The 68,610-nt window shown below is 52.6% G+C and overlaps 3 protein-coding genes across 13 annotated transcripts in view; 1 reads left to right on the plus strand and 2 right to left on the minus strand.

Annotated features, from left to right (window-relative positions):
• Positions 1-7,361: 7,361 nt before the first annotated feature.
• LOC102571184 (zinc finger protein 11) lies at positions 7,362-23,605 on the minus strand. The gene is made up of 8 exons (XM_059718865.1): positions 23,508-23,605; positions 22,570-23,212; positions 22,212-22,422; positions 21,483-21,575; positions 20,808-20,974; positions 18,376-18,502; positions 14,317-14,433; positions 7,362-13,413 (listed from the first exon to the last, which is right to left on the minus strand). The coding sequence occupies exons 2-8, from the start codon at positions 22,699-22,701 to the stop codon at positions 10,766-10,768; spliced, it is 3,495 nt and encodes a 1,164-aa protein (XP_059574848.1). The 5' UTR covers positions 22,702-23,212; positions 23,508-23,605; the 3' UTR covers positions 7,362-10,765.
• A 1,514-nt stretch (positions 23,606-25,119) lies between these two features.
• Positions 25,120-42,710, plus strand: LOC102570489 (zinc finger protein 879). 4 transcript variants are annotated; one of them, XM_059718872.1, is made up of 8 exons: positions 25,120-25,969; positions 26,475-27,175; positions 27,305-27,515; positions 28,132-28,239; positions 28,571-28,737; positions 34,953-35,079; positions 39,466-39,582; positions 40,477-42,710. In XM_059718872.1, the coding sequence occupies exons 2-8, from the start codon at positions 26,567-26,569 to the stop codon at positions 42,045-42,047; spliced, it is 2,910 nt and encodes a 969-aa protein (XP_059574855.1). In that variant the 5' UTR covers positions 25,120-25,969; positions 26,475-26,566; the 3' UTR covers positions 42,048-42,710. The 4 variants fall into 4 exon arrangements, with proteins under 4 accessions (XP_059574855.1, XP_059574854.1, XP_059574852.1 ...); XM_059718871.1 differs by lacking the exon at positions 25,120-25,969 and adding an exon at positions 26,057-26,154; XM_059718869.1 differs by lacking the exon at positions 25,120-25,969 and having other exon boundaries at positions 26,404-27,175.
• Positions 42,711-56,434: 13,724 nt separating this feature from the next.
• Positions 56,435-68,610, minus strand: part of LOC106737537 (zinc finger protein 271-like) — a 14,601-nt gene continuing 2,425 nt past the window's right edge. For 4 of the 8 annotated variants that reach the window (XM_059718898.1, XM_059718896.1, XM_059718895.1 and 1 more), the window contains exons 3-6: positions 67,767-67,939; positions 66,228-66,354; positions 60,174-60,290; positions 56,435-59,235 (exon numbers count right to left, since the gene is read on the minus strand). In XM_059718898.1, the coding sequence (XP_059574881.1) occupies positions 57,161-59,235; positions 60,174-60,290; positions 66,228-66,354; positions 67,767-67,823 (2,376 nt within the window). In that variant the 5' untranslated portion in view covers positions 67,824-67,939 and the 3' untranslated portion in view covers positions 56,435-57,160. Of the gene's footprint in view, positions 59,236-60,173; positions 60,291-61,337; positions 61,435-66,227; positions 66,357-67,766; positions 67,940-68,610 lie in introns of those variants that run through there. The other 4 variants (XM_059718899.1, XM_059718900.1, XM_059718901.1 and 1 more) reach the window with 4 other exon arrangements.

Here is a 68,610-nt window from a genome sequence, read left to right on the forward strand (position 1 = left end):
AACTGAGCTATGACAATTAGGAAGCGTCTGAAAGCTGCACTTGCATATTTGAGGCAATGTTGAATTTCTTTGTTCATGTCAGCTTCATTCATTTTGTCCAGGTTAATCTGTGAACTATTCCAAACAGGAGACGTTACCACACCTGGTGCCATGAGCTGTAGATTAGAAGTGACTGAACTTGTTTTAGTACTAATTTGGAGGGTGAAGTACTATATATATGTTTCATACAAGTGTCATATCAGAATAAATAGGTCAGCTGCATTTCATTCTATTTCATTTATTGTGAAATTTGCTTCTTACAGTCACATGAAGGCTTTCCTCTCTTCTCTGACTGTACATTTCTCTAAAATGTAGCACCTCTAAAAGGTCTTGCTCAGAAAAAATGTTCAAATGATGAGGTCTGTGCAATAAAACACAAGACAATCAGGTTACAGTTCTCAGAAGTGCTGGCAACAATTCCCAGTCTCTCATGGGCAAGGCCAGCCACTTTAAAAAAGCCAGAGCCTAAATTGAGTGAATCTTTGCAGGTTAGTCTAACCTGCGTAGGTTGAACAGATTTGCAACTGCACAGACATTGCTTCTGGACTGAGAAAATGCAGGTACATGCCTGCAGTTGCTCAGGTCAGGCACTAGGGGGTGCTAGAGCGCACCCTTGGCTGCGGGGAAGCTGGGGGGAGGGTAGGCAGCGGAGGCATAGCCTGGGCTAAACTGGTCAGGGAGGGGTTTAATTCCCTCCTCCCTGCCCCACCAGCATGGACCCAAGGTGGGATCCACTGGACGCTCCCCCTCACTGCTGCAGCAGCGGGGCTTGGTCATTGGGGTTAGATGCCAGCTGGCATGGCCCCTGAGGCAGAGGGGCAGGGAGGGAGGGTTATTTTCTCCCTCCACTGCCCCCAAAGGACTGCAGCCAGGCTTGCCTGGCCCAACTCCAGCCACCACTACTCGCTTCCTGCTTGGGGCAAGCAGTGGAAAAAGCCCCCTCCTGCTCCCTCCACCAGACCCCAGAGGGAGGGGGAATAACCCCTACCTGCCCCCTGCCTAAGGGGCCCTGCCATCTGGCCATTGGCCGTACCCCTGCCCCATCACTACAGTGGCGAGGGAGTAGGGCTCTTGATGGGGCAGCACCTCCTGTCATGGTGTTGGGGAGCATGAGTCCCTTTCCAGTGGGGGGGCATCTCTGGGGAGGGCATTCCTCTGACAGGAAGGGGCCGCACTGTGGGGCAGGCAGAGCTGTGGCGGATTGTGCATGACAGCACCAGGGCTCAGAGGGTGCCAGAGCCCCTCAAACCTCAACCAGTGCCGCTGCATGGAGTCCACGGCAACCTTCCCCACCCTGCAGCGTGGCCCTCCTCACCGGGAAGGGGTATGCACTCCAGGAAACCCATCATGGTCGCTCCCCCGTCACCGCTTCACAGCTGGGTGGGGCGGGAGCCCTATCAGACACCACCGGCAGGGCCACTTAGGCAGGCAGCAGGGAGCGGGGTTATTTCCCCTTCTGCCCTTGGGGACCGCAGTGGGGTCTGCCTGCCCTGAGCGCCATCACCACTGCTTGCTCTGTGCCGGGGCAAGTGGCGGGATAAGCCTCTCCCTGCTCCCTTCCCACAACTTGAGCCCATTGCTTCCTGTTCTGTCATTTGCTACCACTAATAAAGTCCAGCTCCGTCCTCTTTGTAACCACCCTTCCAGTAGTTAAAGGCTGCTGACAAATCCCCAATCTGTCTTCTCTTCTACAGACTAAATCATCTGAGTTCCTTCAGCCTGTCCTCACAAATCATGTTTCCCAGGCCCAAACCATTTCCATTGCCCTCCACTAGACTCTCTCCAATTTGTCCACATCCTTTCTGTAGTGGGGGCCCAAAACTGAACACAGGACTGCAGATGTTTGCAGATGACACAAAGCTATGGGGAGATGTGGACACGCCGGAGGGCAGGGAACAGCTGCAAGCAGATCTGGACAGGTTGGACAAGTGGGCAGAAAACAACAGAATGCAATTCAACAAGGAGAAATGCAAAGTGCTGCACCTAGGGAGGAAAAATGTCCAGCACACCTACAGCCTAGGGAATGACCTGCTGTGTGGCACAGAGGTGGAAAGGGATCTTGGTGTCCTAGTGGACTCCAAGATGAACATGAGTCGGCAGTGTGACGAAGCCGTCAGAAAAGCCAATGGCACTTTATCGTGCATCAGCAGATGCATGACGAATAGGTCCAAGGAGGTGATACTTCCCCACTATCGGGCGCTGGTCAGACCACAGTTGGAGTACTGCGTGCAATTCTGGGCGCCGCACTTCAAGAAGGATGCGGATAACCTGGAGAGGGTCCAGAGAAGGGCCACTCGTATGGTCAAGGGCCTGCAGACCAAGCCCTACGAGGAGAGACTAGAGAAACTGGACCTTTTCAGCGTCCACAAGAGAAGGTTGAGAGGCGACCTTGTGGCTGCCTATAAGTTCATCATGGGGGCACGGAAGGGAATTGGTGAAGTTTTATTCACCAAGGCACCCCCGGGGTTACAAGAAATAAGGGCCACAAGCTAGCAGAGAGCAGATTTAGATTGGACATTAGGAAGAACTTCTTCACAGTTCGAGTGGCCAAGGTCTGGAATGGGCTCCCAAGGGAGGTGGTGCTCTCCCCTCCCCTGGGGGTCTTCAAGAGGAGGTTAGATGAGTATCTAGCTGGGGTCATCTAGACCCAGCACTCTTTCCTGCCTATGCAGGGGGTCGGCCTCGATGATCTATTGAGGTCCCTTCCAACCCTAACATCTATGAATCTATGATGTGGCCACACCAGTGCTGAATAGAGGGGAGTAATCCTTTCCCCTGACCTGCTGGCAGCACTCCTCCCAATGCAGCCTAGTATGCTATTAGCTGTCTTTGCAGCAAGGGCACACTCTTGGTTCATAGATTCATGGATGCTAGGGTTGGAAGAGACCTCAATGGATCATCAAGTCTGACTCTCTGCCAGTGTCAGGAAAAAGTGCTGGGGCCATGTGACCCCAGCCAGGTGCTTGTCCAGTCTCTTCTTGAAGACCCCCAGGGTAGGGGAGAGCACCACCTCCCTTGGAAGTCCGTTCCAGATTCTGGCAACCCTGACTGTGAAGTTCTTTCTGATGTCCAACCTTAATCTGCTCTCTATCAGCTTGTGGCCGTTGTTTCTGGTTATTCCAAAGAGTGCTCTGGTAAACAGAGCATCTCCTATTTCCTGCTGCCCCCCTTTCCCCCCAGTTTATTTGTATACTGCCACAAGATCCCCCCTCATATTCAGCTTATTGTCCACTGTAACCCCCAGGTCCTTTTCTGAAGAGCTGCTGCCCAGCTAGGCAGCCCCCTGCCTCTAACAGTTCATGGGATTGTTCCATCCTAAGTGCAGGACTTTGCACTTGTCCTTGTTGAACCTCAAGAGATTTCTTTTGGCCCAATTCTCCAATTTGTCTAGATTACTCCGAATCCCAGCCCTACCCTCCAGCCTATCTATCACTCCCCCAAGCTTGGTGTCATCTGCAAACTTGCTGAGGGTGCACTCTGTGCTGTCTTCCAGGTCATTGATGAAGATATTGAACAAAACCAGCCAATGACCAACCCCTGGGACATTCCACTTGATACCAGCTGCTAACTAGACATAAAGTCATCAGTTACTACCTTCTGAGCCTGATGCTCAAGCCAGTTTTCTATCCACCTTACAGACCATTCATCCAGCCTGTATTTTCTTAGCTTGTCTGCGAGTATGTTGTGGCAGACCCTAACAAAGCCTTGCTAAAAATCAAGGCAGACAAGGGTCTTTGGATAAATCTGGTATCTTTTATTAGACCAACTCAAATAGTTGGAAACAATCTTTTTTGCAAGCTGACAGGTATAAACGGCCTTGTCAGGCTGAGGAAGCATTTGCAGTCGGTGTGTGCTCTTCTTGGATGGAATGAATAGTAAAGAAGCAAGAGGCCGGTCTGCATGCAAGAAAGGAGTCAGTGAAGATGTAAATTTGAAGAGGCAGTGGGTGAGAGAGAGGCTGAGAGGGGAGGAGGGGAGAAGGGAATGAAGGTAGCTGGTAAATAGTGGAGAGGTACTTGGGGAGTCAGATGTGTCATGAATCCAATGTGTATATTTAGCTTATGATTTTTTGTATCCAGGTTGATAAAGTGAAGTTCATAGGCTCACCTGTGAAAGGTGTTTTGTAAATTCCCTTTGAGGAACAGGACTAAGGGACTGGAGAGAGGGTGCTTTCCTTGTGAGAAATGTGCCCCCAGAGGTAATTGGGTATTCTTGTCTTTGATAATTTCCATTGTGCATTCATTCTGGTGCGCAGTTGTTGTTTGGTCTCTCCTATGTATTTTTCATCAGGGCATTTAGTGCATTGGATGAGATGTATTACATTTCTGGAGGAGCAGCTGTAAGATCCAGGGATGCTGATGGCGCTGCTGTGGGGTGTAGTGATTATGGGGGTGGTGGAGTGCTGGCAGGTTTTACGCTTCTTGTTATGGCATGGACTGGATCCATTTGGTGAGTTTGGGACTGTAGGAAGTGTCCTTCTGGTTATGAGGTGAGCAAGGCTCAGTGCTTGTTTGAAGGCTAGGATGGGTGGTTCTGGGGTAAGAACTGGGTCTTTTTCTAGCATGGGCTGCAATTGTTTGAGGATTTTCTGTATAGGTTCAAAGGAGGGGTGATATGTCATAACCAGTGGTGTGCGATTCATGGGGGGGGGGGGGGGTCCTTCTGTACTGCAGCAATTCTCAAACAATTGCAACCCATACTAGAAGAACCAATTCTTAAAGAGAACTTCCCAGAACCACTCATCCTAGCCTTCAAACAAGTACCGACCCTAACCTCATCACCAGAAGCAAACTTCCTACATCCCAAAACTCGCCAGGAGTTTTCAAAGATGATGGCCAGTGGCCCTGCAATCGCATCAGCCAACTCCCTCAGCACCCTTGGGTGGATCCCATCTGGCCCCATCAACTGGTATATCTCCAGCTTTCCTAGTCCCTAACCTGTTGTTTCACCACTCTTGGCTACACATCCTCTGTGCTGCCTGGTGCAGTAGTCTGGAAGCTGACCTTGGCTTGTGAGACCGAAGTGAAAAAGGCATTGAGGACTTCAGCCTTTTCTGCATCCTCTGCTACAAGGTTGCCTCCCCCATTCAGTACGGGACCCACACTTTCTCTGATCCTCCTCTTGCTACCAACGTACTTGTAGAAACCCTTCTTGTTACCCTTCACATCCCTTGCTAGCTGCAACTCCAATTGTGCTTTGGCCTTCCTGACTTCATCCCTGCATGTCCGAGCAATACTCTTATACTCCTCCCTAGTTGTTTGTCCAAGTTTCCACTTCGGATAAGCTTCTTTTTTGTGATTTAATTTACTGAAGAGTTTGCTGCCAAGCCAAGCTGGTCTTCTTACATACTTGCTAGTCTTCCTGCACATCGAAATGGTTTGTTCCTGCACTCTTGGTAGGGCTTCTTTCAAGTACAGCCAGCTCTCTTGTACTCCTCTCCTCTGTCTGGCTTCCCAGGGGACCCTGCCTTTGAGTTCCCCATGCGAGTTGAAATCTGCTTTTCTGAAACTGAGGATGCTTACTCTGCTGCTCTCCATCCTTCCTTTCCTCAAGATCCTGAAATCAATTGTGGCGGCTGCTGCCCAAGTTGCCATCCACGACTACATTCCCCACCCATTCCTCCCCATTTGTGAGCCGCAGGTCAAGAAGAGCAGGGCCCCTAGTTGGCTGCTCCAGCACTTCCATCAAGAACTTGTGCCCAACACTCCCAGAAATGTCCTGGCTTGCCTGTGCGCTGCTCTATTGCCAGAGTGTCTGAAGTCCCCCACGAGACCCAGGGTCTGTGACTGGGAAACTTCCACTACCTGTTTGAAGAAAGCCTCATCCACGATTTCCTGCTCCAGTGGTCTACAGCAGACCCTCCCCATGACATCGCACTTGGTGCTCTCTCCTCTGACCCCAACCCCAGGACTTTTGACAGGCCTATTTCCAGTTTCATACTGGAGCTCTGAGCAATCATATGGCTCTTTTACACAATTGCAACTCCTCTTCCGCTTCTCCCCTGCCTGTCCTTCCTAAAGTTTATATCCACCCATGACAGGGCTCATCATGTGAGCAATCCCACCAACTCTCTGTTTTTCTAATCGTGTCATAGTTCTGACTCTGCAAGGACTTCAGTGCCTCCTGCTCATTTCTGAGGCTCTGTGAATGTGTGTACGGGCACCTAAGGAAGCTGGTTAATTGCCCTCACTTCTCAGGAAGAAAAGCTCACTCCTGTGGCCCCATCCTGTTTGCTCTTCCTCCAGGTCACCTGCTTCCCCACTTAGCTCAGGGCTTTGGTCTCCATCACAGGGTGAGCCTAGTCTAAAGCCCTCCTCACTAGGTTAGCGAGCCTGTGTAGATGCTCTTCCCTCTTTGTCAGGTGGATCCCATCTCTCCCCAGCAATCCTTCTTGGAACATCACCCCATGGCCAAAGAAGCCAAGCCCTGCTAGCGCAGGATCCAGGCAGGATCAGCCCTGGTCAAGCTATCCCAGACAAATCCATCATCAAACTTCTTAGCAAAACTGCTGTCAAGCTTGACACAACACCAGGTATCACACCTGAACCTGTCAGAGGGAAAGCCCCCTGACTTCACTCGAGCTCTCCCTAACCCCCCATCCCCTAAACCACTCCAAATGCCTCCCCCAAACCTCCAGATATCCCTTACTCCCATCCCAGTGCCCCAGATTCTCATCAACCCCCAGCCCCACATCACCACCCAGGCTCCTCAATCTCCCTGAATCCCACCCCAGCTTCTCAGATCCCCGAGCCCCAAGTGCCCTGGACAAACCTGCCTCCCCAACCCCACAGATCCCCCTGACTGCCCCCAGATCCCTCCACCCCAAGCCTCCTATCCGAAGGTCCTCCAACCCGGTCCCCTTCACCCCCACCCCAATCCCAGCCAACACTCCGGCCGCCCAAGATCTTCCTTTCCCCCCACCCAGTCCACCCCCAGGACTCCTGACCGCCACACCAGATGCAGTGGATCTCCCTCTCCCCCAGCACAGCTCTGACCCCCCCCCCGCCATTTCCCTTCACTACCTCAGCCCTGACCCCCATCACAGCCCCCTGCTCCACCTTTTTTGACCTCTGGCCACCCCCCGTCAAATGCCCTGACTCCCAACCCAGCCTCCTGCTCCTTCCCACCACCCCAGAAACGGGGGACAGGGAACCCCCTATGCTCAGTGAAGGGGAGCAGGGGTGGGGGCCTTTACGCAGCAGGAAAAGGACTCCCTGATACTGTGGCAGGGGGAGTTCCTATATCCTTGGAGAATGGCAGTGGGAGCGGGGGGCCCCCTATACAAGGTGGGTCCCCATGCCCTGTGAAGACAGCAGGAAAAATAAGTGTTTAACCATTTAGTATTTGTCAGAAATTTTAAAGAGGAAATTCACAAACATAAAAAGCATTTTCAAACTTCTGCACATCAGATACTGGCAGTAGTCGACATTTTCTGTCCAACTGCAGTCTGAAGCCATGGGCAGAGTGGATCAATGATAAGATAATACACCCTTGGCTCTTCCCATCCCTGAAGTGTGCTGCCCCCTGAGCTCTAGGACTGAATCCTGCTGGGATGCACGTCTAGGCACAGACACATTTGAGTTTATGACTGAGACTACAATGAACTGTCCACAATAAGACACCCCTCGCATTGGCCAAGGAAGCAGCAAGGAAACCCATAGAGAATATTTCCCAGAAGACAGAGTGGGTCAGAAAGGCATCTGCGAGGGAGAGCACAGAGCAGAAAAGGAGCAGGGACATCCCATCAAGAAGAGACAAGTCCCATCAATGTGGTGAAGGAGGGGAGAGCTTCCCCTACTCCCCGCATCACTCCTGTTGCCCATGAGTCTGTCCGAGTCCTGCAGACCCAGCACCCTCCTTCTCTCTCCATGCCCAGGACCTGGCCAGAGACAGAAAGGCCAAGCCTCTGTGCCCCAAACAGTGATGCCAGAGCCACCAGGTGTGATCATCTCCTCCGTGATGGCAGCGCATAGGGCAGTTGCTCCCCCAGGGGCAGTGATAACACCAGGCCCTTCCACAGCCTCCCTGGGCCCCCTCCACAGCCCCAATGGCAAAGGCTTTGCTCCCCATTGCTGTCTCTGGTCATGACTAGGAGTCTGCTCAGAAGTCTCATGTTCTGCTCCTGCACCTGGGGAGCTGAGTCCTTCAGTAGTCTCTGCTGCAAAGGCTGTGCTTTGGTGGCTGCTGTCTCTGAGCTCTGAAACCCCAGCACCCAATCTGGGGTCTCTATATCATACCCCTTCTGCTTGCTGCCTGAGCTGGGAGCAGCCCCAGGCACCTCTCTCAGTAGGAGGTCCCAGGATACAGCCCGAGCTACCTCTGCATGAAAAATGCTCCCCTCGCTTTTACACGCTGGGATCGCTCAGGAGCTGAGAGGGAGGGGGAAACTCTCCCTCCCTGCGCTTCTATCTCCCTGGAGTTAGCAGTGATGGGGCCAGCATCCCCTTGCAGGGGCTGGGTACCTTGGGATTTGCAGGAATCTGCAGAGCAGGAAGCAGCAGGATGCGTTTCCCCACAATAATCATGGAGCTAAATGGCTTTGGCGCTAGCTGGGAGGCCTTAGTATTCAAAGAGGCACCTCCTTCACCCCATCTACCCTATTTCACCCAGAAAAGAGACTCCACTGTCCCCTGGCCAGAGAGGTTCCTTCAAAAGGGTATGGTCCTTGTTGCACAGCAAGACATGGGAAAGAGGCCTTGAGTGGGATGAACTGCTCCCAAGGCTTAGCAACAACCCCTGGATTGCAGTGAATCCTCTGGAAAGGGAAGGGGTGGGAAGTCACAGAGATTTGCCCTGGAAAGGGTGCTGGGCCCTGGTCTGTTCGCATTACACAGCTCTGGAGAGGACACAGAAACCAACAACAAGGATCAAAGAATCATAGAAATTAAGAGCTGTAAGGGACCTCAAAAGATCAAAGAGTCCAATCCGCCTGCTCTTGGCAGGAATACAACTGAGATCAAATGATCCCAGCAAGGTATCTGTCCAGTCTCCTCTTGAAGGCTTCAAAGGTCAAGGACTGCATCACCTCCTTGGGAAGTCTATTCCAGATTCTGGTCACCCTTACTGTAAAGAAGTTATTTACATCAACCTGAAACCATCCTCTAACAGTTTATGACCCTTTCTCCTTGTCCCCCCCTGGAGCACCCTGGTGAACAGTTTCTCTCCCAGCTCCTGATATTCACACTTTACAGCCACCAAATCCCCCCCCCAGTCTTCTCATGTGCAGTCAAGAAATCATAGAAAGTTAGGGTTGAAAGGGACCTAAGGAGGTCACAACTACTCCAATGCCCTGCTCAAAGCAGGACCAGCCCTGACTAGATCATCCCAGCCAAAGCTTTGCCTAGCCAGGTTTTGAAAACCTCCAAGCAGGGAGCTTCCACCACTTCTCTGGGTAACCCATTCCAGTGGTTTACTACCCTTCTAGTGAGAAAATTCATTCTAACATCTAACCGAAACTTCCCTTGCTGCAACTTGAGACCATTGCTTCTTGATCTGTCATCTGCCACCACTGAGAACAGTCCAGCTCCGTCCTCTTTCAAACCCTGCTTCAAGTAGGTGAAGGCTGCTATTAAATCCCCTGTTTTCTTTTCTCTAGACTAAATACACCCAGTTTCCTCAGTCTTTCCTAAGTCATTTCCCCCAGTCCCATCACCACTTTTGTCACCCTCCACTGGACTCTCTCCAATTTGTCCGCATCCTTTCTGTAGTGGAGGTCCCAAAACTGAACACAGTACTCCAGATTTTGCCTCCCCAGTGCTGAATTAAGGGGAATAAGCCCCTGCTCAGCACTTACCAGTGGCTATATTCGGGAAAGTGGACTCATACTGGTGTACTGAAGAATGAATTCACCCAGCCTTTGGCCCATGCAGGGTGCAGCAGAACTCAAAGGACCCAGAGGCTGGTCCCTAAGCCTTGACTGTGGGGAAGGACTAAGAGAAACAAGAGTAGCAGGGGTGAAGGGGTGAAGAGGAAATGGGGCAGCAGAGGCAAAGAGTAGTTCTGAGGCTTTAGTAGGGAATGCATTATAAAGAATGAAATGAAGGGAAGCAGGACAGGGAGAGCAGCAGGCAGCCAGTGGTGCAGAGTTTTGGAGAAGCTGCAAAGCAAAACCTGCAAAACTGGGCTTGGGGTGGGAGTAGGCGCTCCTTGCAGATATCCAGTGGGCATGAACAGGCCAAGGAGAAAGCTGATGCTGTGGGGAGGAAAGGCAAGGTCAAGGTGGATAGCAGTGAATACTTCCCCAGCCATAAAGATCCTCCTTACAACTCAAGAGTCTCAGATACCAGAAGCCTGGGAACAGGAAGGAGGACAAAGCTGGAAGGTGGCCAAGGACAATCTCTGGGTGTCATTTGGAGATGTGTGTCTTAGGGAGGGCACCCTATTGTGAAGGTATTTGTTCCCCCTAGGAAGAACAGGCAGCTTTTAGACTTTTAGAGAATGATGGGGAATGCATAGGCTCCAAGGAGGATGCAAAGATTGTCTCAACACAGCTTCCCCAGCATTTGGGCTGGCCTCTGCTTGAGGCATTTCCTCTTAGCCCCTGCTCCCAATCAAACCTTGGGGACCAGCCTCTGGGTCCCTTGGGTTCTGCAGCACCCTACATGGGCTGAAGGCTGGGTGCATTCTTTCTTCAGTACACCAGCATGGGCCTGCTTTCCTTATTGCAGCTAGTCGTGGGTGCTGAGCAGGTAGGCACCACCAAACCCTTCATGTATTGCTGACTGAATTATGGATACTCCCGGGTGTGAATGCGCTGGTGCCAGGCCAGGCTAGAGGAGTGGCTGAAGCTTTTCCCACACTCAGAGCACTGATGTGGCTTCTCCCCTGTGTGGATGCGCTGATGCTGTACCAGGTAGCAAGAACGGGTGAAGCTTTTTCCACACTCAAAGCACTGATGTGGTTTCTCTCCCGTGTGGGTGCGCTGGTGCTGGGCCAAGTGGGAGGACTGGGTAAAGCTCTTCCCACACACAGAGCACTGATATGGCTTCTCCCCTGTGTGGATGCGCTGGTGCTGGGCCAAGCTGAAGAACTGGGTGAAGCTCTTCCCACACACAGAGCACTCATACGGTTTCTGCCCTGTGTGGATACGTTGGTGCTGGGCCAGATTGGAGGAGTTGGTGAAGCTTTTCCCACACTCCAAGCACTGGTGCGGCTTCTCTCCTGTGTGCATGCGCTGGTGCTGGGCCAGGTGGGAGGACTGGGTAAAGCTCTTTCCGCACTCAGAGCAGTGATGTGGCTTTTCCCCAGTGTGGATGCGCTGGTGCTGGGACAGGCTAGAGGAGTTAGTAAAGCTCTTTCCACATTCATAACAGTGATGTGGCTTCTCCCCTGTGTGGATGCGTTGGTGCTGGGACAGGCTGGAGGATTGGGTGAAGCTCTTCCCACATTCAGAGCACTGATGTGGCCTCTCCCCGGTGTGGACGACCTGGTGCTGTGTCAGTTGGGAAGAGCAGGTGAAGCTCTTCCCACACACAAAGCACTGATGCGGCTTCTCCCCCGTATGGATGCGCTGGTGGCGGGCCAGGTGAGAGGATTGGGTAAAGCTCTTCCCACACACAGAGCAGTGATGTGGCTTCTCCCCCGTGTGGATGCGCTGATGTTGGGCCAGGTTGTAGGGGTTGGTGAAGCTCTTCCCACACTCTGAGCACTGATGTGGCTTCTCCCCCATGTGGATATGCTGGTGCCGAGCCAGGCTGGAGGATTGGGTGAAGCTCTTCCCACACACAGAGCACTGATGTGGCCTCTCCCCTGTATGGACGACCTGGTGTTGTGCCAGTTGGGAAGAGCAGGTGAAGCTTTTCCCACACTCAGAGCACTGATGTGATTTTTCCCGCATATGGATGCGCTGGTGCCGGGCTAGGTGACAGGATTTGGTAAAGCTCTTTCCACACACAGTGCACTGATGTAGTTTCTCCACTGTATGGATGAGCTGGTGTTGTGCTAGGTAGCAAGAGCGGGTGAAGCTTTTCCCACACTCAGGGCACTGATGTGGCTTCTCCCCTGTGTGGATGCGTTGGTGCCGGACCAGGTTGGGGGACTGTGTAAAGCTTTTCCCACACACAGAGCACTGATGTGGCTTCTCTCCTGTGTGGATGCGTTGGTGCTGGGCCAGACTGGAGGACCGGATGAAGCTTTTCCCACACTGACTGCACTGATACGGCTTCTCTCCCGTGTGGATGCGCTTGTGCTGGGCCAGGTTGGAGGACCGGGTGAACCTTTTCCCACAATCTGGGCACTGATGTGGCTTGTCCCCTTTGTGGATGCACCGGTGCTGGGCCAAGTAATAAGACTGGGAGAAGCCCTTCCCACACACAGAGCACTGATGTGGCCTCTGCATTGTGTGGATGAGCTGGTGCTGTGCCAGGTAAGAAGCACAGGTGAAGCTTTTCCCACACTCAAAGCACTGATGTGGCTTCTCCACTGTGTGGATGAGCTCGTGTTTGGCCAGGATGGTAAAGCTCTTACTATACTCAGAGAGAAGATATGGCTTCTCCTTTGCGTGCATTTGCATGTGCCTGGCTAGGCTGGAGGGTTGCCTGAAGTTCTTCCCACACTTGGTACAGTGGTTTGGCTGCTCTCTTTGCACACACTGGTGCTGGGAGAGGCCTTGCCAGCACATGAAGTTCTTCCTGCACTTGGTGCAGTGGTGTGTCCTCCACCCCAAGTGCATGCTCCGGTGCCAAGCCAGGGAGGAGAAACGGGTATAGGTCTTACCACACTTGACACAGCAGTACTGACGCTTCTCCCTGTGCCTGTGCTGGTTCTGGAACAGGGCCAAGGACAACATAAAGCTCTTCCCAGATTTGGGGAAGCAGTTGGGGAGCACTTTAGAATGGATCTTGCGGTGAACAGCCAGGGGTAAGGGGCAGGTGAAGCTCTTCCCAGACCTGGAGCATATGTAGGGCTTCTCCCTAGCTGGTCTTATCTTGTGCAGAGCTGGGAGTGATGGGCAGATAAAGGTTTTCCTGCACTCAGGGCAGGGGTGGGCTCTCCCCTTGGGCTTGGTGATGAGCTCCTGCTTCCCTCTGAGGCCATCTCCACTGGCGTTGTTTGGATGCAGTCTCTCTCTCCAGTGGAACTCTGCCTTGTGGTTCTTCAGGTCTCTCAGCTCCACAAATTCTTCCCTGCACCCAGGGCTCTTTCTGGCTTGGGTCCCTTCTCCACTCTCATGCTCAACTGGAGATGGTACCTGATTCACTGCTACATTCTCCTTGTGCTTGTGGGGCCTCCCCTGACTGTTGTGCCGTGGCTCCTTCTCAGGTCTCAGCAAGTCCAGTGCACCCAAACACCCTGGGGAAGTCCATGATGGCTCCAGGTCTGCAGGCCCTTCCTCAGAAGCCTGCTCCTCAGCTCTGCTCAGCAGCCTGGCACCTCCTGCGTGGGGAAGAGAAACTCCAGATTAGTCCCTGCCCTGCAGACAAAAGGCCAACACTGCTATTCCTTCTGCTGGGATGGGCCTCTGAGCAGGACTGGATATTGCCCCATTTCCTTAAGAAAACAAGGTGTTCCTTCCAAACCCCAAGCTCTGTGCGTGAGGAAGGGGCAGGTCCCTGTGCTATGCTAATGTTCCCTACTCCATGGATTTCAGAGACAGATTCTCAGGCTTTGCAGCCCAGTTTTCAGCCTCATTACCTCCTCACCTGCTGGGACAAACATGTGGGACATGTGCATCAGAACAGTACATGAATCTGTGAATGACTTCATGCTCAAATGGGCTCAGGATGAAAACAAAACGATCTGCTTATAGCAAGAGTGATGCTCTCTAGGGACTGCTATGTCCCACAGCATGGGTGGGGCACGGGAAGATGATGCCAAGCGCCCTACCTGAATGGCTTCACATGCTTCAGAAGCCAAAGTGCATATGTGAGACTGCTCTCTAGTGCTCGCCCTTGATCTCTGGCAGTCTTGAGAGCAGCATTTGTGTGTGCAAGGGTAAACAGCCTCATGGTGGATTTCTGGGGCTTGTCAGCAGTCATGGCTGCATTAGGAGCTCTGCCTTACATTGGACCTGTTGTTTCTGTGGCACACGCCAGTGTTTCCAAGGGAAACCAGAACTGTGCCTAAAAATCGATGCAGCAAACTCGATTTTCCCCTAACAGCTGTAATTGAGGGGAAGAAGAAAGGAACAATTGCTTGACTTCATAGCTTTGAATTTCAGGGAGTGGGAATAACACCTGCCAGGACAAATTACAAGATAAGCTATTTTAGGTCATCACAAAGCAGGTCCCATGTCTGTCTGGGGATTGGATTTGGGTGGAAGGGATCATCACAACTCACCTGGCAGCAGCTCCTCTGACCATGAGATCTCCCTATGGTCCTCATCATCACAGACCCAGAGCTCCTCCTCTCCTCGCTGGATGCGGCAGATTAAGTCAGGTGTGGGACCTCCATATCCTGTTTGGGGCAATAGTTAGAGTGTTTGTGACTCGGTATTGGATGGACAAGAACAAACCAGGATTTGGGAAATGGATCCCTTCAACTGAAGGATTCTACTAGGACCCTGATGGACAAGGGAGGATGGACATTTAGGATGAAAGAGATGGCACTGCAGGGAGAAGCCTTCAACATACGACAATCCTTGTCACCCACGTAGTGGACAGATAATCATAGGAAACAAAGCACAAACCACTCGGAAGTATAAAAAAGGTAGGAGACTGACAGTCACAAGAGAGAGGGGTGATGGTGCAGTGATCTATAAGGTACAAGAAGAAAGCAGAAAAGCTTTTGCTATTTTCAAGGTACCAAAATTAGGAGACATCGGACACGCTTATGGATGGATAACATATATAACATGTATAACTCCATGTGAAAAAAGTAGAAATGAGATTATTCTCAGTGAAGATTTAAAGTGAGGACTTGTAGCACTGAAAAGAATCCATGACAGATGGCTCATAGGGAAACCTTTTTTCTGGGAGAGAGGTTAATTCATCATCAAGAAGGCACAGAAGAGGATGATTTTATAACAACTGTAGATGCAACTAATGCAATCACCTCATACATGGGAGGATGATCCCAAGGCAGACATGAGTGTACAGGTTGGCAGATACCACAGGATTTATGACAAAGTTCATAGGTCTCATGGAGATGGACAAAAGAAGAAAAAAGGGAGACATTTTATAGCACATGGAATCCCATAATGTGGAAATGATCTACAGAGTTTCTCAAAACAAGGACAACCCTAGAATCACATCTAAAAGAGAGGACCATTCCAGACAAATAAATTGCACCAAGACTAGAACTAGAGATATTACCATAGTGAAAGTGTGATATCTTGTGAGAGCCTCGTGGTCCAACAGAGCATAGTACTTGATGGCTTTGGACTAACTCCCTAACTATGCCAGAAGGAGAACCAGGGGAGACATGGTATGGTAGAAATAAGCTTGTAGGGAATGCCTGAGCTATGCAGCAAAGTCAATCAACAGTCTTCCAATAATAATAATAATAATAATAATAATAATAAAAAAGAGTTTGATGCAGATACACTTTCGGATACAGGGAAGGAGTCTGCACTTTCAGCTGTTGAAATAGTATTAGCCAAAAGCCAGTGGTACCACCAGCGTGGTATGCAGACAACCTGTCAGTGGTATGCATTAATAGATTCATTATAATTACTTTATATGACAAAAATTTGCTGGTGGCATTTAAGGTTGTATCATTTTAAATTCGTGGTGCGCAATCTGTCAGTTTGAGAACTGCCGACATAAGCAAAGTCAGGTGGCAAAACTTGCGGAGGAATATATGGGTTTCATGGAGGTACTGAAGGAAAAATAAGTCCTCAAAAAGTGGCAAAACTGAATTTGGACCAAGATTCATACAGAAAAGATAAAGCACAGTATAAAGGGGAATGGTCAGAAGTAGCACTGAATTCCTCGCATCCAGGGCTGTCCCTGGTGGGGGGCAAATCAGGGCGACCACCCTGGGACCCCGTGGTCAATGCCGTATAGGCCCCGTTGCAGCCGCCATGCACCACCACTGCCGAGGTCCAGACTGTGCCCCCCAAAGCAGCAGCTGGCGCTGGAGGTAAATTGCCAGGGCAGGCGGGGAGTTCGCACCGGCGAGGAATCCCTGCACTGCCCTGCTGTCCTCATTCACACCGGGTTGCGCCCGCTGGCTCCAGAAGCAGGGCACCCTCTTGAGCCTGCAGCCTGCGCCTGCCCCGGGTACAGATCTGGGAGGCGTGGGTCCCCCCTGCTCCCTGGGAGTGCGCGTGGCAGTGGGGAACCGGCCCTCTCCCTCCCCCAGATGAGCCACCCGCAGCCCTATCCTGCTCCCTGGTGGGGCTCTGCAGCCACACATTGGAGCCCTGGGCCCCAAGCCCCACCTGGCTGGGCAGCAGCTCCAGCCCTGCCCAGCAACCTCCTTCCATATGGGGGCCTCAATCCCCTTCTTCCCCCCACACGTTCCTGCTGGAGCTGCTCTGCAATCAGAGCTGGAGTTGGGAGGCAGCTCCCTGCTGCCAGGTTAGGGGGGCATTGTCCCAGCCCAGACTCTGCCACTGAAGTGCAGCCCAGCAGCAGGCAGTGACTGGGGGCAGGAAGCAATCTCCCATGCTCTGCTCTGATTGCAGAGCCGGGGCCAGGAGCTCCATGCTGCCAGGAGAGAAAGACATTGTCTCAGCTTGGGATCTGCCACTGGAGAGCACCCCGGCAACAGGAAGCTTTTGGGGGCAGCAACCTCCTGATCCTTGCTGCTCGGCTGACTGGGAGCAAATTTGTTCCCAGTCAGCTGTCTGTCTACATGTGCCCTGCTGCACAATAGCTACTCTGCAGTTAAATCTGCTACCTGCATTTGCATATAGCAAATTAACCATGGAGTAGACCAATGTAGATCAATTCACTCTGCAATAAACATCTACATGTGCAGATAGTGACATTTACTGTACAGTAAATTGGTCTACTAAGCAATAAAGTGTCTTGTGTAGAAGCGCTCACTAAATTAAATTTGGAATTCCAGGGGACAGTGCAGAGCAAATTAGGAGAGTAGTAAACTCAAAAAGTGGGTAAACAGGAGAGATGCATACTTAGTCTGTGGAAGATCCAGAAACACTAGGAAAGTAACGGGACAGGAATTACAGTATTTCATCTAGAAAAGGAACAGGATAAGAGATTGGAAGTGAAAGGTGACTAATATAATATCACATTCCTTGTTCAGAGATAGGTAGTAAATACCAAAGCACTAATGACTGGAGAACAATTACTTAGACACTCCTTGAAAAAAAAGATAAGGAAAAAATTACTGAAGCTAGACTCAAGAGGACCACTAACATGAGTAATAATCAGTGTGTTTTTAGAAATGTGCAAAAATCCTTTGACAATCAAGATGATTACAGAAAAGAATAAAAAGCTCTATATGGTCTTTTTTCAGCTAGAAAAAGCACTTGAGAACTTCCCTAAGGAAGTTCCCTTCCCTAAGGAAATCCATAAGGGGAAATGGAGCTGAAAAAAGCACCAGAAAGCAAGTTGACCCAGTAAAAGTTAAGTACGTCAAACCTCCACACAAGCTGGAACAAGCCCTCATATTCGAGATCCTCTGGAAATGAAACCTGGCTTGAACTAGGCCCTGCACTGAGCTCAGTCCTTTTTATCAGTGATGGACATCTAACATGCAGAAGGAGTTTAGGAGGAGGACAAAGAAACGTCTGAGAATGGCAATGGGAGCTTGAGAGCACAGGTCTCAAAGCAAGTACAGCAAAGCCAGAGTCGGGGGTCTGTGGAAATGAAGATGTGAGGAAGGATGGTGGGCAAAAGCTTCCGGTGACTCCTTCCTAGAAGTACCTGGGCTCCATCACGTGTACGTATGTCACTAAAGAAAGAGGTGAGGAAATGCAAAATCCATGTTGTAGCAGCCTAGGTTGATAAGACTTCTATTAACTTCTGCCTGGTAAGAACCGAAGAAGGAAAAATAGGATTTGGACAGCACTGCATCCAGCACACTTAGATTCTTAAACGTGTTTGGACCGAAGACGCTAGGCCAAAGGGGGAGGAAATCAGAATAATTCTACAAGGAAGAGCTGTAAGTCAATTTTTATGGACAATGAATTAGAGATGATGTGAATATGCTGAGAAGGCAAAGGGAGAGCATGCTGCCAAGAAACTGCTGAATATGGAAGCACCAGGAGTTACAAGAATAGAGAAGACTCAAGGGAAGGCAGCTGAATCAAATGAAGGAGGATATATTGATATGAAATGTGAGAGAGTCCTGATCACTGACAGAGCACTGGGGAGGAAAAAGATTTAAACCACCAGCCAAAAGTTTATGAAGTTTGAAAAACATGGAGAAGACAGGATACTTCAGAGTTCACATAGCACTAGGGATAACCAAGTACCAGAGCTTTACCCAGGGAAATGAGGGCTTGGTAATTCCTCAGCATCTGGTCCCGGTAAAGCACCTTGTCTTCATCCTCCAGCAGCTCCCACTCCTTTCTTGTGAAATGCAGAGCCACATCCTCAAAGGCATCCCAGAGCTGGAGTCACAAGCAATACACCATTAGTATCTTTTGTTTCAGGTGCTTCCAGCCCACACAACCTTATCTGTACTTATTTCTGTACTACAGAGTTTTGCAAGCTTAGCCTTTGCAGGTAGGGGTACAAAATTTCCGTATTATTCAGTTGTTGCGTGGTGTGGATATGGCTCTGTGGATATAGGAGTTAACATTTCTGCCTAGCCCATCTTATCCAGGGAGATGGTGCAGCTAATTTTAATTGGGATAAGTACTACCCCAGGGGAGACTCTGTAGTGTAGGTGCTCTATGTCATCCTTGGGAAGCTGTTTTCATGGCAGTGACGCAGTGATCCCTGCATGGGAGAGGGGACCCCAAGAATTTATCCTTCTCCAACACAAAGCACCTCAGGGAACTGCAGATCCTGGCACAGTGATGGCAATTGTTTTTTGGAGCCTAGGATGTGACTGGCTGGCCCCATACAATATAGGGTATCCTCCCCTCACCCCTCTGATGTCTCACCTTAGCAGGGGCTGGAGAAGATGCAAGTGGGAAATTGGATCCCCAAAGGCTGTGATGTGTTGGGGCAGGCTAGACTCAGAGCATGAGTTCAGAAATATATGGAAGAAGAAATGTGTTTTTCAAACTCCAGGAACTCTCATATTGCAGTCTCTGGAAATGGAGTCACAAAGTTTCTGGACTTTTTGGGGCAGAAGTCACACCTATCAGCATGGAGGGGATTTCTATGGATGGTACCAGCTCTGGAGCTGCATCTCCCCCCCCACCCCACTATCACACGCTGGTATAGGGGGAAAGGGACTGGTCTTCATTTCACTTTCTTGGGGGTTACACAAACACTGGCTTTCTTTATCCTTGCACACAATTAGTTCAGATACAGGGACTCCCTATACATAACTCCCTATACATAATTACAAGTGGCAATGCCATGGGCATGCATATTCCCCCCACAACATGCCAATATTTTTAAGACAGACCCAGAAGTCTGGTTCCTCCATAGGTAAATGGAGGGGATGAGGCAGCTAAGGTACATCAATAACATCTTCATCCTATGGACAGGTGGGAAGGAGCCCCTAGAAATGTCACCAGGATTTTAACAACTTCCACCCCTCCCTCAAATCAACACTGGAATATTGTATCCAGTAAATTCATTTCCAAAACACCACATTATATCAGAAACCTACCAACTACTACAGGTAGCTTTCATTCTAAGCACAACACTAGATACACCATTCAAAGCCCAGCTCTATGGTACATTATCTGCTTCAATACCTCCCATCTACCTCAATGCACACTTTAAAGGCCTGGAGCAGAGAATCCAAGTTAGAAAACAATCCCAAAACTGTAGTCACTACAAGCAAAACAGCCAGACTCAGCCCTTGCAGCCTGGTTAAAAGGCAGCCTCCCAACCTCAAACAAGCTACCTAACTCCCATTCATAACCAAGGCACCAGGCCTTGCAACGGATCCCAATGCAAACTGTGCTCCCTCCTTACTATGCAGGCTTCAGGGTCCCCTTTGTACATGGGGGTCTTTACTTATTTTCACCTGTCCCAGCATTGTCCCCACTCCCACCTTCACCTCCCAACCCTTTATTTGGTATTCAAAAGACTCTCTTTATTTGATAGTCTGGCCTGTGTATGTTCCCTCAGCGCATCTGAGAAATGAGCTCAGGCTCACAAAAACTTCTGCTGTGCCTTGCAATTTCACTTAGTTTGCAAGGTGCAAATCTACCCTGTCCTCTGCTTTACCTCAGACTACCACAGATGTCTAGCAGCTGAGTGTGCTCCTCGCTCCTACCAAACTGCATGCCCATACGGCTGTCTAGGTGCTGGCTGGGCTGGAAAGACCCTGCTGGCATCAGCTGCAGAGCCATGCTGCTCTACAGTCTAGGCCAGGCTAGAGGGCAGTTGCTGGGTTCAGCTGTAGAGACCATTGCCTCATGTTTCCTGGTGCTGGTGGGGTGTCACAGTGTACCTAGAGGGGCTCTTTTTTGGTTTTCAGGTCTTAAAATGTTCTATTTGATTGATCCTTAGAGCCAGCTGAGACACTGCTTCTAGAGGTAGAGAGAGGTCTGGCTCCATGGACTCTGACCAGGCCTTCCAGTGCAAGCAACCCTGGCTATCTGTACTGGGAGCAAGGTCCTGCTATTGCCAGCTTGGTGCAGTTGCAGACTCTGTCAGCAGTGAAGCTTCCTCTTGTCACTCTTCAGGTCTCTCCACTGCTCACAATTCTTCCCTGCACCCCTGGCTCCTCCTCACTTCTTCCCCAGCTTCAGTCTCATCCCAAAATGAACCTGGTGCCTTGCTTACCTCCAAGCTCTCCCCCTGCTTTGGAGGCATGCTTTGTCCTTTCTCCAGTTGGCCTGGTTCAGGCATAAGGGAGCCCATTTCTCCCATTCTCCCTGGGGAAGTCCACCACAGCTCCAGGATTACAGGCCCTTCCTCAGAAGGCTGCTCATCAGCTCTACTAAGGGTCCCTGTGTGTGCAGGGTGGGGAAGAGAGTGCATATATAGGTTAGCCCTGGTGCAGCTGGCATGCGGAAAGCCCTGCTAATCTCCTGTACTGGCCTAGGACTAAGGCAGTTGGAGGCTTCAGTGTGTGGAAGAATGGGGAGAAAGAAGACTCATAGCCTCACAGCTCTTGTTAATAGACCTCCACAGGCACAAAGCTGGATGTGAGATCCCAAACCCTGTCCCAGCGCAGGGTGGTGATCAAAATAGTGTCAGAACCTGCAGGGCCATCGCTCCATGGGAGAGCAGCTCGAGGGATGCTAGTGCAATGTCACCATGACATGTTAAAGGGAGGGGGATGGGGATATGCAAGGTAAGTTTGCTCCAGGATGTGTGAAATGTTTCTGGGGCAGTGGGAGAACAAGAACAGCTGACCTGTGGGAGCACTGAATCTATCGAAAGGGTCTGGCAAAGTTTCTCCACTGATGAATGGTGCTTTCTGCTGCTAGAAAGGGTAAAACCACCACTCCTTACCTGCTCCTAAGGAAAGACTTCCTTCTGGGCACCAGTCTGAGGACCTCTTATTTGCTGACCAGTCCCAGGTCTCCTCTGCTTTAGGAGCATCTGCTGCAGGACAGAGGCCTGGGGTTAAATGTACCTGAACCAGCCAAATGTTACTGGTGAAACCCATTGGCCTCACACCAGCACCAGCCTTTTATTGTGCTTCCAGGGGCATGAGAAAGGGCTGATTAGAGTGTTGATAGATAATCAATTACATAATTGATTGCTACCATGGTAGCACTACAAGGCCCAACCAAGATAAAGCCTCTTTCTGCTGGGAGGTGCACACACATAGTGAGAAAGATCAGGGGCACCCAGCCTGGGTGCTGCCCACCAACAGAGATCAGAGCTCTGCCCTACCCCACCCACATGGTTATAAATACTGCTGCCATCACAGGCAGGGGAAGACATTAAGCCTCTCATCCTGAAGGCAGGACAGCTAGTGAGGCACTCAGACCCACGCCCTGGCCTGCATCCAGTGCCTGACCTGCCACTGGCTCCTTGGACCGGTTTGAGACCTAGTACGGCACTGCACAGTATGCACTGCTAGGTATCCCAGCTTAGAGCACTTGTTTTTAATCTAAGATCTCACTCCCTTTCCTGTTTTCTTCTTAGATGTCCAACTGTAATAGGGAGTGTAACCGTTGCTCTGTGGGTATCAAGCCCATGTTAACCTTAGACATCAAATAGGCTGGTAAGCACCTGACTTCTGGTCGGGTGGGTGCTCCTTTTTGGGGACATGAGGTGTCTTGTCCTGAGGCCTTGGGGTTTCCCTCTGTCCTGCCTCTTCTAGAGACATGTCTGCAGGATGGGCCTTTGGCTGCTCCAGCCAGCAATCACCAGGCTCCTGCAATGACCCAGTGGGCTGCATCTTGTCTGAGGACACCTCCTCGATCTTCATACTCACTGTGACCTGGGAACAAGATAAATGTTACTGGGTAGCTGGGAACTGGGAGAGAAAGGGTGAAAGGGAACATCTTGCAGACACACGGAGGTAGGGATGGCAGCTCTGCCAATCAGGGTGAAATACTGCTCTAATCTGAGCCTTCTCATACCCCACCTGCCCCGGCTGAGCCCCCTCGGCCAGGGCCACGGCCTGGGCGCAGGTCTCCACGCCGCGCCCCCACTCCCAGCTCCGCGTCTCCCGGGGCAGGATGGCCAGGAACTGCTCCAGCACCACCAGCTCCAGCATCTGCTCCTTGCTGCGGCGCTGGGGCTCCAGCCAGCGCTGGGCCAGCTCCCAAGTCCCCTTTGCCTCCTGGTAACAGATGTCCCGGAAGCGCTGGCGCCAAGTCTCTCAGGCGGGGAGGTCGTGTCCCGGTGCTGGTGGGGGGGTCGCCAAGTCCCGCTCCGCTTCAGACGGGGGCTGCTTCACCTCCCGGCCCTGCATCTCCTGGCCATCGACCGGCTCCTCCAGCACCTGCTGTCCGACTGTCTGCGGTGCCGAGCACGGCGGGGTGGGGGACGCCCCATCGGTCCAGGCCTTGATGACACCAGGGACTTTGTCCACCCCCTCTGCTCATGCCTAGAGATCTCCTGGCTCCTGCTCCTCCAGCTTCACCTTAAACTGCACCAGGGCTGTGAAGGGAAGGCGCACGGCTGCCACGGGCTCCAGCTCAGTAGCCATTTTCTCCACCAGGAGATGTCTCACCCCAGCCTGGGACTTGTGGCAACTGCAGACACCATCCGGTCTCCGGGCTTGTCTGCAGGGAAGGAGCCGGGCACATCTCACCGCGCAGGGGGAGACCCAGGACCAGCCCTGCCCCGGCCCCGACACCCACCCACCCACCCAGCCCAGCGCACCAGCCGGGGCAGGCGGCTGGCTTCACGCGCGGCCCCGCCCCGCCCGGGGCACGGCCTGGCCAGCTCGTCCCGGCCCCCAGGGTCTCCCCCCGCCCCGCCCCGCCCCGGACACCCTCCCCGGGCCAGGCCCGGCCCCCCGCACCATCCGCGCGGGACACAGCCCAGCGCCCCCCGGCAAGCCCGCGCGACACCCACCCGTGCCGCCGCGGCGGGAGCGGGGCCTGGCGCAGCCCGCGGGGCCGCCGCACGCGCAGCGCGGAAGGGGGCGGGGACCAAACGCCGCCGCCCCGCCCCGCCCGCCGCCGGCACGGGCACGGCCCCCGCCCCCCGCCGCGATGGCCCCGGGCACTGGGGAGGAAGCGGGACGCGCCGCACCGTTGCCCGGCCCCGCAGACCGGGTTCGTGCGCCGGGGGCCGGGCTGGGAGACGGGCAGGAGCGAGCCGAGCCTGCAGACGTGTGCAGGCTGACAGGCGGGAGCGGGCCGGGTTCCCGGCGAGGCAGGGGCAGGACGGACCTGGGAAGACCATCCCGTGCACGCGGGGCTCGAACCTGCGCGCAGCCCGCGGGGCGGGGGCGGGGGAGTAGTGCGGACACTCCCGGCCCGGGACGCTTAGGGTTATCAGCGGCGCATGCGCAGTAAACCTCGCTGTTCTCGCGCAGCCGGCTCCCAGCGGGGAACAAAAGGGAGAAGCAACCGGCTGTCTGCGCATGCGCCTTGGGCAGAGGGGCGGGGAGTTCTACGGGAAAGGATTCAGTGCGCATGCCCGAGGCGGTAGCGGAGTCGAGGCTAGCGGTGGGAGGGTGGGGTCCCCCAGGTGGGGCTAGGACCTCCCCCCAGCTGGGAGAGTGGGGGAGGGGCTCCCTGACTCCTGAGCTGGTCCAGCCGCAGCGGGGGCAGAGCGGGGGGAGCCTGGCGGCGAGCAGGGCCTGAGAGCGAGGCGGGGGCGGCGCGCCAGCACCACAGCCGCAAGTGGCCGGAGCGCGGCGGGGTGGGCGGCAGCCGGCCGCGAAGGAGCACGAGCCACCGCTGCGACACCGGAGCTGGCAGAGCTCGCCGAGCGCCGGCACGTGTCCGCCGCGGCGTCTCGAGCACGGCTAAGCATGTCGCCCTCCCGCGCCCCGCCCCGCCCCGCCCCGCCCCGCCGTGACGTGAGCGCATCCGTAGCACCGCGTCCGGCCCTGGGCGCCGCGCTGCGGGAAGGAGGCGCGGCAGCTGCAGAGGGTGCGCGGAGCGCCGGCGCGGCGGGAGGGAGCGGCCTGGAGGCCCGGTCGCGTGGGGAGAGGCCGAGGGCCTTGGCACTGTTCAGCCTGGAGACGCGCAGGCTCAGAGGGGACGTGGTGGCGGCCTATAGGTGTATGGGGGTGCCCCAGGGCCTGGGGGAGCATCTCTTCACCGAGGCCCCCAGGAGAGGACAAGAAACAATGGGCAGCAAGGAGCTGAAGATGGCTCCAGACTGGACATCAGGAAAAACTTCATGAGTCGAGGGTCTGGAACAGGCTCCCCCCGGAGCTGGTCCAGTCCCCGCCCCGCCATCTTCAGAAAGTGTCTTGATGCCTCCCTTGCGGGGCTCGTCTGACCCCGGGTCTTTCCTGCCCGAGTGCCGGGGGGCTGGACCCCGTGAGCCTCGACCTCTGTGAATCTATGAATCTACCTTGGGCACGCCAAAGAAACCTGTTTGCAGCTGCACACCAAATAGTCCTGACTGCAGCTCCCAGGACGGGAGGTTTTACCCTAGGCCGTAGGGGGAGCTGGGTCAGGGGGAGACCTGGCGGGGAGGGGGCCCCAGGGCAGGGAAGGGACAGCAGCAAAATGGGAACTTGGAAACCAACTGACTATGGCAGGAGAGATCCATCCGCCCAGCCAGAGCCCAGGTGGACGTGCAGCTGAGACCAGCAACATCCGCCCCTGGCCCTGGCCCTGGCCCTGGCCCTGCGGGGCAGCCTCAGGAGCAGCAGTTTGGGGGCAGGGAGCAGCTGGCATGTGGGGACGACTCTCAGGCCAGTGACTTTCATCCCTGCCCCAGGCCCCTTGGGCCAGGCCGCACTGGGACAAACGCCCCGTGCCCAGAGCTGGTGCTGGCTGCAGGGTCTCCCTCTAGGCCTGCAGGTGCGACCTGCGCCAAGGGAGCGTGCCGACGTCGGCACCGAGCGCTTCTTCTCTGCCATAAGAAACGCTGTTATGGCATCTGGTCACTGGGGTCACACCTGCCACGTTTCTGCACAAGAAAAGCATTTCTCATCTTTCACGCGCTCACGCCTGGGTTTGCTGGGCAGGGGGAGCGTCCGGGTGAGCGTTTCTGGAAACAATTCCAAGAAGCTTGTCTCTGCCGGAGACGGAGAACGACACGTTTGTACCGAGGGCAGAGTCCAGCTGTCCGGCTGGCTCCTGCAGATCAGCTAATACTAGCAACACCCTCCCCAAAGCCCGCAGCTCAGTTAATTTTAGAGCACAGGGCTCATGGCATCAAGGCTGCAGATTTGATTCCTGGTTGGAGGAAATGATCTCTTGACGCCCTGCCAGCTTTGCTTCTCCGGAAAACCTTCTCTGTTCCCTTTTATCAGCCTGGACACGTCTGCAGCCTCGACCTGGTCGTTCCCGGTGCAGAGACCTGCTCGGCCCCCGGCGCACGAACCCGGTCTGCGGGGCCGGGCAACGGTGCGGCGCGTCCCGCTTCCTCCCCAGTGCCCGGGGCCATCGCGGCGGGGGGCGGGGGCCGTGCCCGTGCCGGCGGCGGGCGGGGCGGGGCGGGGCGGCGGCGTTTGGTCCCCGCCCCCTTCCGCGCTGCGCGTGCGGCGGCCCCGCGGGCTGCGCCAGGCCCCGCTCCCGCCGCGCCGGCACGGGTGGGTGTCGCGCGGGCTTGCCGGGGGGCGCTGGGCTGTGTCCCGCGCGGATGGTGCGGGGGGCCGGGGGCAGCGGGCCGGGCCTGGCCCGGGGAGGGTGTCCGGGGCTGGGCGGGGGGAGACCCTGGGGGCCGGGACGAGCTGGCCAGGCCGTGCCCCGGGCGGGGGCGGGGCCGGGGCCGTGCGTGCAGCCAGCCGCCTGCCCCGGGCTGTGCGCGGCCGGAGGGGCCGCTGCGCTGGGTGGGGGGGACGGGGGCGAGGGCCGGTCCTGGGTCTCCCCCCGCGCGGTGAGATGTGCCCGGCTCCTTCCCCGCACACAGGCCCGGGCCCGACACCGCCAGCGCCGGCCGGACGCGCAGGAGCGGAGCGAAACCCCAGGCCCGGTGGGGCGAGCCGTCTCCCCACGGAGGACATGTCTGCGGCGCTGGAGCCCGGGGCAGCCGCGCACCTTCCCCGCGCAGCACGGGGGCAGCCCGAGGGGACGCCGGGGCAGCAGGAGCCGGGCGGTCTCCGGGCAGGAGCGGAGCAGGCGGGAAGAGTCCCTGGGCTCGTCCCAGCTGGGGCTGGCGGGGCGTCCCCCTCCCCGCCGTGCTCGGCACCGCAGACAGTCGGACAGCAGGTGCTGGAGGAGCCGGTCGATGACCAGGAGATGCAGGGCCGGGAGGTGAAGCAGCCCCCGTCTGAGGCGGAGCTGGACTTGGTGACCCCCCCGCCGGCACCCAGGCACGACCTCCCCGCCCCGCACACCTGGCGCCAGCGCTTCCGGGGCCTCCGCTACCGGGAAGGCGCGGGGCCGCGGGAGGTGTGCGGCCGGCTGCGGGAGCTGGCCCAGCGCTGGCTGGAGCCCCAGCGCCGCAGCAAGGAGCAGATGCTGGAGCTGGTGGTGCTGGAGCAGTTCCTGGCCATCCTGCCCCGGGAGACGCGGAGCTGGGAGTGGGGGCGCGGCGTGGAGACCTGTGCCCAGGCCGTGGCCCTGGCCGAGGGGGTTCAGCTGGGGCAGGAGGAGGACGAGAAGCTCCAGGTGAGAGGGTTCGTTTCACCCCAGTCCTCAGTGCTGCCGTCCCCACCTCCGTGTGTGTGGGGGATGTTCCTTTCTACCCCGTCTCTCCCAGTTCCTGGCTCCGCAGTAACACATTTATCTCATCCCCAGGTCATAGTAAGTGTGAAGGTTGAGGAGGATTCCACAGACAATATCCAACTTACTGAGGCATTGCAGGAACCTGGTGGTTGCTGGCTGGAGCAGTCAGAGGCCCATCCTGCAGGCAGGCCCCTGGAGGAGGCAGGACAGAGGGAAACCCCAGGGCCGCAGGACAGGACACCTCGTGGCCCGAAAGAGGAACCCCTGCCCGACCAGATGTCAGGTGCTGACCAGCCTACTTGATGTATAAGCTTAACATGGCTTGATACCCACAGAGTAACACTGCCCTCTGGTACTCAGGTTGGCTATCGGCTGTAAGCCAGTTGATTTTGGAGAACCATTAAAAAGTGAGGTCTTAGGTTTAAAGCATGTGTTTTAAAGTGGAACAACTAACTGCATAGCATACAGCATCCTACCAGGTCTCAAACCGGTCCAAGGAGCCAGTGGCAGGTCAGGCACTGGATGCAGGCCAGGGCGTGGGTCTGAGTGCCTCACTAGCTGTCCTGCCTTCAGGATGAGAGGCTCAAATGTCTTCCCCTGCCTGTGACGGCAGCAGTATTTATAACCATGTGGGTGGGGTAGGGCAGAGCTCTGATCTCTGTTGGTGGGCAGCACCCAGGCTGGGCGCCCCGGATCTTTCTCACTGCAAGTGTGCACCTCCCAGCAGAGAGAGGCTGTATCTTGGTTGGGCCTTGTGCTACCATGATAGCAATCAATTATGTAATTGATTATTGATGCTCTAATCGACCCTTTCTCATGCCCAATAAAGGCTGGTGCTGGAGTCAGTGCAGTGGATTTCCCCAGTGACATTTAACTGGTTCATGTACATTTAACCCCAGGTCTCTGTCCTGCTGCAGATTCCCCTAAAACAGAGGAGACTTGGGACTGGTCAGCAGATGAACAGTCCTCAGACTGGTGCCCTGGATGGAGTCTGTCCCCAGGAGCAGGTAAGGACTGGTGGTTTTACCCTTTCATGTGCATAGTGACATTGCACCAATGTCCCTTGAGCTTCTAGCCCATGGAGCGATGTCCTTGCAGGTTCTTACACTGTTTTGATCACCACCATGCGCTGGGGCGGGTTGGGATCTCATGTCCAGCTTTGTGTCTGAAGGTCTATTAAAAAGGGTTACAGGACTATGATTATTCCTTCTCCCCTCTTCCGTACACTGAAGTCTCCAACTGCCTTAGTCCGAGGCCAGTACAGGAGATGAGCAGGGGTTTTCCCATGCCAGCAGCACCAGGCTAACCTGTGCACTCTCTTCTCCACTCCACACACAGGGACTCTTAGTAGAGCTGATGAGCAGCCTTCTGAGGAAGTGCCTGCAACCCTGGAGCTGCAGAGGACTTCCCCAGGGAGAATGGGAGAGAGGGCCTCCCTGACACCTGAGCCAGGACAACTGGAGCAGCGAGAAGGCATGCCTCCAAAGCAGGGGGGGAGCTTGGAGGTAAGTAAACACCAGATTCATTTTGGGATGAGACTGGAGCTGGGGCAGAGATGAGGAGGAGCCAGGGGTGCAGGGAAGAATTGTGAGCAGTGGAGGAAGAGTGACAAGAGGAAGCTTCACTGCTGACAGAGGCTTGCTCCCAAGTACAAACAGCCAGTATTGCCGACACCAGAAAGTCTTGGCAAAGTCCATGGAGCCAGATCTCCCTCTACCTCTAGAAGCACTGCCTCAGCTGCCTCTAAGGATCAATCACATAGAACATTTTAAGACCTGAGCACCAAGGAAGAGCCCCTCTGGGTACACTTTGTTACCTCACCAGCACCAGGAAGCACAAAGCAATAATCTCTACAGATGAACTCAGAAAGTGCTCTCCAGCCTGGCTTAGGCAGCAAAGCAGAGAGGGTCTCTGCAGCTGATGCTAGCAGGGTCTTTCCAGCCCAGGCAGTGCCTGGGCAGCCTTATGGGCAGGCAGTTTGGTAAGAGTTAGCACCACACCTGGCTGCTAGGCAGTTGTTAGTCTGATGTCCAGCAGAGGACATGATATATTTGAAGTTTACAAACTAAGTGAATCATAGCATGAATGATGCGTGCCCCCGGCAGCTGTGGGGGACACGGCGGCAGCTGGAGCGTGGCAGCAGCGGTGGTGGTGGGAGCGCAGTGGTGGTAAGCAGGGAGCTCCTGCAGATGCCACCAGCGCTGTTGGCAGTGGCGGGGAAGGGGGTGTGACAAGTGCTGACCAGAGGTCAGATGCTGTTGGCAGCCAGTGGGGATCGCTGATCGCCTGCAGACGCCACTGGTGGTGTTGGCAACAGGGTGGCAAGCGGCGACCACCCACAGGCCTTTTTGTAGGGTGTGCAGCGTCACGCTCGAGTGCACGTGCACCCACATGCACCCCCTATACATCACCCCTGAATCAGCGAGGCACAGCAAAAGTTGTTGCGAGCCCAAGTTCATTTCTTAGATGCAGTGAAAGGACATGCACAGGCCAGTCTATCAAGTAGAGAGAGTCTTTTGAATACCAAATAGAAGGGGGGAGGGAGTGGGAAGGGGGACACTGCTGAGAGAGGGGAAAATAAGTAAAGACCCCCATGCAGAGAGGGGACACAGAAACCAATCTATGTAATTAGATAAGAATCCATAGTCCCTGTTTAGCCTGTACCTTATCATCCACAGGCTGGTTTGTGTTCCTTGTATTTCTTGTGTTTCTTGATTGTATTCCATGTTCAAGTTTGTTTTTAAAGTGTTTTGGTCTAAGGACGGATACTCTGAGGTCAGCAGTGGAATGTCCAGCGAGGTTAAAGCATCCTGCCGCAAGCCTTTGTGTCTTCCTGAAGTTGATGATGGCTCGGGTTCCTTCAGTCTTTCATGTAGGGATTGCACCGTCTGCCAGCGTAGACAGCAGAGGGGCACTGTAAGCAGGGGACAGCCTAGATGAGAATGGTGGAGTTTGAGGGAAATGGTCCTCATCTGCTGTAATCCATATTATTTGGCTCAGGGATGATGTGGTATGTATTAAGAAGAGAACACAGTTTGCATCTGGGTCCATTGCAGGGTCTGGTACTTTGGTGAGAATGGGAGTTAGGTAGCCCATTGTTTGCAAGGCTGCAGTGTGGATTTGATTTAAATCAAATTGATTTAAATCACAACTTAAATCGCTGGTTAGGAAGCCTCAATTTAATCACGTTTGATATAACCTTAATATATATTATTCACAACTCAGAGATGGATGTGAGTTGCACTTTTAGAAGGTACACACTATTCATTCTAACGCAGTGATTTATTTTGATTTTTTTTTTTTTTTTAGATTAATTTTGCAGCTACATCAGAAAACTGAATTATGATTTGGTTATTTTATTTACCAAACTGAATTGAAGGAACTGCTTGTAGAGTTACTGAGAGGTGAACTATCTCCAATTCACTAGATTAATCATGGATCTTTGGGGGATCTTTTTGCCACGCTGTATTAGGAGGGACAGCAACCATAACCAAAGGCAACAGACATTTAAATTGTTTTAGTTAACTAAAACAGGGGTTGTCAACCAGGGGTACACATACCCCTGGGGGTGCTTGAGAAGGCCCTCGACAGAGTGCTGCCACCCACCACTGTGCATCACCCTCCGTGTGCTGGGGTCGGGTGACCCCCTTGCAGGCAGCATGCACCTCGTGTATCCAGGCAGGCGGTTGGGTGCATGCGGTGCTGTGCGCAGGCAGCTGGGGGCCATGAGCACCAGCTGCTCATGGTAGGAGAGGAAGGGAGAGGGGGGAGGCATGGGGGAGCGTGAGGTGCCCAGCCCCTTGTTCATTCCTCCCAGGGAGTGGTGCCAGGAGCAGTGGCTGCCACGGCTGCCCCACACTCACCACCCTGCCCCGGGGGTGCACTTATTAAAAAGGGGGCCGCCAGGGGTACACTTATTAAAAAAAGTTGAAAACCCCTGAACTAGAACAACAAGCTTATGTATATTGGGTATTTATCTTCAGCAACAAACATGTATAATCATTTTGACAAAACAAACATATGTATTTTTGAATTTTTAACTATTTTATTTATAAATGTGAAATGTGTTTTTAACAAAAACTAAATAGACTACTTCAGCCAGGTCAACATGAGAAACTTAAAATACTTGCACAGAGACAATAGGGCTGATGGGTAGGTAAAAAGGTCTGTTTCCTCTTGTCTCCATAGACTGTTATTAACAAAGATGTTATCTCTGGAGACAAATCCACAGTTTGAGAAATGAAAGTAAGCATCACAGGGCGTGTCTACACATGAACATATACTGTGCAGTAATTTAGGTTACTGTTCAGTAACTGAACATTACTGTGTAAACATGCACATCCGTACTGCGCAGTAACTATGGTGACTTACGCTGACATGGGCATAAATTTGCTACCTGCATGATGCAGGAAGCAAATTTATGCCCAATTAGTTACTGTGCAGTAAGACACGGGTAGATGTTTTACTGCGCAGTAACACTGTGTGTGCGTGTGTACTGACTTGGGACTAATTTTAGTCCAAGTCAGTGTACACACAGCGTTACTACACTGTAATGCCTACGCATGTAGACACCAGCCTAAACCACTTAATGTGCAGTAAATGCATAAGCACCCACAGAGATGCTTAATGGGATCCTCTGTACTGACCACTAAGTCCTATTGGGTAGAGAGGTTTTCTTTAATAATCTATAGAGGAACTTCTAAGATTGGGCTTCTAATATAGTCCATGGCATGTTGTGACCTATTTATAAAACTTTTCTAGGAAGGTCACATGAATATATTGTCTCAAATAGTATATAATTAGAAGTTATAATCCCGATTCCATGATGATCTCTTTGAGCTTTAATACATCTTGAATTAAAATTATCTTTATATAGGTATATATTTTTTTTAAGCATCTTAACAAAAATCTGATTAAAGAAAAAAATGTGATTTAAATAAAAAAATCAGATTAAAAAAAAAGTTGATTTTTATCCACCCTGAGAAGCTGTTTGAGGTTAGGGGGATTCCAGTTAGCCAGTCTGGTTTGTCCCCCGTGGCTACACTGAAACAGCTGCCGTTTTTCAGGAGGGGATGGAGGTCAGTAACGATGTGCCCAACATTTTTGAGCTGGGGGCTGTTGGTAATACTAGCAGTGGCGCTCTGTTGTCTTTGTTTCCCAGGTTGGTATTGCAGGAGGTTGGAGCGAGGTCTGAGTCTGGCTTTTTTGCGTACACTGACAACAGTTTTGGGATTGTTTTCTGATTGTAGGATTCTCTGCTCCAGGCCCTTCAGGTGTGCATCCTGGGGGGTGGGAAGTATTGAAGCAGCTAGTGTAGTGTCTAGCTGGGCTTTGAACAGTATATCTAGTAGCGTGTGTAGGAGGAAAGCAAGCTGTAGTAGTTGGTAGGTTTCTGGTACAACGTGGTGGCAATGTAGCCATTGAAAACCTTTAGAGTAATGTCTAGGAAATGAATTTGCTGGATTCCAGTGTTGATTTGAGGGAGTGGTGGAAGTTGTTAAAACCCTGGCGAAATGTCTCTAGGGTTTTCTTACCACCTGTCCATAAGATGAAGATGTTATTGCTGTGCTTTACGTATATGAAGGGGGTGAGAGGCAGCTATGGAGTAACCAGACTTCCAGGTCTGCCTTAAAAATATTGGCATGTCTTGGGGGCCATACGCATGCATGCCTATGGCATTTCCGCTTGTAATTATGTATACGGAGTCCCCGTATGTGAACTAATTGTGTGCAAGGGTAAAGAAAGCCAGTGTTTGTGCAACCCCCAAGAAAGTGAAATGAATACCAGTCCCCGTCCCCTTATGCCAGTGCCTTATGGAGAGAAAAGTCACAGCTCCAGAGCTGATACCATCTGTAGACATCTATCCATGCTGATTAAGGGTGCACCGATAAACATTTTTTTGGCCAGTGCCGATGGTGGATTACTGACCAGCCATATTGGCCAATACCAATCTGATTGCCTATATGCAGTCTGGCAGCATGGAGAGCAACCTCCAGCTGGTAAGTCTGTTGTGGGGAATGGGACATGGAGGAGGGAAGAGGCATGGGGGGCAGATCGAGGCCCCCATGTTGAGGGAGGGAGTGAAGCTGGTGCTGGGGCAGGAGTAGGTGCTGCTGGGGTGGGGCAGGGCGTGGGGTGGAGCCAGTGGCTTGTCCGGGGTGGGGCAGAGATTGGGGGGGGGGGGGGTCCCGCCACTGTGTGCACCCCTGGGGGAGGCATGGGGGCATGTAACTCCCTGGATCTGTACACATGGTGAAGACAGGCTGCCCACTTCACACAGTGCTGGGAGTGGGGGCTGTGGCAATTTTGGGGTGGCTCTAGCCCCACTCTAGCTCCTCCTCCCAGCATCACTGCCACCTGCTCTGCTTGGTCTGAGCCCAGCCACCAAGAAGAGGCTGGAGCAGCCCGGCTCCAAGCACTTAGTGGGCAGCACACCCTCACCCTGTGCACAGATCTGGGGAGGCACATGCCCACCATGCCTCCCCCGAGGGTGCACGCAGGGGTGTGAGCCTTCCCCACATTGCTCTTCCTGCTCCCCCTGGACTAGGCGCTGGCTCTGTTCCACGCCCCACCCCATCCTAGCTAGGCAGTGCCTGTCCCGGCCCCAGCCCCACTCCCTCCTTCACTGTGGGGGGGCCTCGACCTGCCCCCTCCAGGCCCCTTCCATCCTCCGTGTCTCTTTCCTCCAACCAACATACGAGCCAGACACCACTCCCCAAGCTGCCAGGCTGCACTCCTGGCTGCATGCATGCTGCAGCTACACACATTCTGCACACATGCTGTGCCTGTGCGGCATTTATTGGCAACATTAACGACCACATCAGCCAAAAAAAGCAGATTGCCGGCAATGTCAGTTTTCCTATTATCGGTGCTGATACGATATGGCCCGAAGTATCGGTATACCTCTAATGCTGATAGGTGTGACTTCTGCCCAAGAATCCAGAAACTGTGTGACACTGTTTCCAGAGACTGAAAATGACAGTTCCTGGAGTTTGAAAATGACGTTTCTTCTTCCAGTTCTTTCTGAACTCATTTTGCTCTGGGCCTGACATGCCCCTACATGTCGCTGCCTTGGGGGATCCATATTCCCCCTTGCAGCCTTGCCTTCTTCCCCTTAATTTCATTTTCTCTCCTCAGACACAGCAGAGATATCTGTAGCAGCCCCTGCTCAAGAGAGACATCATTGGAGGGGGAGTACCCTGTTGTATGGAGCCAGCCAGTCACACCCTAGAGTGCAGGCTCTTAGCTTCCAACCCCAAAGCCGCAAGGGAAGCAAAGGAAAACTCCTGACATCACTCTGCCAGGCTTTGGAGTTCCCTTGGGGAGTTCCCTTGGATGGTGTCTGGTGGAGAATGATAAATTCTTGGGTCCCCTCTCCCATGCAGTGGTTCTCGCTCAGTCACTGAAATGAAAACAGCTTCCCAAGGACGACTTAGAGCACGTACACTACAGAGTCTCCCCTGGGGTAGCACCCTATGCCAACTAAAATTAGCTGTGCTCTCTCCCTGTATGCGATGGGCTAAGGCAGAAGCATTAACTCCTATGTCCACAGAGCCATATCCACATAACATGGCAGGTGTTTAATAGGGAATTTTGTACCCCTACCTGTCAAGACTAAGCTTGCAAAACTCTGTAGTACAGAAATAAGTACAGATAGGGCTGTGGGACCTGGGAGCAGCTGGAACAGAAGATACTGATGGTGTAAAACTTGTGACTGCAGCTCTTGGATGCCTTTGAGGATGTGGTTCTTCATTTCACACGGAAGGAGTGGGAGCTGCTGGAGGATGAAGACAAGGTGCTTTACCGGGACCAGATGCTGAGGAATTACCAAGCCCTCGTTTTCCTGGGTAAAGCTCTGGTTCTTGCTTATCCCTAGTGCTATGTGAACTCTGAAGTGTATTGTTTTCTCCGTGTTTTTCAAGCCTCATGAACTTTTGGCTGGTGGTTAAATCTTCTTCCTCCCCACTGCTCTGTGAGTGATCAGGCCTCTCTTACATTTCATATCGATATATCCTCCTTCATTTGATTCAGCTGCCTTCCCTTGAGTCTTTCCTGTTCTTGTAACTCCTGGTGCTTCCATATTCAGCAGTTTCTTGGCAGCATGCTCTCCCTTTGCCTTCTCAGCATATTCACATCATCTCCAATCCACTGTTCATAAAAGCTGACTTACAGCTCTTCCTTGTAGAATTATTCTGATTTCCTCCCTTTTTGGCCTAGCGTCTCTGGTCCAAACACATTTAAGAATCCAAGTGTGCTGGATGCAGTGCTGTCTAAATCCTCTTTCTCCTCCTTTGGTTCTTACCAGGCAGAAGTTAATGAAAGTCTTATCAGCCTAGGCTGCTACAATGTGGATTTTGCATTTCTTCATCTTCTTTAGTGACATACGTACACATGATGGAGCCTAGGTACTTCTAGGAAGCAGTCACTGGAAGCTTTTGCCCACTATCCTTCCTAACATCTTCATCTCCATAGACCCCCGACTCTTGCTGTACTTGCTTTGAGACCTGTGCTCTCAAGTTCGCACTGCCAGTCTCAGACGTTTCCTTGTCCTCCTCCTAAACTCCTTCTGCATGTCTGACACCCATCCCTGTGATAAAAAGAACTTGGCTTGGTGCAGGGCCTAGTGAAAACCTGTTTTCACTTCCAGAGGATCTCTAATACAAGGGCTTGTTCAGGCTTGTGTGTAGGCTTGAGATACTTAACTTTTACTGGGTCAGTTTGCTTTTCTGGTGCTTTCTTTTCCCACTTCCCCCAAAGGACTTCCTTAGGGAAATTCTCAAATGCTTTTTCTAGCTGAGCAAAGACCAGATAGAGGCTTTTATTGTTTTATGCAATTATCTTGAGTATGTCAGAGAATTTTTGCACATTTCTAAAAACATGCTGACTATCACTCATGTTGTTGGTCCTCTTGAGTCTAGCTGCAATAACTTTTTCCTTACCTTTTTCAAGGAGTGTCTAAGTAACTGTTCTCCAGTCATTGCAACATTGATATTTACTACCTCTCTCTTTGCACAAGGAATGTGATACTATATTAGTCACCTTTCACTCCCAATCTCTTATCCTGTTCATTTTCTAGATGAAATATGGTAATTCCCATCCTGTTACTGTCCTAATATTTTAGGATCTTCCACAGACTAGGTGGAAGTACACCTCTCCTACTTACCAATTTTTTAAGTTTACTACTCTCCTAATTTGCTCTGCACTGTCCCCTGGAATTCCATCTTTAATTTAGTGAGCACGTCTACATGAGACACTTTACTGCTCAGTAGATCAATTTATTGTGAAGTAAGCATCACCATCTGCATGTGCAGAGGCATATAGCACAATAAATTGGTTTGATTGCAGTTAATTTGCTACCTGCAAGAGTAGCTACTGTGCAGCAAGGCATGCATAGACGGCTGTCTGGGAGCACATTTGCTCCCAGTTAACCAGGCAGCAGGAGGAGGGAGATTGCTCCTTGCCCCAAGAGCTGTCTGCTGCTAGGGCATACTCTAGTGGCAGAGCCCAGGTTGAGACAGTGTCCCCCTGTCTTGGCAGCATGGAGCTCCTGTCCTGACTCCGTGATCAGGGTGGGGCCTGGGAGATGGGTCTCTGCCCCTGGGAGCTCTCTGCTGCCAAGACAAGGGGACATTGTCTCAGCCTGGGCTCTGCCATTGGAGCCCAACCTGACAGCAGGCAGGTACAGGGGGCGGGAAGCAATCTTCCAGCCCCATCTCTGATAGCAGAGCCAGGCCCAGCAGCTCCCTGCTGCTGTGGCAGGGGGACATTGTCCCAGCCCAGGCTTCACCATCAGAGCCTGTCCTGGTAGCAGGGAGCAATCTTCTAACCCGGGGGTGGGCAAAATGCGGCCTGTGGGCCAGATGCGGCCCGCCAGGCCATTCTATCTGGCCCGTGGGGCCCCTAAAAAATTTAGAAAATTAATATTTATCTGTCCCTGGCTGCCTGTCATGCGGCCCTCAATAGCTTGCCAAAACTCAGTAAGTGGCCCTCCCCTAAAAATAATTGCCCACCTCTGTTCTAACCCCTGTGCTGATTGCAGAGCCTGGCCCGGGAGCTCCCTGCATGGGCACAGTTCCCGCCCAGCTTGGAGCTAGCTGGAACCTACCCCAGACCGGGGCAATTCCCAGCCAGCCCCAGGCTGTGCAGGGAAGCCTGAATGTGCAGCCTGGAGCTGGCTGACAAGTGTCCCATTTCAGACGGGTCCCAGCCAGCTCCATGCTGCACGTGCATACTTCTCCATGCAGCACAGTGCTGGCCAGGTGGTCTGGGGCAGGTCTCAGCCCTGCAGCTCTTTTCCAGCTCCACACCTCGATCAGGCAATCAGGGCATGGGGCTTGGAAAGAGCTGTGGCTCACTGCTAGCTGCCCCACGGGTGAATTCAGGCAGGGGGTTGTGGGGGCTGAGACTTGCCCCTACCCTACAGCTCTTTCCCAGCCCCCAGTCACAGAGCCAGGACCAGGAGCTTCCTGGTACTGCGGCAGGGGGCGTTTCTCAGCCCAGGCTCTGCCATTTGCCCTGACCTGGAAGCAGGCAGCTCCCAGTCTTCAGGGGGGCAGAGCAGGGTGGGAGCAACCCTCTTTGGGCCGCTGCCACTGGGCGCAAACCTGTGCTCAAATACCTACACTTGTAGATGTCTGTCCAGGGCGTGTTTACTCTGCAATAAGTTACTGTGGAGTAAACCCACTGCGTAGCATTTGCACGTGTAGACGTACCCAGGGTCAGCAGATGCAAATGTTCTTTGAGTAACTCTCCTTTTAATAAAATTTCAAAATATGCCTTTCAGGCATGAAAGACCTGGTGGAGACCATGTGTTCATCCTCTTTTCTAGCACTAACAGCAGTGAGTTCAGAATACAAGTCATTTCTTTATGCATGGTGGGTTTTAGCCAGCTTAGAAATTGTTTGCTCATTCAATTTTCAGTTTCTCATGCAAGTAATTCAGTGCTACTTCTCTGACTGCTCCCCTTTATACCGTTCTTATCTTTTCTGCATAAGACTTGTTCCAAATCCAGCTTTGCCACTTCCTGAGGGCTTCTCTTTGCTTCAGTACCTCATGAAACCTATACATTCCTCCACAAGTTTTGCCACCTGGTTTTCCTGATGTGGCTGGGTTTCACCTAATATTGTTTCTACAGATAAGAGCGCAGACACCTTCCCTGTATCCCAAAGTGTACCTGCATCAAGGTCTTTATAATTATAGGAAGACTGTTGGTTGACTTTCCTACATAAATTCAGGCATTCTCTACAAGCTAATTTCTACCATGCCATGTCTCCCCCAATTCTTCTGTTATATTTAGGAAGTAGCCCAAAGCCATCAAGTAGTATACTGTGTTTGGCCACTAGGCTCTCACAAGATATCTCAGTTTCACTATGGTACTATCTCCGTTTCTAATTCTGGTGCAATTTATTGGTCAGGAATGGCCCTCTCTTTTAGATATGATTCTAGCGATGTCCTTGGTTTGGAAAACTCTGTAGATCAGTTCCACATTATAGGTTTTCACTTGCTATAAAATGTGTCTCCCATTTTCCTTCTTTTGTCCATCTCCTTGAGTCCCATGTACTTCGTTATAAACCCTGAAGTCTCTGCCAGCCTGTGCACTCATCTCGGCACTGGGATCATCCTCCACTGGATGAGATGATTGCTTTAGTTGCATCTACAGTTATAAAATCATCCTCTCTCTGTGCCCTCTTGACGATGAATTACCCTCTCTCCCAGGAAAAAAAAGGTTCCTTGTGAGCCATCTGTCACGGATTCTTTTCAATGCCATGAGGCCTCACTTCAAACCTTTTCTGAGAAGAAACCCATTTCCACTCCTTTGCTTTGAGTTATACCGATAAGATAATTGTTCTCCATCCATGAGTGTGTCCAATGTCTCCAAATTTTGATAGCTTGAAAATAGCAAAAGATTTTTTGCTTTCCACTACCTCACAGATCACTGCATCATCACCTCTGTCTGTCGTGACACTGTCAGATCCCTACCCTTTTTGTACTTTCGAGTGGTTTCTGCTTTGTTTCCTATGAGCATCCCTCCACTACCTGGGTGACAAGAACCATTATTTATTGAAAGCTTCTCCCTGCAGTGCCATCCCTTTCATCCTAAATGTCCATCTTCCCTTTTCCTTCAAGATCCTAGTAGAATCCTTCAGTTGAAGGGATCCATTCCCCAAATCCTGGTTTGTTCTTGTCCATCCAATACCGAGTCACGAACATGCTTTAACCACTGCCCCAAACAGGATATCGAGGTCCCACACCTGACTTAATCTGCCGCATCCAGCGAGGAGACGTGGCGCTCTGGGTCTGTGAGGATGAGGACCGTGGGGAAATCTCAAGGTCGGAGGACCTTTTGCCAGGTGAGTTGTAGCAGTCCCCTCCACTCATGTCCTGTCCCCACACTGACAGGGGCCCTGCACTGACCTAAAATAGCTTATCTTGTAATGTGTCCTGGCAGTTGTTATTCCCACTCTGAAATTCAGAGCTGTGGAGAAAAGCAACTGTTCCTTTCTTTCCTCCCTAATTACAGCTGTTAGGGGAAAAATCGAGTTTGCTGCCTTGGTTTTTAGGCACAGATCTGGTTTCCCTTGGAAACACTGGCGTGTGCCACAGAAGCAGCAGGTCCAATGTAAGGCAGAGCTCCTAATGCAGCCATGACTGCTGACAAGCCTCAAAAATCTGCCATGAGGCTGTTCACCCTTTCACACACGAATGCTGCTCTCAAGACTGCAAGAGATCAGGGGTGAGCACTAAAGAGCAGTCTCACATATGCACTTTGGCTTCTGAAGCACGTGAGCCCATTCAGGTAGGGTGCTTGGCCTCATCTTCCCATGCCCCACCCATGCTGTGGGACATAGCAGTCCCTAGAGAGCATCACTCTTGCTTTAAGCAGATTGTTTTGTTTTCATCCTGAGCCCATTTGAGCATGAAGCCATTGATGTAGTGTTGTGATGCACATGTCCCACATGTGTTTGTCCCAGCAGGGTCTGAGGTGATGGGGCTGACAACTGGGCCAGACGCCCTGCGAATCTCACTCCGAAATCCACCAAGTAGGAAATGTTAGCATGACACAGGGACCTGCCCACCCCTCACACACAGCACTTGAGGTCTGGAAAGAAGACCTTGTTTTCTTAAGGAAACACAGGTGACAATATTCAGTCCTGCTCAGAGGCCCATCCCAGCAGAAGGGATAGCAGTGTTGGCCTTTTGCCTGAAGGGTAGGGACTAATCTGGAGTTTCTCTTCCCCATGCAGGAGGTGCCAGGCTGCTGAGCAGAGCTGAGGAGCAGACTCCTGAGGAAGGGCCTGCAGACCTGGAGCCACCACAAGCTTCCCCAGGGTGTTTGGGTGCGCTGGACTCACTGAGACCTGAGAAGGAGCCATGGCACGACAGTCAGGGGAGGCCCCATAAGCACAAGGAAAATGTAGCAATGGATCAGGTACCATCTCCAGTTGGGCATGAGAGTGGAGAAGGGACCCAAGCCAGAAAGAGCCCTGGGTGCAGGGAAGAATTTGTGGAGCTGAGAGACCTGAAGAACCACAAGGCAGAGTTCCACTGGAGAGAGAGACTGCATCCAAACAACGCCAGTGGAGATGGCCCGAGAGGGGAGCAGGAGCTCATCACCAAGCCCAAGGGGAGAGCCCACCCCTGCCCTGAGTGCAGGAAAAGCTTTAGCTGCCCATCACTCCTGGCTCTGCACAAGATCAAGCATGCTGGGGAGGAGACCTACATATGTTCCAAGTGCGGGAAGAGCTTCCCTTGCCTCTCAACCCTGGATGCTCACTGCAAAATCCATTCTGGGGAGCTCCCCCACCACTTCACCAAAACTGGGAAGAACTTTGTGTGCCCCTCAGACCTGATCAAAGACCAACACATGCACAGAGAGAACCATCAGTACAGCTGTGTTATGTGTGCTAAGACCTTCACCCATTTATCCTCCCTGGCACAGCATTGGAGCATCCACTTGGGGAGGAAGATGCAGCGCAGCACCAAGTGCAGGAAGAACTTCATGTGTTGTCAAGGCCTGTCCCAGCACCAGTGTGTTCAGAGGAAGGAGCAGCCACACCACTGCACCAAGTGTGGGAAGAACTTTAGGCAGCCCTCCAGCCTGGCCAGGCACATGCAAATGCACACAAGGGAGAAGCTATACCAGCACTCTGAGTATGATAAGAGCTTAACCCAATCCTCTCACCTGGCCCAGCCCCAGAGCATCCACATGGGGCAGGAGTCACATCAGTACTTGGAGTGTGAGAAGGGCTTTGCCAAATCCTCCCACCTGGTCCAGTACCAGTACGTCCACATGGGGGAAAAGCCATATAAATGTTCTGTGTGTGGGAAAAGTTTCACTCACTTCTCCAGCCTGTCCCGGCACCAGCGTGTCCACACAGGGGAGAAGCCCTATCAGTGTTCGGTGTGCGAGAAGACCTTTACCCAGTCCTCCAGTCTGGCCGAGCACCAGCGCATCCACACAGGGGAGAAGCCATATCAATGCTCTGTGTGTGGGAAGAGCTTTGCCAAATCCTCCAACCTGGCTCAGCACCAGCGTATCCACACAGGGGAAAAGCCACATCTGTGCTCTGTGTGTGGGAAGAGCTTTAGCCAGTTTGCCCACTTGGTCGAGCACCAGCGCATCCACACAGGGGAGAAGCCACATCAGTGCTCTGAGTGTGGGAAAAGCTTCACCCACTCCTCCAGCTTGATCAAGCACCAGCGCATCCACACGGGGCAGAAGCCACATCAGTGCTCTGTGTGTGGGAAGAGCTTTATCCAGTCCTCCCACCTGATCTGGCACCAACGCATCCACATAGGAGAGAAGCCACATTAGTGCTCTGAGCGTGGGAAATCCTTCACTTGCTCTTCCCACCTGGCCACAGCACCAGTTCATCCACACATGGGAGAGGCCACATTGGTGCTTGGAGTGTGGGAATGCCTTCTCCTAATCTTACTACCTGGTCCAGCACCAGTGCAACCACACGGGCCAGCCCAAAAGCTGGGGGAAGAGGACTCACTCTTTCCATCAGTCTTGGAGCCTGTGTATTCCCCATCATTCTCTAAACGTTTAAAAGCAGTCTGTGTTCCCAGGGGGAGAACAAGTACCTTCACAATAGGATATCTTTCCCAAGACAAGTGGCTCCAAATGACACCCTTATCACCTCCCAGCTTAACCCCCCTTCCTGTTCCCATGGTTCTGGTAATGAGGCTCTTGAACTGTAGTGAAGAGGACATTTATAGCAGGGAAAGCATTTCCTGCCCTCCACCCTTCCCTTGCCTTTCTTCCCCACCACATCGGCCTTCTCCTTGGCCTGCTCATGCCCATTGGGTGTCTACAAGGAGGTCCTGCTAGCACCCTGGACCCAGTTTTGCAGGTTTTGCTTTGCAGCCTCTCTCCAAAACTCTGTGCTGCTGGCTGCCTGCTCTCCCTCCCCTCCTTCCCTTCATTTCATTCTCTATAATACATTTTTGACTAAAGCTCTAGAACTGAACATGATATCCCTGTGGTTGGTCTCTGTGTCCCCTGCTGAGTTGTGCAATGGGAACAGACCAGGGCCCAGCACCCTTTCCAGGGCAGATATTTTTGTGAATTCCCTTTCTAGAGGATTCACTGCAATCCTGGGGTTGTAGCGAAGCCTTGGGAAAAGGAGTTCATCACACTCAGGGCCTCACTCCCATGTCTTGCTGTGCAGCAAGAATCTTGTCCTTTTGAATGTGCCTCTGGCCAGGGGGCAGTGAAATCTCTTTTTTGGGTGAAATGGGGAGCAGGGGTGAAGGATGTGGCAGGTTCTGCCTCTTGTGGAAGGGTGGGAAAAGTATGAAGACATCTTCTGGGTGAAATGCAGCATGTTTTAATCTCCCACTGGGAATAGTAAGGCTTCCCTGCTAGTACCAAAGCCATTTGGCTCCATGTTTGTCATGGGGACACGTGTCCTGCTGCTTGCTCCCCAGAGACCCCTGCAATCCCCAAAGCACTTGGCCCCTGCAAGGAGATGCTGTCCCTACCTATGCTACCTCCAGGGAGGGAGGAGTGAAGGGAGACCTTCCCCCTCCCTGGTAGCTCCTGTCATTCCAGTGCAGAAACCAGGGGTGTGTGTTCAGACAGAGGTAGCTCGGGCTGTATCCTGGGGCCTCCCACTGAGAGAGGTGCCTGGGGCTGCTCCCAGCCCAGGCAGCAAGCAGGAGGGGCATGATATAGAGACCCCAGATTGGGTGCTGGGGTTTCAGAGCTCAGAGACAGCAGCCACCAAAGCACAGCCTTTGTACCAAAGGCCACCATGGGACTCAGCTCCCCAGGGGTAGGAACAGGACACAAGACTTCTGAGCAGGCTCCTAGCCATGACCAGAAACAGTAGTGGGGAGCAAAGCCTTTGCCATAGGGGCTGTGGAGGGGCTCAGGGAGGCTTCTCAAGGGGCTGATGTTGCCACTGCCCCTGGGGAAGTGACTACCCCATGTGCTGCCATCATGGAGGAGGTGATCACACCTGGTGGCTCTGGCATCGCTATTTTGGGCACAGAGGCTTGTCCTTTCTGTCTTTTGCCAGGTCCTGGGCATGGAGAGAGCAGGAGGGTGCTGGGTCTGCAGGACTTGTAGAAACTCATGGGCAACAGGAGTGATGTGGGGAGTAGGGGAAGCTCTCCCCTCCTTCACCACATTGATGGGACTTGTCTCTTCTTGGTGGGATGTCCCTGCTCCTTTTCTGCTCTGTGCTCTACCTTGTAGACTCCTTTGGACCCCCCTCTGTCCTCTGGGAAATATTCTCTATGAGTTTCCTTGCTCCTTCCTTGGCCAATGTAAGAGGTGTCTTATTGCTGACAGTTCATTCCAGTCTCAGTCACAAACTCAAATGTGTCTGCCTAGTAAAAGGGAAAACCTCCTATTCCCTGCTGTCCCCACAGGACTTGCTTTGTATCAGGGACTTCCCTTCCTGCCTGCCATGCTCCAAGGATATAGGGTGCTCCTCACCCCCCACCATGGCTATCAGAGGCTCCTTTTCCACCTACGTATAGGACCTCCAGGCCCCCCCTCCACTAGGGATAGAGGGTTCCCTGCCCCCACTTCTGGAGTGGTGGGAAGGAGCAAGGAGGCTGGGCTGGGAATCAGGGGGACCAAGGCTGAGGATGGGATGAGGGGAGCTAGGAGTGGGTTCAGGGGAGATGGTGGGCTAGGGTGGTTGTGGGTTGGGGGTCAGGGGAGCTGCACTGGGGGGCAGGGAGATCAAGTGGGTTGGGGTGTGGCCAGGAGTTCGGGGTGTGGGTTGGGTTGCAGGGAAGGGAGATCATGGGAGGGGGGGCTGGGTGGTGGTCAGGAGTCCAGGGGCAGGGACTGTTGGGGTGGGTGTTGGGGGCTGGGTTGGAAGACATTGAAATTGGGGGACTTGGGGTGGTGGGGATCTGGGGGCAGTTGGGGGGATTGGAGAGTCAGGGTTGTCCAGGGGGCTTGGGGTTTAGGGGTTGTGGGGGCTGGGGTTGCAGTTGGCCGGGCCTGAGGAACTATGGCAGGGTTCAGGGAGGTTGAAAGGCCTGGGTGATGATGAGGGGCTGAGATGTGGGTGAGGGGTATCTTGAGGTTTGGGGTGGGCAGTCGGAGTGGTCCATGGACTGGGGGGTTTGGGGGATCTGGGGTGAAGAGTGGGGGGGGACTGGAGTGGAGGTCAGGGAGATTTGGGGCCTTCGGTGGTGACTCCACGTCTGAGGGGCTGGGATGTGGATGTCAAGGGGATGTGGGAGACTGTGGGGAGTTTGGGGGATCTTGGGGCTGGGTGATCAGGGTGATATTGGAGGAAGTCAGGGAGTCCAAGGGCCTCAGGGACAAAGATTGCCTGCCTGGGCCCTGCTGGCATCCAGGGTGTGTGTTGAGTGCAAGGGCCAGGGGGTGTCTTGCCCCCAGGACATGCCCTGCTTCCCAGCCACAGACCCCCCCCATGCCAAGCAGAATACCCTGCCCTGCTGGAGCCCTGTGTTGCCCCCGTCCATTGCATTATGCCCTGTCCCCCCAGCACTGAACCCTTTCCCCAACCCCCCTAGCACAGATGCATGCATACCCAGGCATCTGGGACTGTGTGCACAGATACAAACACAACTCCTGGGTCCTAGATTCATAGATGCTAGGGTCGGAAGGGACCTCAATAGATCATCGAGTCCGACCCCCTGCATAAGCAGGAAAGAGTGCTGGGTCTAGATGACCCCAGCTAGATGCTCATCTAACCTCCTCTTGAAGACCCCCAGGGTAGGGGAGAGCACCACCTCCCTTGGGAGCCCGTTCCAGACCTTGGCTACTCTAACTGTGAAGAAGTTCTTTCTAATGTCCAATCTGCTCTCTGCTAGCTTGTGGCCATTGTTTCTTGTAACCCCCGGGGGCACCTTGGTGAATAAATACTCACCAATTCCCTTCTGTGCCCCCGTGATGAACTTATAGGCAGCCATAAGGTCGCCTCTCAACCTTCTCTTGCGGAGGCTGAAAAGGTCCAGTTTCTCTAGTCTCTCCTCGTAGGGCTTGGCCTGCAGGCCCTTGACCATACGAGTTGCCCCTCTCTGGACCCTCTCCAGGTTATCCGCATCCTTCTTGAAGTGCGGCACCCAGAATTGCACGCAGTACTCCAACTGCGGTCTGACCAGCGCCCTATAGAGGGGAAGTATCACCTCCTTGGACCTATTCGTCATGCATCTGCTGATGCACGATAAAGTGCCATTGGCTTTTCTGATGGCTTCGTCACACTGCCGGCTCATGTTCATCTTGGAGTCCACTAGGACTCCAAGATCCCTTTCCACCTCTGTGCCACCCAGCAGGTCATTCCCTAGGTTGTAGGTGTGCTGGACATTTTTCCTCCCTAGGTGCAGCACTTTGCATTTCTCCTTGTTGAACTGCATCCTGTTGTTTTCTGCCCACTTGTCCAACCTATCCAGGTCTGCTTGCAGCTGTTCCCTGCCCTCCGGCGTGTCCACTTCTTCCCATAGCTTTGTGTCATCTGCAAACTTGGACAGAGTACATTTGACTCCCTCGTCCAAGTCGCTGATGAAGACATTAAAGAGTATCGGTCCAAGGACCGAGCCCTGCGGGACCCCACTGCCCACACCCTTCCAAGTCGAGACCGACCCATCCACCACGACTTTGGGTGCGACCCTCTAGCCACTTCGCCACCCACCGGACTGTGTAGTCATCCAAGTCACAGCCTCTTAACTTGTTCACCAGTATGGGGTGGGATACCGTATCGAAGGCCTTCCTGAAGTATAAGTATACGACATCCACCCCTCTTCCTGTGTCCAGGCGTTTTGTAACCTGGTCATAAAAAGAGACTAGATTGGTCAGGCACAATCTGCCCGCCACAAACCGGTGCTGGTTTCCCCTCAGCATAATTTGTCCTGCCGGGCTCTCACAAATGTGAGCCTTGATAATTTTTTCAAAGACTTTACCAAGGATGGAGGTGAGACTGACTGACCTGTAGTTGCCCGGGTCCTCCTTCCTCCCCTTTTTGAAAATGGGGACCACGTTAGCCCTTTTCCAGTCCTCCGGGACTTGGCCCGTGCGCCACGAGCGTTCAAATATTCCCGCCAGTGGCTCTGCAATGATGTCGGCCAGTGCCTTCAGCACCCTCGGACGGAGCTCATCCGGGCCTGCCGACTTAAAGGCATCCAGTTCTTCCAAGTGACTCTGCACCACCTCAGGGTCTACGCATGGCAGTCTGGCACCTTGCTGCTGCCTCTCTACAGCCCCAGTGAGAGACTTGTCATGTCCCTTGCTTAGGAACACTGAGGCAAAGAACTCGTTGAGGAGTTCAGCCTTGTCCCCCCGTCCGTCACCAATTGTTTCTGCCCATTTAGCAGGGGTCCTATTTCTCCCTGGGCCTTCATTTTACTCCCAATATATCTAAAAAACAATTTCTTGTTGTCTTTTACTTGGGTTGCCATCCTCAGCTCCATGGTAGCTTTGGCCCATCTAACTGCCTCCCTACAAGCGCGAGCAGAGGAGGTATATTCATCTTTAGTGATCTCACCCTGTTTCCACTTTTTATGTGCTCCCCTTTTGGCCCTTAGGCTGCCCTGGATTTCTCTGGTCAGCCAGGGAAGCCTCCTGGCCCCTTTCCCTTTTTTGCCTCGCTCGGGGATCGTCTTGCTTTGTGCCCGAAGGATCGTTTCCTTAAGGCACAGCCACCCTTCTTGGGCTCCCATCCCATCAAAACTCCTACTCTGCAGTGCGTCCTTGACTAATTGCCTGAGTGCATTGAAATCAGCTTTCCTAAAGTCTAGCACTTTCACCCTACTAGTTACCTTACCCACTCGCCGTCTTATGTTGAATTCTATTATTAGGTGATCACTGTCCCCCAGATGGCTACCGATCTGGAGGTCCCCTATCATGTCATCCCCTGTTGCCAATACCAGATCCAGTATGGCATTCCCCCTAGTGGGACTGTGTACCTCCTGTGTCAGGTGGAGGTCCTGTATACAGGTTAGAGCCCCGCATCTATTTCTTCCCCTTGGTGTGGGGGTCTGTAGCAGACCCCTACCACCAAATCCCTTTCTCCTTGCCCCCCATGTAGCCTAACCCACAATCCTTCTACTTCATCAACCTTGGATTCTGTCTTGATGAGGGTTGATGTATATTGCTCACTGACATAAAGTGCAACCCCCCCCCCCCTTTCTTCCCCGACCTGTCCTTTCTGTACAATCTATAGCCCTCAATATGTACCGCCCAGTCATGGGATGAATCCCACCAGGTCTCTGTTAGCCCCATTAAGTCATCCTGTGTGTGTGTGTTCGGTCTCCCTCAGTCCTGTGTGTGCACGGGTGGGGTGTGCGTGTCCCAGATGCCTCAGTTTCATGTGTGTGCTGGTGGCTCTGTGGGTGTCTCACTCCTGGGATCCATGTGTGTAGGTGTGGGTGGGCTGTATGGTGGGTGTCTCTTGGATGCCTGGATGTGTGAGTGTGTATGTTTGTGTGCATGTGTGCCCAAGATGCCTGGGTTCTGAGTGTATATGTGTGCGTGTGGAGAAAATCCCCAGTGCTGGAGGCCCCTCTCCCCCACCACAGTGTCCCTCCTGCCCCAATCTCTCCCCCACAGCTGAGTAGGGGACTACTATGGTGACCTTGCACAGGCATTGGTCTGTCCCCCCAATGCCTGGGTTGTGTGTGTGTGTTGGACTCAAGGGATGTGGGCTGTGGTAGCTGGGGTGGTGTTATACCCTCACACCACCTGCAGGGGGTGCTGTGGAGGTGAGAGCATGCCCAGAGTTTGGTAGATACTTCAGCAGGGGGTTTACAGTACCCATGCAGGGTGAGGGGAGGTCTGCACTTACCTGGTGCAGGTGACTGTGTCCCGGACACCAGGGTTGTGTGTGTGTCTGTGTGTGTGGGACATGGGTGATGGGGGCACTAATAGGCTGGTGGAGGTGCTATACTGTCACGCTCCGGCAAAGGGGTGCTCTGGGGGCGGGGGCATCAGACCTGACCTGGGCCAGCTGTGATATGGGCTGTGATAGGGCAGGGGTGCTGTGCCTTCACTGCCTAGTAGGGAGCCCTGGGGGACAGCCTATGCTCACGTGGGGCAGGTGCGTTGGGATGTTACATCCTCAGGACACAAGTAGGGGGCACTGTGGGCAACCCGTCCTGCCCTTGGGCAAGTGTGAGGCCACCGTGCACCTGCAGTGAATATTGCTGGGGGAGGGGGTAGGATCTGCACTCACCTGCAGCAGGTGTGATGTGGGCTGTGGTAGCTGGGGGCTGAATCCTCATTGCCTTGCAGGAAGAAGAACACTGTGTTCGTTTTAAACTGAGGGCCTGCTTGTTTCATGCAATGACCCCTTGCTTTTGTCTGGTGAGACAGTTGAGAATAAATCCTGATTAACTTTCTTCCTCCCCTCCCCCCAAGTATATTATAAACCCTTGTCCTGTCCCCATTTAAGCATCTCTCTCCCAACCTGAACAGGCCTGACCTCGTTAGCCTCTCCTCTTATGGAAGCCCCTCCATAAAGGGACATGGTGATGCTTTCCATCTTGTTCATAATTCCCTTCTTCATCACCCCTAAGATTTCCATTGCTTTCTTCAGGTGGTTGGGCACAGAGCTGATGCCTTTAGTGAACTCTCCACAATGACTGCCAGGTCTCTTTCGTGTGTGGAAACAGGTCATATAAAGCCCATCATAGTGTAGATCTCATTTATATAATTCAGATGCCTATTTTTGCCCATTCCACTCAGATCATGATCTCATCGTCAATAAAAGTGGGACAACTAGGTCATGGGCAACCAGTGCAAAGCCTCACATGTGGGTGGGAATAATTACATGCACCAGTCTAGCCTGGGGAATGTGTAGCCAGGTTGTAGCACTGCAGAGATGACCTGGGAGGGAAACCAGGGATCATGAGCTGGATCTGAGCCAGCCATGAGCTCTGGTAGCAAACGAAATCAGCATCCTCTAGAGCAGCATGAGCAAGAGTGTCACTTGCAAAACAAAGGCAGGGATCTTCCAGCACTGGGGAGGCATCCCATGGAGTTCTGTGTCCAGTTCAGGACCCTGCACTTGATGGTGGACAGGTTGGAAAGAGGTCAGCAGAGGGGGACAAATAATGAGGGGCCTGGGAGGCAGGGCTGAGGGGGAGAGGCTGAAAGAGCTCAGGTGCTTGAGTCTGGAGAAGAGAAGACTGAGTGGAGATTTGATCCCAGTCTTGGGGTAATGACAGAGAAGATGGAAACAGGCATTTATGGCCATCAGGGAAAGAACTAGGAGCAGCAGCCTCCAGCTGCAGCAGGGAAAACAGGCTGGAGAGGTGGAGGAAGATCCTGACCCTCTGGGGGGGTTGAATCTTGGAACAGGCTACCTAGAGAGGTGGGGACGCCTCCATTCCTGGAGAGGTCTGAAAGCAGGTTGGACAGACCCATGGCTAGGATGGTTTAGAGCAGGGGAGGATAAAATATGGCCTGCTGGCCAGATCTGGCCTGCCAGGCCATTCTATCTGGCCTGTGGGGCCCCTAAAAATTTAGAAAATTTAAATTTATCTGCTCTTGACTGCCTGTCAAAGATGACAGGAGACGGGCAGGAGGACCCAGAAGAAAGGCCAGCCGGCCCCACCCCCCACAACCCCCAACTGGAAGCCTCTGCCTGCTGCAACTTTCCCTGCCTCCCTGCCTGTTTGCCAGCTGCTCCAGCCCCACATGGCCCCTGGCTGCATCACCGACTGCAGGAGCATGGGGTCCGTGCTCATACCCTAAGGCCAGGAGCAGGGGGTGGGGGGGAGAGAGAGAGTATAAGAGTGTGTGTGTGTGTGTGTGTGTGTGTGTGTGTATCTGCAGTGAGGGAGGGAGAGAGTGTTTGTATGTTTGTGTTTGTAGGGCGAGACCCACATGCACACCCCACCATATACATGCACCCACACCCCCCCGCACTGCCACACGTGCAGACCCCCACACCCATGCACACATCCCAGCCACCTTCCCCCCACACAGTCCCCCACAAACCCCATACCCACCTACACCCCACATATCCACACACACACCTACATGCTCCCACACCCATCCCCCCATCTATTCACCCCCCACAAACCTCCCACACACCTACACCCTAGCCCACACCCCACATACCCACACCCCCACAAACCTATACCCACCCCCCATGCCCCTCCCCACAATATACAAGAGTCAGACTTCATTTTAAGCTATTGTGCAATTACCTCTGTGCACACTACAGAAGCACATGTAAATCAGGACAAAAATATTTTTTGAAATCAAATTAATGAATGCTGTAGATGTTCAATTTTTAGAATATAATTGGTATTTTCTGGTTCTGAGCTGGCAAAACCCCTTGTTGAAAGGAGTATTTCTGGGGCAAGGGGAGGGACCTCTGATGGCAAAGGTTGGGGGTTAGTGGGTCAGGACTTCTGGCCACAAGATGGAGACCAGGGGGTGGGACACCTGCCAAAGGGCGGGGCTACCCATGTGACCCTTGACAGTGTGCCAAAATTCAGTAAGTGGCCCTCTGCCCAAAAAAATTGCCTACCCCTGCCCTAGCTTGAGACATAGGGCTGATACTCAGATCCAAGATGAGGCATGTTTCTCCCCATTTTGAATGATGGAGAAAACCTCATTGTGGATTTGAGTAAATATTTTAATAAATAAGTAAATTTTGGAAAAATCAGTTTGGAAAAATCAGTGTTTCCCTGAGAAAAAATGAAGGAAAGAAAATGTATATTGTTGTATTTCTTGTCAGAAAGCAATTTAAATACACATGCTTTATTTCACTTTAATAAGTAACAAATACATTTTAAAAAGCACAAAGTAGAGAAAAATTATTCCAAATGAATAACTTCACACATTAAGAGTGAAAAGACATGAGGTCTGACCTCATTTCTTGTGGCCAAACTGCTGGGTCCTGTGTTCTCTGACTTTCTTGGTTCCTGACCCTAGCTGGGGCTTGTTTCTGGACACTGATCTTGGATTTCCCTTTGGCTCTGTTTCCTGACCCCGGTGTGGCTCTGCTCTTCCACTTCAACCTGTGGATTGTCCCTTGGATTTGATCGCTCAGCTGCTGATCCCTGGATTCTGTCCCCGTCCTGCGCTGTAGACTCTGCCCCTGGATTTCCCCCTGGAGCTGGTACATTGCCTCCTGACTTCAGACTCAGCCCTTGGCCTGCAGCTAGACTCAGCCCTTGGACTGAGCTGGATCCAGCAGTGCTGATGCCCCTGGCTGCTGGGGGAGCCAAAAGGGAGCTTTGTGGTTGCTGTGGAGCTGTCCTTGAACAAGAGAGTATTGTGGGTCTCTCCTGGGTGAGTTTGAGCACAGGTCTGAAATGGCTGGGGAGGGAGAACAGCAGCAAGAGGAGCAGCAGCTCTGAGTGCCCACACACCCTGGTCAGGAACAGGAGGACAGTGGGAACTGGGTGCATCTACGTGTTATTAGCTATTTGCATGCAGCAATACACTCTGATGCATAACCATGAATGACATGTGCCTCCTGAGGCTGGGGGGCACGGCGACCACCCGCAGGCAGTGGTGTCGGTGAGTGGGGACCGCCCACAGGTGGCTGCAGTGACGTCAGTGGCGAGGGCAGGCTGAGTGGGCGCTGTCCGCAGGCAGTCAAGGTGGTGAGGGGCGGGGGTGGTGAGTGGCAAGCGGGGACTGCCCACAGCCACCGGTGGCCACATCGGCGGTGAGGGGGAGGTGGTACACACCTGCAGAAGCTGGTGGTGGCCAATCTCAGGGGAGGCACATGCTCCCCTGTGCCCCTGCTACGCACCACCTATGTGCATAACTCACCATGTTTTCACATGCACCCAGGACTGCAGCATGTTGAGCCGGGTTGGAGCAGCCCTGGTTGGCAGGCAGCCTGGGGACAGAGCCTGCCAGCCTGGGGCTGCTCCAACTTGGATCATCCTGCTGCAGAGGGGCTGGCTGGGGTTTTGGGGTGCTCCAGTGCATGGCTAACTGGCAGGCAGTCCCAGCACTGAAGCACCATTGTTCCCCACCCTGATGCATCAGTAGTTACATGTGTGCTGCTGCAGAGTAAAACACTCCGCAGGAGAACAGTACTTGTATTTATGGCTAGGAGGTAATGAGTTTCCTGAGGCCTAATAAGGTCCGCATGTGTCGAGGTGAGATGTTTCCTGAGGAGTGAATTAGTCTGCTTTGCAGTAAACATCTAGTGTAGATGCACCCACTGAGGTGCAGCAGTCTGGGGGCTGTGCAGAGACACACAAACATGCATGTTGGCAGGATGCAGCAGGACATGGAAGGGAGCACCACAGGGCAGTGCCACATGGCAACAGGGGCAGTGAGCCACCCCCAACAGGATCTCATAGCATCCCACAGTTGAGAAACACTAACCTAGACATGCTCTCCCTTTCCCAACCAATTTAGGCTAGAGCTCCTCTTCCCTCCACATGTCCAGGGCCCTGTCTTTCCTTGGGAGCTTTCCCCAGGAGGTTCCTGTTGGAATCTGCTCCTGTCGGCAGTAGGGCACCATGGGTGCAACAGGAAGAGCTCTCACATGTTCGGCTGCTGTTGGAGTCCAACAGTTCTCTGGGGGAAACCAAGCAGAAGTTAGCAAAGGACTTTTCTGGATGCTTGGCATCGTGGTCTGAGAGAGCAATGAAGTGAACTTTCACCAGAGAGAGCTCTGTCTTTTCCCCAGTCACAAGCAAAATCTCTGGCTGAGGGCAGCAAGAGTCTGTCCCTAGTATCCAAATGGACCCCGAGACCCCCTGAGGCCACGTTGATAAGTTTTGTCTCCCGCTTCCAGGTGGGAATTGCCTGCTGCTGTTCCTGCTGTCCCTGGCTGAGCCCAGCTCCCCATGCAGACAATGCTCACAGCTGGAGCCCTCTGGTCAGCAAGGGACCCCCACGAGAGCCAGGCAGGAATCAGGCATGTGACAGGTGGGACCTCACTGTCACTCCCACTGTCCCCGTGGAGCCCAGCAGCCCATGCACCTGCTCCATACAGCCCCCAGGTAGCGCACAGCAGGAGTGACCCTGGGCCTCCCTCAACACCTGGGTCAGCCTGGGACAGTGGCAGCAGTATATGGGTCCCACCGCCTGTGCCTGGCACCAGGGGCTGCACTTGAGGGAGTGGATGAATGGGCTCATTCGTTTCATAAGGGTGAGTCCCAAAGACTATCTGCCACCATGGAAGGGAGCACAAAGATCCACATCATCTGATTTAATGGAGAAGGGGAATGAAGGCTGCTTTTATGTGGGACCATGTGGGCCAAAGTGTCTGACTTTGCATCAGAAGATTGAGGCTTCAAGGCACCATATAATCATGTGTCTCTTGCAACAGCTTGAGCGTAACACTCAGTTCTCCTTGCACATGGTGTGTTTCTGTCATGCCCATGTGCTGCTGGGAAGGCTGTGGTTGTACTGAATAAAGTACTCCTCCTCTTCTTTTGCTTTACCTCTCAAGTCCTACTCTGGGTCCAGGGGGTGCCTGTTGGGAAAGAGGGTGTAGCCAGGGCCCCCTGGGGAGTGGTCCCTATCATGCTTATGCAGGTTAGTGATGCGGGGCTGATGGTCTCCTCTAGGGCCCTTGCCACCTTCTGGAGACTGGCTACACTTTCTACCACATATGCTGCCAGCTCTGCGCACTGTGATTAATCCCTGCCTTACGGTGGGATTTTGGCCTTGGACAAAAGAACTAGCTGAGCTTATGGGCAGAATCGGGACGGATGGTCCAGCTGTCTGTCCCTCTCATGTCCATGCTGCAGCCCTCCGCATGGTTGTTGATGCTGTTGTCCAGACAGCACTGGGCATAAAGCACCTTCCTTCTGCATCTTTGAGTTTACACCTCTCTGATTTGGGTCATCCCTCGTGTGCACAGGGACTCTTCAGGCCCAAGATGAAAAAGGGACGAGGTCTAGCAGCCAACTTCCATCAGAGTTTTTTCCCCCCAGAGAAGAAGAGGCAAGAGAAAACAGACTTCAATTTAAAGGCACAGAAATCCTGATTCTGACGTGACTCAAATCCATTAACTTTGAAAGTCCTCCCATGTGTAGAAATGCAATGGCTCTTGCTCTTTAACCAAGCCATAGGCCAGGGGTGGGCGATTATTTTGGGCAGAGGGCCGCTTACTGAGTTTTGGCAAGCCATCGAGGCCTGCATGACAGGCAGTCAGGGGCAGATAAGTATTAATTTTCTAAATTTTTAGTGGTCCCATGGGCCAGAAAGAATGGCTTGGTGGGCCGCATCTCGCCTGCGGGCCACATTTTGCCCACCCTGCTATAGGTCCTGCTTCCCCTTGGCAGCCTAACCATTAGGAAAGACTGCCTATGCCTGGTCCCTTATACCAGGCAAGCTCATGCCATGATCCCATTGGGGTACACTGAATTATAAAGTCCAAATGGGAGAGTGGGGCTGGGAGAATCACTCCCTCTGCTTGTTCTTGCCACTTACAGCCTGAATGACTGCCTTGTGGGGTGTTCTTGACCCAGGCTGGGGAAGCAGGAGCACGGGGAGGGGTTAGAGCCGGGGCCAGGACCGGGCTGACCAGTTCTGGGGGGGCTGGAGGCTCCCACCCGCTTGGTTGACGCTGGGCTACACTGCCTGATCAGGATGCCATGGGCTTCAGGGACTTGTCCAGGGTGCTGCCCAGGGCAGGCTGCAAACGTGTTCACCCAGCAAGCTACATTAAGGTGCCATAAGGCATGCCTGTATAGACACCAACCTAAATCGCATTAATGTGCCTTAGACTGAGGCACTTTAAGTTTAGGCACGTGTAAATTCATGAGTAGACACGTCCAGAGGGTAGTAAAGCACTTGAATAATTTACCCAGAGACTTTGTGGAATCCCCATCCTTAGAGGTTTTTGAAAGCCAGCTAGAAAAAGCCTTGGCTGGGATGAACTAATTGGGGCTGGTTGTGCTTTCAGCAGGGGGTGGACTACACGGCCTCCGGAGGTCCCTCTCAATCCTAGTTTTCTACGATCCTGACTTGGGGGGGGGGGGGGGTGCTGTTCGTGCCTGGTGTGGGAAGAGGGGGTCACAACAGGGCCAGGTCTGACAGTGTGGAAGGCACATGCTGCCTCTGTCCCTGCTCTTCAGTGTACTCTCTCCCCCTAGTACATGTTTAGCTGCAGCAGTGTTTGCTCACCAATGCATGTGGGGGAAGCTGGTCCAGTCTTGCAGCCTTCACCACGCAGGATCCTTTGCTGGTTAAGCTGGGTGTGATGCTGCAGTGATTTCTCTTTTTCTCTTGGAGTGCACACTTGCTAGCAAATCTGCTTAGTTCTTATACTGTTTATTTGGAGAAGTTTAGGCACATGTAACCGTACTGACCCAGGACATGGTCTCATAGACCCAGAGTCGTGGGACTCACCCTGGCTGGCACCTGCAGCTGAACCTGGGTTGCAGAGGTGTTGAAGAGACTGGGGGAAGCCTGGTTGCATGGAACAAGATCTCCTCTGCAGTCACTGCCAGTGTGGGTCAGGTCAATGAAAGGTGGGGATCATTGCTGCGGTGGTGTTCCCATAGATTTCATAGACATTAGGGCTGGAAGGGACCTCGGAAGATCATCGAGTCCAGCCCTCCACCCGAAGGGCAGGAAGTCAGCTGGGGTCTTAGGATCCCATCATGGGAGCCAAGGCAAGGTCTCCTTAGGATAGTGAGAAACAGTTCAATCCTGAATGCCTCCCCGCCAAGAAAATAAGACTTTCCAGACAGGCAGGCCAGACCTGATAAGCAGTAAGCAAAGCAGTGAACCAGAGACGGCCTGGGAGTTCCCCAAGACACAGCAGTTGAGAACCGTTTCAAGGATACTGCATTTATTGAGTGCCTCATCTAAACTCTCTCGTGTGGGAGCAGGGGACCTGTCTGGTTGACACTGAACTTGACAAGATAAAGGATGGTAAAAAACAGATGAGAATGGTGATGTCCCAAACACCACAGGAAGGAAAAGGAAGGGATCACTTTGCTACCACAGGTAGCAGCCTAGGACTGGATGGTTCAAGAAAGGATGTTTTTTAATCAGGCCAACTTTGGTTTTGTGTCCCCCTGACTTTTATCCTGTTACCTGGCTCCATCACTTAGCTCTTGCCTGTTGTCTTCTCTGGCCCAGCTGCCACCAGAAGCTATCACAATATCCCACATTGGTCACTCCACATGGAAGCAGGAGGGAGTGTGTGTGTGTGTGTGGGGGGGGGGGGGTTACAGTCCAGGGGCAGGACCCTCACTCCCACTGCCCAGGGAGGACGAGGGAATCTGCACCCCATTCATTGCAACGATTCTGCTCCTGAAACACTTCTAGCACCGGGCACAAGGGCAGTTTCTGCCCCATGTGCATGTACTGATGCCTGGTGGGCAATGACCTTCAGGTGAAGCTCTTCCCATGCTGGCTGCAAGACAAGGGTTTCTGTCCCATGTGTGCATGCAAGTGATGGGTGAATTTGGAGCTCTGCATAAAGTCCTTCCCACACTAGGTGCAAGCAAATGTGCACATGCCTTGTGAGAGTTGCGCTGTTGCTGAAGCTCTTTTCACACTGGTTGCACGAGAACAACCTCTCCCCCTGGGTGCACACGCAGGTGCCTGGTGAGGTGTGAATTCTGCGTGAAGCTCTTCCCACACTGGCCGCAGGAGAAGGGCTTCTCCCCTGAGTGCAGGCGCAGGTGACTGGTGAGCGTGGAGCTCCGCGTGAAGTTCTTCCCACACTGCAGGCAGGAGAATGGTTTCTCCCCCGTGTGCATGCGAAGGTGCACAGTAAGATGGGAGCTCTGCATGAAGCTCTTCCCACACTGGCCACAGGAGAACGGCTTCTCCCCCGTGTGCCTGCGCTGGTGCTGTGTGAGCATTGAGTGATCGGTGAAGCTCTTCCCACACTGCGGGCAGGAGAATGGCTTCTCCCCAGTGTGTATGCGCAGGTGCCTGGTGAGTTGTGAGCTCTGTGTGAAGCTCTTCCCACACTGCCTGCAGGAAAAGGGTTTCTCCCCCGTGTGCACACGCAGGTGAGTGGTTAGCGTGGAGCTCTGCGTGAAGCTCTTCCCACACTGGCCGCAGGAGAACGGTTTCTCCCCCATGTGCATGCGAAGGTGCACAGTGAGATTGGAGCTCTGCATGAAGCTTTTCCCACACTGAGTGCAGGAGAACGGCTTCTCGCCCGTGTGTCTGCGACGGTGTTGTGTAAGCATTGAGTGATCGGTGAAGCTCTTCCCACACTGCAAACAGGAGAATGGCTTCTCCCCCGTGTGTATGCGCAGGTGCTGTGTGAGCGTGGAGCTCTGGGTGAAGCTCTTCCCGCACTGTCTGCAGGAGAACGGCTTCTCCCCTGTGTGCACAAGCAAGTGCTTGGCAAGGGTGGAGCTCTGCGTGAAGCACTTCCCGCATTGACTACAAGAGAACGGTTTCTCCCCCGTGTGCACACGCAGATGCCTGATGAGTTTTGAGCTCTGTATGAAGCTCTTCCCGCACTGGCTGCAAGCGAATGGCTTCTCCCCCATGTGTGCACGCTGGTGCCACATGAGCTTCGAGTGATCGGTGAAGCTCTTCATACACTGCGGGCAGGAGAATGGCTTCTCCCCTGTGTGCATGCGCAGGTGCTGTGTTAATGTGAAGCTCTGCGTGAAGCTCTTCCTGCACTGGATACAAGAGAATGGCTTCTCCCCCGTGTGCACGCGCAGGTGATTGGTGAGTTTGTCGCTTTGTATGAAGCTCTTCCCGCACTGGTTGCAAGAGAACGGCTTCTCCCCTGTGTGCACGCGCAGGTGCTTGGTGAGATGGGAGCTCTGCGTAAAGCTCTTCCTGCACTGGCTGCAGGAAAATGGCTTCTCCCCTGTGTGCACACGCTGGTGATTGGTGAGTTTTTCCATCTGCGTGAAGCTCTTTCCGCACTGCAGGCAGGTGAATGGCTTCTCCCCTGTGTGCACGCGCAGGTGATTGGTGAGTTTTTCCATCTGCGTGAAGCTCTTCCCACACTCGATGCAGGAGAACGGCTTCTCTCCCGTGTGCACACGCAGGTGCCTTATGAGTTTGGAGCTCCAGGTGAAACGCTTCCCACACTGAGGACAGGAGAATGGCTTCTTCCCCACGTGAATGCACGTGTGGTTTTGGAGGTGATCCCACCTAGAGAAGCCCTTCTTGCACTCAGCACAGTGGTACAGCAGCTCACCAGCGTGCATGCCCTGGTGTCCTCGGAGGTCGCTCAGGGAGACAAAGCTCTTCCCACACTCTGGGCAGAGGCGGGGTTGGTCCCCTGAGTGCATTCTCTGGTCCCCGAGGAGAGGGCGTGTGTGGTGGGTGCTGTTCCCATGCTCAGCACCGGGGTGGGCATCCTCCCTCCAGTAGGTTCTCCCATGGACCCCGCATTCCTGTTTGTCCCCAAAGCTCTCACTGGGCTCTCCACATATATGCAGCCCCTGCCCCTCTAGAGCCATGCTCTTGTGACAGCTTTTCAGGTCTCTCTGCCCTTCAAATCCTTCTCTGCTCCTTTGGGTCTCTGCTGTTCTCTGTCCCTGTTGGGTGTGGAGCTGGTTTCCAGCATGAACCAGCTGCTCGTTGGCAGACCCTGGCTCAGGAAACTGCTGCTGCTCAGCTCTGCTCAGTATCTCAGCATCTGCTGGGTGGAGAAAGGAGCCCAGAAATTAGTCCCTGCCCAGCTAGCAAAGGGAAAGATCCGCTATTCCCCCATGCTGGGATGTGCCCCAGAGTACGGCCAGGCCTCTGTTACTCTGTAAGAACAAAGGGGCGGATTCCCCGTGGAGTCGGACTCAGGTCCCACAGCTTGTACCCCTTGTGCCCCAGCAAGGGAGCAGAGCCTGGGCAATTGTAATGCAAACAAAGAGGTGCTTGTATCCCCCACCCCAAGCAAGAAAGCTTGTGAATCCAAACTGCACCTAGCAGGCATTTCAAACAGCCAGAGGTACTGACTGAACACTGCCTTTCTTCCCTGACCATTACAGAGGGGAGGAGCAGAGTTCCAGTTCAAACTAATCAATCTACAACACAGTCCTTAAGAAACCCTCCAGGGTTTCTGCCAACTCTGACAGCTGCCACGGGGGAATTCAAACACGATCAGGTCCTGCCAGAGGGTATAACAGAGATATGGCCACCTTGGGCTGGGCTAGCAACTCTTGCATTTCTGAGAACAGATGGAAATGTAAGCTCATGGGGGTACCAGATTTGTGCCTCAAATCAGGGCAGCAGGCTAGACTTTATCCCTAGCATTTTATTACTTCCTGATGGCCAGCCCCTCCCTTCCATGACAGAAACCTGCACCAGAATGGCTCCGGAGAGGAGGATCTGAAAGGCTGAAGGTGGATTTCCTACCTAAACAGCCCTAAGTAGGGGAAGAACAAGGAACCAGTTGCCTTTGCCTGCATCACTGAAATGCAAGGAGTGGGTACACACACCTGCCTGGACAACGTACATTTGGCCAAGCTGTGTGATGTCAGGACGTTGTGGCACCAGCTCAAGGCAAGTGTTCAGGTTTTCAGACCCTTGAGAGGTTCTCAGCTGAGGTGTGGGTGGAAGGGGTCAAGCATTTTCAAGACTCACCTGGGGACAAGTCCTCGGACAATGAACTTTCTCCGGCTTCCTCATTACTGCACATCCAGAGCTCCATCTCCCCTCGCTGGATGTGGCAGATTAAGTCTGGTGTAGGACCTCGATAACCTGTGTTAGAGAGTGTATAGAGAGTGTTTACTCCACCGTCCAGTGCCTGACTGGGATTTGGACAAATGATCCAATGGACTCAAACATTTAATGGGGACTCAAGGGAAAAGGAAAGGAGGACATTTAGAATAGAAGAGAAGGCAGAAACCTTCAATAGCTCATGGCCTCTGTCACCCAAGTGGAAGGATGGTTATATGAAGTATAAAGCACCAACCCTCCAGAAGCATATGTAAGTTAAAAAGCTCACAGTGGCACCAAGGAAGGTGGGAAGAGATGCAGCAATCCGTGATGTGCAAGGAGGAGGAAAGAGGATGCTTTGATAAATTTTCAAGATACTGATTTCAAGAGAGATCGTGAACATGCTCATGGCCATCTATCCAACTGGCCTTCTTCAAGTAATTTCAAGGGGAAAAAAAAGAAAGAAATGGATTTATTCTCAATAAACATTTGCAACGATGAACCTTAGAAGTAAGAGTCAATGACAGGCTGATGACAACCAAAGTTGGGAGTGAAAGCAATTCATTTTGGCACTGCATAGAAAAGGATGATGTTACAACAACTGTAGAAGCATCTCTAGCAGCCTTTCCATCCAATGGGTGGGTCCTTATGGGAAGTGATGCATAGATGCACACTGTATTTAGGATACAGACCATTTGCATCGTGGACATGGATAAAAGGAAGGTGACATTTTTTTCAAAATGAGAAAGTCCATAGTATGGCACCAGTCAACCCAGTTTCCCAGGAAAAGAGTGATGATAAAATCACCTCCAGAAGAGATGGACATTCAGTAAAAATAGGGTGAGCGATGTCTAGAAGTAGAGATATAACCAAACTGAATGACTGATACCTTGGGAGAGCAACATGGTCCCACACAGTATCATACTTGCTGACATTGGATAAAGTAAAGAAAGAGAATATCAGGGAAAGGAACAAATGGTGAAAGTTAGCTTAAGCAGAAAGCCCGGGCTTTGTAACCAAGTTGACCAACAATCTTAGAGATCTTAATGTAGATTCACTTTGAGATTCAGGGAAGGTAATTTTACTTACAGCAGCTGAAGATGTACTAGGTGAAACCTGGTCACATTAGAAATGCCACGTGGGAAATGGAGGTTTCATGAGGTATGGAAGTAAATAGAAAAGTCTTCTGTAAAGAGACAAAAGTGAATTGGGACCAGGTCATTTGTGCAGAGAAAAACAAAAGCTATAACATGGCAATAGCAAGAAAAGCAGCACTGAAAGGCTTGAGAAACACTAAAGAGGATGACCAAACGATACACCGACCTAAATCCACAATGAATAAACAAAAGACTTGGATAAATGTGTCCAATACTATTAGTGATGAGAGTGGAGGATTAACACGTGATCTGAAGCACATCTTGTAGTTTGAGATTTTATTGAGAAGAGAATGTCCCAGGGAACATTTGCATCCACTGACGCTGTAAATGAAGTACAAATTGCACCTGACAGTGCAGCGGAAGTCAACACAACAGGAAATGGGCAGACAGAAGTTATAGTAGGTTCATATACTCAACCTCTGGCAGTCCCTATGCATTAGGAGATGAAAGGGAATGCTGCTTCTGCACCAATGAAGGAAACCATACAAGGTAAAAGATTTTGAATGAATGGTGACTAAGTACAATATTATTTTTCTCCTTCCAACAGAAAGGGAGTAGCTGCCAAGGTTCCAATGACAGGAGAACAAAAATGACTTAGTCGCTCAACCCAAACTGATGATAAATTATTGCAGTCAGAGTCACTGGGAACACACAGATCACTGAGAACCAGTCTGGCTTGAGAAAAGCAAAGGACGCACCAGAAAAGAAAAGAACACCTGACTACTAAAAGGTATAGACATCCTCCTCTATGTAAGTCAGAACAAGCATCTCTAAGACACTCAGGAGAAAACTGAACTCCCAAATGACTACTTGGCTTTGGTATTTCACTGGACTAAGGGGAAAATCATACTAGATAAGGTTCAGAACAGGCATGGTGGGAATGACCGCATTCCTACTGTTGATGGTGAGCTGCTGCGTGATCAGTTAGAAAAGTTAGACATTTATAAGTCAACACGATCGGATTAACTTCATCTGAGAGTGCTGAAGGAGCTGGCCAAAGTCATCGCAGGACCTCTGGCGAAACTCTTCCAAAACTTGTGGTGCTTGGGGGAGGTCCCTGAAGACTGGAAGAGGGCCAATGTTGTGCCTATCTTCATGAAAGGGAGGAGGGAGGACCTGGGCAACTATCAGCCTAATTTCTATCCCAGGGAAAATCCTGGAAAAACTCATCATGGACTCTATGTGTGATAGGCTTGCAGAAGGTAGGAGTCTGAATGACAGCCAGCATGGCTTCATCGTGGGCAGGTCTTGTCTTACCAATCTCATCTCCTTCTATGACCAGGTAACTCACCACCTGGATAAGAGAGAAGAGCTTGACATTGTATACCTAGACTTTCAAAAGGCCTTTGATCTGGTATCCCACGATGTTCTCTTGGGAAAATTGGAGAATTGCAGGCCTAATTGCTCAACAGGCAGGTGGGTAGGAAGCTGGCTGTGGGGTAGGACCCAGAGAGTCCTAATGAACTGATCCGTGTTGTCCCGGTGAGAAGTGGGCAGTGGTGTCCCTCAGGGGTTCATGCTTGGCCCAGTGCTTTTCAACATCTTTATCAATGATTTGGATGTGGGATGAAGAGCTCACTGGCCAAGTTCATGCATGACACCAAGTTATGGGGTAGCGTGGTCACACTTGAAAATAGGCTGCAGATACCAGCAGACTTAGACAGGCTGGTGAGTTGGGCGGATCAGGACCAGATGAAGTTCAAAACTGAGAAGTATAAAGTGCTCCACCTGGGGACGAACAACCCCCAACATACCTACAGACTTGGTGGTGCCAAACTGACTAGCACCACGACTGAAAGGGACATGGGGGTCATACTAGATCACAATATTAACATCAGCTGTGAGTGCGATGCTGTAACCAGCAGGGCAAACAATACTCTGGCATGCATTAACCCATGCACCTCCAGCTAAACCAAGGAAGTGATTCTTCTGCTTTACTTAGCACTGGTGAGAACACAGCTGGAGTACTGTGTCCAGTTCTGGGCACTGCTCTTCAACAAGGATGTGGCAAAGCTTGAGAGTCCAGAGAAGGGCCATGCGTATGATCAGAGACTTGCAAGGCAAGCCATACGAGGAAAGGCTGAGGGACTTGAGCCTCTTCAGCCTAAAAAAGAGAAGGCTGAGTAGGGACTTGGTAGCAGCTTACCACTACATCAGGGGAATACATCCAGGGCTCGGCAAACAACTGTTCACCGGGGCACCCTTGGGGAAAACCAGGAGTAATGGCCACAAACTCCTGGAAGACCATTTCAGGCTTAACACTAGGAAAAACTCCTTCACAGTCAGAGTGTCCAGACTGTGGAATAAGCTCCCTACGGAGCAATCACCTACCCTGGAAATCTTCAAGAGGAGACTGGATGGTCACCTCACTGGGGTCGTTGTCTTTCCTGCCTCATGCAGGGGGCTGGACCCAATGATCTTGCATTGGTGAGGTTTTATTCACCAAGGCACCCCTGGGGGTCACAAGAAATAATGGCCACAAGCTAGCAGAGAGCAGATTTAGATTGGACATAAGGAAAAACTTCTTCACAGTTCTAGTGGCCAAGGTCTGGAACGGACTCCCAAGGAAGGTGGTGCTTTCCCCTACCCTGGGGGTCTTCAAGAGGAGGTTGGATATGCGTCTAGCTGGGGTCATCTAGACCCAGCACCTTTCCTGCCTATGCAGGGGGTCGGACTCGATGATCTATTGAGGTCCCTTCCGACCCTAACATCTATGAATCTATGAATCTATGAAGGTCCCTTCCAGCCCTAACAATCTATGAATAAGATCCTTAGGAAGTGAAAAACGGTTTTCACCAGGGCTCTGGACTCAGCCATCACAGGGATGAGAGATGATCTTAAATCATCAGTACCGTGGGCCATGTGATTTTTGCAAAAAGACTTCCCAATATGAAGAGCGATTCTAGCAGAACAAGAAAACGTTACCAAATGCCAAGCGAGCTGTGGTCCATGGCAATAAGATGGCTAGAAAGGAACGTGGGACGAGACTTACAAGGGCTCCTTGTTAGACATACTCATGTCCCATCATGCGTACAAGTGTCGCTAGAGAGGCTGAGGAAGTGGAGAGCCACGGGTTCCAGTAGCACCTGCAGCTAATGCCCCCATTGGCTGCTGCCCAGTGTAAGTTAAAAAGGGGGATTGAGGGTAGAAACAGATGTCTCCAAACTGCGTGGTGTGGTGGAGAGCCTGGGAATCCATAATCCAAAGTCGGGAAATACCAACATTGCCATAACCAGGGCACCCCAGGCTTCCCCTGCTTGAAGAGACGTGTCCCTGGAATCTCCCCAGCCTGTCTCCTCAAGCAGAGAAGCCATAGCTTTCTTCACTTCTAGACATCCCAGAGGTATGTGTCTGGAAGTGAACAAATCCTGGCCTTCTCTGTTTCCTTAGATGCATCCCCAAGATTCCCCAGGGTCGTCTCAAAGAGGAGAAAGCTGGGCAGGGGCTCCAGGGGCCCAATCCTGTCTAGAAATTCATAGGGTTTGCAGGATTGGGGCCCTTCAACCCTGCAGAGCAGCTGGCCAGGGAGGCTGGAGAGCACAGGAAGTTCTCCCACCACCAAGCAAACAAACAGCTGCCACAATCAAGGAGTACAATCTATTACTGGTGTTTTTGCAGCCACACATTTGAGGTATTTGTGATACAAGAAAAGGTATGGAGGTCTCTTTGCTTTGCCTTTGTGCCTTCATAACCATTTGTTTTGGAGGTACAAGGATGGGGAAAAGTGACATGTGTTTCCACCCTTAGAGAGCACTGAAATGTGCACTGTTTGATTCATAGATTATAGAGTTGGAAGGGACCCAATGGATCATCGTGTCCGACCCCTGCCCCTGGCAGGAAAGAGGACTGAGGTCAGACGACCCCAGCCAGGTGACTGTCAAGCCTCCTCTTGAAAACCTCCAAGTTAGGTGATAGCACCACCTCTCTTGGCATCCCGTTCCAGACTCTGGCCACCTTTACTGTAAAAAATTTCTTCCTAATGTCTAACCTATATCTACTTTCATTAGTTTGCACTCATTATTCCTAGTTACTTCCTGAGGTGCTCTGGTAAACAGCGCATCCCCAATTCCCTGCTGTCCTCCCCTGATAAACTTATAGGCAGCTACAAGTTCTCCCCTCAGCCATCTTTTGTAAAGGCTGAAGAGATCTAGATCCCTCAACCTCTCCTCGTAGGGTCTTTCATGGAGGCCACTAATCATGCGAGTGGCCTCCTCTGGACCCTTTCCAGATTCTCTGTGTCCCTCTTGAAGCGCGGCGCCCAAAACTGGACACAGTGCTCCAACTGCGGCCTGACCAGAGCTGCATAGAGGGGGAGCAGCACCTCCCTCGATCTGTTGGTCATGCATCTGTTAATACGCGACAAGGTGTGATTGGCTTTGTTGATGACCTCGTTACACTGCCGGCTCATTTTCATTTGCTGGGATTGTTAAGTGTTTGGACCAAATACAATAGAGTGAGGAAGATGGACCGATTCCCCAAGGCATGGTTGTTGGCAAATCATTGAATTGGAGATGCTACAAACAGGCCAGGATGGCAAAGGGGGATTATCTTGCAAAGAAATGGCTGGATATAGAAACAACAGGGTCAGGCCAAAGGAAAGACCCCAATGAAGGTGCCTGAAACAACCAGACGAGGGTATGAAAGTGCGAAGTAGACAAGAGGCCTGAACAATGACGGAGCTCAGTGGGGTGAAAGTGGGTTTAAACCACCAGCCACAATGCACGAGGACCCGACTATTAAGGAACAGGGAGAAGAACGGGACATGCTGGATTGCACACAGCTCTGGAAAGCGGGAGGTGGGAAGCAAGAACCAGAACGTTACCCAGGAACACGAGGGCTTGGTAATTCTTCAGCATCTGGTCCCGGTAAAGCACCTTGTTATCATTTTCCAGCAGCTCCCACTCCTTCCGGGTGAAATACACGGCCACGTCCTCAAACACCTCCCGGAGCTGCAGTCACAAGCATTACACCATCAGTGTCTCCTGTCCCACCTGCCTCTGCAAACCTGAGTCTTACCCCTCAGCTGACACAGCTGCTCCAGCAAAGGGTCTGGTGTGGATACAGCTCTGCAGACAGAGCAGCACGTTTGTCTGCTTTTGTTCACATCATGCAGGGAGTCAGAGCAGCTATTCCCTCTCCTAGTATATGCTGTGCCTGAAAGGGAGGCACTGCCGTCGTAACAACCCAGCAGAGACTGCAAGCCAGACACCCTGAGTCTCCTGTGGGGAAGCTGTTTTCACGGCAGTGACTCACTGGGGGAATACCCTGCCTGAGAGGGGACCCCGAGGAATTCACCCTTCTGCACCCGACACTGCCCAGGAAACACTGGGTGTTGGTGGTGTCAGGGTTTAGGCTTTTTTCTCCGTGGGGTTCGGGTTGTGTGTGTGTGTGTGTGGGGGGGAGCTCTGATGGCCCCAAATCCCAGGAGATCTACTGTCCCCCCTAAAGACAGGGAACCTCCTTGCTGATGTCCTATGTGGCCTGGGGCTGCTGCAGCCACCCCCCCTGTGTCTCGGCCATGGAGAGGAAATGAAAGGCAGGGGAAGGAGTAGAGCCAGGAAGGGGCAATGAGGATTCCCAGTAGCCTGGGCTGGGATGAAGCAGGAGGGACTCAATGCAAACTCAGCCTGGAAGCAGGAGAAAAAGCTGGTTGTGGCACTCAAACTCCATGCACAGAGACAACAATATTACAGGTCCTCAGATCACAAAGTGTGCATCTCCCCTGGGCGCAAGTCACACTCGAAGGCTTGGAGAGGGGCTCCTGCATATATAAGCAACTTGGCAAATTTGTCCTTGATCCCAGTCAGACCCTGGTGCAAGGAGACTGGGATTCATTTCCTTTTCTGGCAGGTGGATGCTGGATTCTCCCGCAGGAGTCAGGAGCGCTGCTCACTTTGAGCACGCTGCCAGCTCAGGACCCTGCCTTAGCCCTGGCAGAGCTGGGGACCCTGCTGGAGTGAGGTGCAGAGCCCCTCTGTGCTTCTCAGAGGGAACCTGGTGAGCTCAGCTCAGGAGACCCTCACCCCATGCTCCCTGGTGCCGACTGGGGGCTACAGAAGGGCCCTCTCCTGGGACTCCCAGTCTTCAAATGCTTTCTTGAAGCACCACTTAGAGGAAGCTGAAACAGCACTCCCAGAGGCAGGGAGCACTGGACCAGACCAGCACTTCCAGTCCCAGCCTCCCTGGCTATCTGGACTTGGCAGCCAGCTTCTGCTTCCCCTCGGTCCCTCCCTACTGGCTCAGCGTGGATGCAGGCTGTCTTGCTGCTGAAGCTTCCTCTTGTGGCTCTTCAGGTCTCTCAGCTCCTCTGGCTCTTCCCCCAACCCCTCACCCTTGACTCCCACCCCGCTGCAGCCTGTACCTTGCTCACGGCCATGTCCTCTCTCTGCGGTGGGCCACTGCCCAGCTTCTCACGCATTTGGTCTGGCCCAGGCCTCAGGGGTCTCCTCTCCCCTGATCTTCCTTGAGATGGCTTCAGCAGCTCCAGGGTTACAGGAGCCTGTTCCTCAGCTGTGCTCAGCGCCCCTGCACCTGCTGGGAGGGAAGGAGCATCCACAGGCTGTAGCCCTCACTGGGACAGTGATCAATATATACGTACTGCTCACACAAAGGATTTGCTAACGCATTGGCCGAGAAGGCCTGATCAGCGAATCTGGCTGATGCCTGAACTCCTAGTTCGGGCTGTTGCCTGAACCTTGGTTTGTGGCCAGAGGGTGGGAGGTAGGAATGGCTGTAGAAAGGGGAGAAGGGTCCACTGCCAGGATGATAAGGCCAGAACAGGAACCCCTAGAATAGGATGTGGAACAAGTCCATGGCACATGTCAGCTCAAGACGTCAAGATACAGGTGCAATGTAACACGCAGTGTGTTTTGGAAGGGAACTTCGTATTGGCCAAGGGAGTCTGCGTGATGTTGTGCCATTGCCTTGTCCTGGGCACACACATGTTAACACTTTGTCTGTCAGACCACGAGTGCATTAGGGCCATGCCTCGTAGACAATAAACGTGCCCAAACTTTTTTCAATGGACTGAGCCTTGTGGTCATTCTTTAAGACCAGATTGGTAGTGGGATCTCCTGGCAATGACTTTTTGCTGGCAACACAGACCCTGAGACTTCAAATTAAAATTAAAATTACAACTGCATAGAAAATAGCTATACAGTTGTTACACATTTTCAAGTACTAACTTAAAAGCTGACTGGCTCTTT

Source organism: Alligator mississippiensis, chromosome 15, assembly GCF_030867095.1.
Source record: "Alligator mississippiensis isolate rAllMis1 chromosome 15, rAllMis1, whole genome shotgun sequence".
Taxonomy (NCBI): domain Eukaryota; kingdom Metazoa; phylum Chordata; order Crocodylia; family Alligatoridae; genus Alligator; species Alligator mississippiensis.

What these genes read in the sequence shown, in the direction of transcription:
- LOC102571184 (XM_059718865.1), bottom strand. Translation starts at nt 22,701, where the DNA reads ATGCTGGAGCTGGTGGTGCTGGAGCAGTTCCTGGCCATCCTGCCCCGG. An exon ending in AAGTCTTTCCTTAGGAGCAG is followed by an intron (nt 20,975 to 21,482) that starts GTAAGGAGTGGT and finishes CTGCACACACAG; the next exon opens with GGACCCTTAGTAGAGCTGAT. An exon ending in CCAAGCCCTCATTTCCCTGG is followed by an intron (nt 14,434 to 18,375) that starts GTAAAGCTCTGG and finishes TGCCCCAAACAG; the next exon opens with GATATGGAGGTCCCACACCT.
- LOC102570489 (XM_059718869.1), top strand. Translation starts at nt 26,447, where the DNA reads ATGTGCCCGGCTCCTTCCCCGCACACAGGCCCGGGCCCGACACCGCCA. An exon ending in AGGAGGACGAGAAGCTCCAG is followed by an intron (nt 27,176 to 27,304) that starts GTGAGAGGGTTC and finishes TCTCATCCCCAG; the next exon opens with GTCATAGTAAGTGTGAAGGT. An exon ending in CCAAGCCCTCGTTTTCCTGG is followed by an intron (nt 35,080 to 39,465) that starts GTAAAGCTCTGG and finishes TGCCCCAAACAG; the next exon opens with GATATCGAGGTCCCACACCT.